The sequence below is a fragment of the Lygodium microphyllum genome, chromosome 6 (genome assembly GCF_053477565.2).
Source record: "Lygodium microphyllum isolate KBCC chromosome 6, Lygodium_microphyllum_v1.1.10, whole genome shotgun sequence".
In the NCBI taxonomy this organism is placed as follows: domain Eukaryota; kingdom Viridiplantae; phylum Streptophyta; class Polypodiopsida; order Schizaeales; family Lygodiaceae; genus Lygodium; species Lygodium microphyllum.
The window spans coordinates 78139282-78211370 of record NC_141140.1 but is presented as its reverse complement, the minus strand read 5'-3'; the positions used below and the strand labels follow the sequence as shown (position 1 = coordinate 78211370).

At 36.7% G+C, this 72089-nt stretch overlaps 2 protein-coding genes across 3 annotated transcripts; both read left to right on the top strand.

The window, feature by feature from the left end:
* The first annotated feature begins 761 nt into the window (after positions 1-761).
* LOC148034711 (uncharacterized) lies at positions 762-9446 on the top strand. The gene is given in 2 exon segments (XM_087680700.1): positions 762-803; positions 9219-9446. Coding segments are annotated over 2 exon segments (270 nt in total).
* A 31188-nt stretch (positions 9447-40634) lies between these two features.
* On the top strand, positions 40635-69468 carry LOC148034710 (GABA transporter 1-like). 2 transcript variants are annotated; one of them, XM_087679674.1, is made up of 7 exons: positions 40635-40848; positions 41194-41427; positions 54554-54651; positions 55244-55430; positions 67896-68023; positions 68127-68363; positions 68963-69466. In XM_087679674.1, the coding sequence occupies exons 1-7, from the start codon at positions 40725-40727 to the stop codon at positions 69341-69343; spliced, it is 1389 nt and encodes a 462-aa protein (XP_087535800.1). In that variant the 5' UTR covers positions 40635-40724; the 3' UTR covers positions 69344-69466. The 2 variants fall into 2 exon arrangements, with proteins under 2 accessions (XP_087535800.1, XP_087535801.1); XM_087679675.1 differs by having other exon boundaries at positions 40636-40852; positions 68963-69468.
* Positions 69469-72089: the final 2621 nt, after the last annotated feature.

Here is a 72089-nt window from a genome sequence, read left to right as displayed (position 1 = left end):
CCTTCTGAAATTTTGAAGGGGAACTAGTCACGACTCAAGGTGAGGCTGGTAAGACAAAAATACGGTTGGCAAAAGCAACACGGATAATAATGTCAAAGATGCGAGATCTAGAGCATGGCAAAGGCGAAAGCTATGAAGGATGGAAGATAAAGACACAACTCATGTTGATATGACAATGTAGACAACTATTACACAAGTGAATTAGGTTTCAAGATTGAGATTTGAACTCATAAACACAATCTTGTGTATGGACAACAATGACACATACACTTGACAGAAAGAGACAAGTACTATTGCATTATCATATGTGAAAGTGATAGTTCAAGTACATCATTATATAGAGTTCTTTGGTAGCACTTAACATCCACTATGCATATGGGATTTGTCTCTCTTCCTAGAATGGGTTGCATCTTCCTAGCCTAGCTATTCCATACAAAGAGACTAAAGTAGGTGTGATTGCAAATATCTCAAAACCCCTCCTCAATCACAACCAAAAGTATAAAGTGTGTAGAGGCTTTAGTGAAAGCAACACTTGCAAAGTGTGGGTACACCATAAACATGGCAAAACACCAGAGGGTGTCGTAGAAAAGGCTAAATGTGGGTGCCACAAACATGATGGACATCAAGAGGCTATAGTAGGGGCCTTACAAAGTGTATAGAGGCTGTAGTACAAGGATAACTAAGGAGTTTACAAGTTTATATTTGAAAATTTAGGGTTAGGAAATACAAAACTAAAAAATTCTATCTGAATAGAAGGACTGATGAGGTTTGTCCTTCTCGTGGTGGTCTTCTTCTTCTTCCTCTTCGTCCTTTGCTCCATTTTCTTCGTCTTCTTTGACTACAACTAGATAGGCTTTTTGGGACCTCTTTCTTGTGTGGCAGAACTTCTCGGTGTGTCCGGTCCTTTTGCAGAAGTCACAAAAGAGCTGATCCTTCTTGCCTTTGTACATGTTGCCAACATGTAATGCATGCTAATCTCTAGAGGTACTTGGTTCTTCCTTAGTTTTTAGCTTCTTTTTCTCTTCTAATAGTGATGCTTGGATATCAACAAGTTCAGGATTTGGCATGTTGATTAAAGTTGTTGATACATTATTATATTCAGGAGGCAAACTCTTAAGTAGAACACCGATGTAAACATCTTCTTCCATTTTAATGTTGATTCCTGCAAGTTGGGTTAGAAGTCCTTCCATGTAATTTAGATGTGTGGCAAGTGATGTGTTGGACTTCATTTCAAGCCTGAAAAGCTCAATCAGGAGACCATACTTTGATGATTTAGACTGTGCATCGAACAAGGTGTCAAGTCTCTTCCATGTATCATGTGAGGTCTCACAGTTATCTACATGGTGGATATAGCTGTTGTCTAGCTCCAGTTTGATAATGGCATGGACCTTATCATCGTTCTTTTGCCAAGTTATAGCAAGATCCGCATCATGAGGCTTCTTTTCTTTTCCAGTGGTAATGGCCCAGAGGCCCTTCTTCATTAGGATGAGTTTGATGCGAGTCTGCTAGGTGTGAAACCCGACTCCTTTGAACCGAGCAGTTAGAGAGTCTTTGCCCATGTTAGACTTATGGGAACAGTAGAAAATCAACTTTAAAATTTTGAGATTTATCAGTGGAAGAGAAGATTACAATGTGTTAAGAGACACAAGTAATGACAGTGTGAAAACACACTATGTGGAGACTATGTCTGTGTTGATATTGAGCTTGAATCTTCACTGTTCGGGGTCGTCGATCCTTCTTCAATCTTTCTAGGTCCTTCCCCTCCTTGATTTGATGTTGGGAAAATAGATCAAAGTGGCAATGTGTTGCTCTAAGTGGCAGGAGAGAGAAACTAATGAGGTTTTTGAGCTTCAGTGAAAAATTGGCTATGGTGGATTTTAGGGTTTCATGACAGGGGCCTAGTTTTTTGCTGATTGCAGGAGCTATGGTGGATAATTTTCAAAAAAAAAAATGGAAATGTAGCTCTCTTCAAGGCTTATCAAAGCCCTATGATCCTCGTCCAGATCGCGGCCCGTAGCGATGGCGGAAGCAACTCGAACATCAACAGGTGCAGTTTAGAACTGCGAGCACAAATTCTTGCAATGCCGATGCATACAGTGACCAATGTCAAGTTGTGTTGTGCTGTATGATGCGCCTGAAGTTGGGGAACAATTTTGTAGAAGACAGTGTGAAGAGTTATGCCCTCTATTGCAAGATCCAACTCGTCAAAGTTGGCAGGGTCTATCTGGCTATGGCAGACACACAGGGCAGCAACTGTGTAGACTCACAATGCTAAGCTATGGAGTGGCCAATGTCAATCTCTTAAGTGTACAGAGAAGCCTTGGGAGTCAAGGAACAAATGTCTAGAAGAGAGCAGGTCTAGATATGACCTATGGAGAGAGATCTAGGAGCTTCAAGTTGACAGGGTGCTGTTGGCTATGGCTGCCAAGGATGTCAAGTAGAGATGGAGGTGAGAAATGTAACCATGAGCTAGAATTGAACTGACCTGAGATTAAGAGGGACTGGGAGAGCAGAGAAGGGAGTTATGCCATGCCCGACTGGGCTCTGATGCCATGTCAAAGAAGCGTGATCTAGAGCATGGCAAAGGCGGAAGCTATGGAGGATGGAAGATAAAGACACAACTCATGTTGACATGACAATGTAGACAACTATTACACAAGTGAATTAGGTTTCAAGATTGAGACTTGAACTCATAAACACAATCTTGTGTATGGACAACAATGACACAGAAACTTGACAGAAAGAGAAAAGTACTATTGCATTATCATATGTGAAAGTGATAGTTCAAGTACATCATTATATAGAGTTCTTTGGTAGCACTTAACATTCACTGTGCATATGGGATATGTCTCTCTTCCTAGAATGGATTGCATCTTCCTAGCCTAGTTGTTCCATACAAAGGGACTAAAGTAGGTGTGATTGCAAATATCTCAAAAAATAAAAGGTGTTCAAAAAGGCTTACTTGTCTATCTGATTAAACTGAATAAGCTAGATCAGAATCAGGAATTTGGAGAAGAACCTTCATGGTTAAAGGAATACGCAGATGTATTTCCTGAAGATCTGATGGAACTTCCTCCTCAAAGGGAAGGCAACCATGAAATCAAACTTGTGCCAGGAGCTGCACCGGTCGCAAAGAGGCCATATAAGATGTCCATTCCGGAAGCTATCGAACTGAAAGAGCATCTCAAGCAACTGTTAAACCAAGGCTACATCCATCCTAGCAGTTCACCATGGGGAGCTCCAGTGCCATTCCAAAAGAAAAAAGATGGAACGATACGCCTATGCATTGACTACAGAGGGTTGAATCAGGTAACCATAAAAAATAAATACCCCATCCCAAGAATAGATGAATTACTTGACCGTCTTCAAGGAGCAAAGATCTTCTCAAAGATAGATATCAGATCTAGATACTACCAGATAAGGATCAAAGAAGAAGATATCCCGAAGACTGCATTCAATACAAGGTATGGACACTTCGAATTCCTAGTGATGTCATTCGAGCTAATGAATGCTCCTGCTACCTTCAATAGGTTAATACAGGATATCTTTAGGCCCTATCTTGATGACTTCGTACTCGTCTTCTTTGAAGATACCCTAGTCTACTCAAAACAAGAAAAAGATCATGAACCCCAGCTTTGCATTGTTCTTGAAACAATGAGAGCACACAAGCTTTATGCCAAGAAGAAGAAGTGCACATTTTTCAAGCAACAATATATTGAATATATGGGATTCATTGTATCAGCAGAAGGAATTTCAGTAGATCCGTCTAAGGTTAAAGACATTTTGGAATGGCCAACACCAACTTTTGTCAAAGAAATACGTAGTTTTCTTGGGTTGACAGGATGGTACAGAATTTTCATCAAAGATTATGCTTTGATTGCAACACCTCTGACTGATCTACTAAAGAAACAAGTATCAATTGTATGGTCACCTACTGAACAAACCAGCTTTGACAAACTAAAGCAAAGCTTAGTATTAGCACCCATCTTGAAACTTCTTGATCTTAGTAAGGAGTTTGAAGTGGTAACTGATGCTAGCGCACTTGCTTTAGGATGTGTACTTATGTAAGAAGGTCATCCCATAGCATATTCTTCAAGGAAATTGAAGAGCCATGAAAGGAATTATGCTACCCACGATCTGGAGTTGTTGGCTATCATCCATGTTCTCAAACTTGAAGACATTACTTGCTAGGTAACAAATTTTCCTTATCATATTTTTGTTTTGATAGTGCTTATGATATTCATCCTCATGGTAATGCGAGATCCAACACTCATTGGCAATACTAGATATGATAAATTTGATGCTAGTTTAAGTGGTTGGTCATGTGTAGCAGGTTGATTTGATGTTACAAGCCAAGTTTCACTCCCAAAACCTAGCCTTTGTCAAGCATTTGTCTAAATGCATGAAGTCTTACAAGTCTAAGGGTATTTTGGACTCTTTCTCAAAGGATGCAAAAGACATTTTTGATTGTTCATCATGGTGTAGGATCTTACACTTCAATATCTACCTTAGTGAAAAATTGTCATGACGTGTTTTAATAGAAATTTCTCTTCTCAAATAAGTTTTCATTTGTGGTGGGAAGACCTCACACAGTTTGTGATTAGTTTGTGATTAGTTTGATCTCTTAGAGGTTTGTCTCATCACACAAAACTTTCAATCTTTTGGTTGCAAAGGTTTGTGGTCTTATTCTTCTCCTTTTACGTCTCTTCTATGGTTTTGTACTTTGTACGTTTCGCGCGAGGGGGTATCACTGTGTAGTAATTTGTTAAAAGTTTCTCTGCCTCAAATAACAAAACCTAGCCTTTGTCAAGCATTTGTCTAAATGCATGAAGTCTTACAAGTCTAAGGGTATTTTGGACTCTTTCTCAAAGGATGCAAAAGACATTTTTGATTGTTCATCATGGTGTAGGATCTTACACTTCAATATCTACCTTAGTGAAAAATTTTCATGATGTGTTTTAATAGAAATTTCTCTTCTCAAATAAGTTTTCATTTGTGGTGGGAAGACCTCACACAGTTTGTGATTAGTTTGTGATTAGTTTGATCTCTTAGAGGATCGTCTCATCACACAAAACTTTCAATCTTTTGGTTGCAAAGGTTTGTGGTCTTATTCTTCTCCTTTTACGTCTCTTCTATGGTTTTGTACTTTGTACGTTTCGCACGAGGGGGTATCACTGTGTAGTAATTTGTTAAAAGTTTCTCTGCCTCAAATAACAAAACCTAGCCTTTGATAGTGCTTATGATATTCATCCTCATGGTAATGCGAGATCCAACACTCATTGGCAATACTAGATATGATAAATTTGATGCTAGTTTAAGTGGTTGGTCATGTGTAGCAGGTTGATTTGATGTTACAAGCCAAGTTTCACTCCCAAAACCTAGCCTTTGTCAAGCATTTGTCTAAATGCATGAAGTCTTACAAGTCTAAGGGTATTTTGGACTCTTTCTCAAAGGATGCAAAAGACATTTTTGATTGTTCATCATGGTGTAGCATCTTACACTTCAATATCTACCTTAGTGAAAAATTGTCATGACGTGTTTTAATAGAAATTTCTCTTCTCAAATAAGTTTTCATTTGTGGTGGGAAGACCTCACATAGTTTGTGATTAGTTTGTGATTAGTTTGATCTCTTAGAGGTTTGTCTCATCACACAAAACTTTCAATCTTTTGGTTGCAAAGGTTTGTGGTCTTATTCTTCTCCTTTTACGTCTCTTCTATGGTTTTGTACTTTGTACGTTTCGCGCGAGGGGGTATCACTGTGTAGTAATTTGTTAAAAGTTTCTCTGCCTCAAATAACAAAAGAGAGGGAAAATATCTTACATTGGAATAATTCAAAATGGCTCTCTTCATTTTTTATCATTCCTTATGATGTCAGATTTTGTACTTTAATACCTACCTTGCTCCATTTATGGATGAATCTACTCATGTTTCCTTAGATGCCATTTTTTGATCGTTCCTCACATGGCTAAAGTAGCTTGTGCTAGCTTGGGCTAATTTAGGACCCTTTTGAGCAAGAGACAAAAGAGGCACATATATTCAAAGTGGTGTTGGAGAAAGAGGTGAAACAAGTTGAATTGAGTGAATGCCATCCTTCAAGAGGTATAAAAATATTTTGAATTCGAGTTGTTTTTCTTGACAATCACCATTGCATTGTTGTGCACACTTTATGCATTCCATCATTAGGAGAAAACATAGGTTACAATGGATATACTATGTACAGCTTGCAACGGGTACTACCTAAAAGCAAGAATAATTTTTTCAATGCTAATTGGGTCATTCATGGTCTAAAATAGCCTGCTCTATCATGGGCTACTATAGGGGCATGGCCAAGGAGGTCATTTAACACATTAATTGGTCAGAGACTATTGCCATACTTGAAGGAGAAATAGAGCACACATGAGATGGTGAGGGTCTTGTACATAAAGGATCATGTTGACGCTCTAGGCCTCCATGGTTTGAGGCTTGTAGAAACCCGATCCATGTAGCAGTTCACGCACTATCTAGGCCTCATAGCCCACCTTATCAAGCATGAGATCATTGTCCTTATCCTTGAACAAGGACAACTCAAAGGCTTTAAGATTGATGAGGTGGCATCCCCCTCCACATGAAGCATTCTAAGCACAATGATGAGTGCAATGAGGGTGAAGATGATAGAAAAGCACAAGGTGGGGGAAAGGTAACTTTGGGTACATATGTAGGGGTGTGATGACTTAGGAGTGATCGCTACCACTACCATCATGTTGCACATTAGCCTCACTAGAGGCAATTGACGCATAGTCACTACGATAGATGGAGGAGTAGGTGGTTGGAGAAGGAGATCATTGTGAGCATAATCCATGTGGTGATGCAAGGGGTTCAAACAATGTGTTGATGGAGGTGGTGGTGATGAGGAAGCTAGACATAATGATGGAATCGAGTATGACATCTATTGTTGTTGATGATGATGTAGTATATGTCACACTAGTGGTAGGGATGAGAGGCATACACTGTGATGGTGAGAGACTGTATCTATTGGTGATGGAGCTATGTAGGGGAGGAAACCCCATGGATGACCTAATGTAGAGGCCAAGAAAGAGGCTCTGAGAGAGAGTTGGAATCATTGGCATGGTCATCAAAAAGGCTAAGTAAGAGAAAGCTAGCAAGTGGCTTGCAAATTCATTGATTATGGAGAAATTTGATAGTTATATTGATGTTTCAGTACCCTTCCAATTTTTTTGTGTATGACCTTGTTTGTACCATGGAGAATCTGGTTTTTTGCACAAATGTAAGAGAAATAGCATTGTCAAGTACATCTTTTGGATTGAAGTGCTCAAGTGATAGCCAGTTCACATGGGGAAATGTGTTTAGGATAATGTGCACCTATTGCGAACTCCTTGTTGTTGAGCCCTAGTAGTATCACTCTCCATGGATCGTGGGGTAAAATTCTTGTGTAAATTCATGTGCCTAACTGTCAATTCTTGCATGGCTTGATTCAAAAAGTGATTGTCCTCTCACTAGCCAGCTCTAATAGGGAATCCAAACCTAGTTATGATATTGGAATATGAAAACTTGGTTACATTGGGTACCTTGCTGTCTTTTAAGGCATGAGCTTCTACCCATTTCATACACTAGTCAATGCAAACCAAAATATATTGATTACCTATTCTATTTGCAGCCCGCTTGATACGTCCAACAAAATCTATCCCCCATTTCTCAAATGGCTCAAGTGGTAATATAGGATGATTATGCATCCTATCTCTATCAAGAGCCTAACCCTCCTTTCAGATATTGCAAGCACTCTTTAGTATATTGGTGGGCATCCTTCAAGATAGTAGGCCACCACAAACCTACTTGCAAAATTTTCCTACATGTAATCTCCCCAAAAAAGTAACCACCTAATAGTTTGGCATGGGCCTCCTGAATGACTGCTAGCTATTCATACTCATGCACACACCTCCTCTAGTAACCACCTGATCGTTCGGCATGGGCCTCATGAATGACTACTAGCTATTCATACTCGTGCACACACCTCCTCTAGTACATTGTCAACTCCTCTTTTGTATAATGTATTCATGATAACCTGAAATGATCTACTATAAGGTGTGTTGGCATAGCTCCTTTCAACAAGAAATGTAGTAGTTGATCATAGAAATGATCTAGGTCTACAATGTGAACTTCAAAGAGTTTAGCATCAACTGGATGATCAGGAACTCCTACTTCTATATCATCATTTTCCAATCTACTAAGATAATCAACCACTACATGTTCTTTCCCTAGAGTGTGAATGACTTTGTAGTTAAACTCTTGTAATAGCAATATCCATCTAACCAATCTGCTTGTTAACTGAGGTTTATTGATCAAGAAAAAAAGAGCCAAGTTGTGGTGCACATGGAATATCACTTGATTAACAAGCAACTAGTTCCTAAATTTATGTAAAGAATAAACCATCCATGGTACTTCTCTCTCCATTTTTGAATAATTATTTTTAGTAGTACTTAATCTTCTACTTGCATAATATATCGATCTAAACTACCTCTTTCCCTATTATTTTTATTGTTTCTTCCCTCTCTCTCTCATTCCTTCTTTCCTTTTCTCTCTTCCTCTCCCTCTCTCATTTCCTCTCCCTCCCTCTCCATCTCCCTCTCTTTCTCTCTTTCCCTATTATGTTTAATGTTTTTTCCCTCTCTCTCTTGTTCCTTCTTTCCTTTTCTCTCTTCCTCTCCCTCTCTCATTTCCTCTCCCTCTCTCAATACACATGAATTTTAACAAAAACAAGTAAAAGAAAAAGAGAAAACACAAAAACAAAGTAAGAAGGAATAATGCACTCAACGTAAAGTATCAAGGATGGATTCGATGACTCCTTGAAACAACGACTCCTCTTTGCCCTCTGTACACTTCCTCCTCTTCTTCGCGAACAGCGGCAGTGGCAGTGAGAAGCTTTCCTTCTCCCACTTTCTCTCCCTCTCAAATGCAAGATGGAGTTCGCTCTCCCTTTCGCTGTCTCTTTCGTGTACTCATGCAAAATAACTTACTCGGGTATCGGCCCACGTTTTTTTCGTTTGAGCACCATCATTATTAGCGTCACAAATAGCAACGCAAATAGCAACAGCGGCTATTTTGCATCGAAAAGCACCGTCGCTATACCTCCATATCCTTGTAGTGATTGATCTGTGACTATTAGTGAAACTCCACTCTGCACCTCTAGAAACACTGATATTGAAACCCCTTCATGTGCAAAGATCACATTATCTAGACAAATGCATGTTGTCACTAATACAGAGGATTTAAGTTTTGCAGTAGGAGCTCTATTTTCAAAACACTCCGAAAAGAAAGATTGGTGTAAGGACCATAATTTTTAGTTCTAAAGAATGACTATATAAGATATATTTTTTATTGATTGGTTTGGTGGGGCCAAGGCTATACATGTGGAAGATTATTTGAATCTTAGCCTCAAGGTCTACTTGTAAGCAAGTGTCTCTACACAAAAGAATTATCTCTATATTTTACACTATCATAATCCCAAGAAAAGGAAAGAGTTCTGGTGACTCTTAATGAATTTGTTGGCCACATTGAGTCATCAAAATATTAATTCCTATATGAAGCATATTAACTTGTATATCTATCTAACATTACATGTTCTGAAGTCAAATGTATGAATCGGCACATCTCTATCCCAAGTGCAATGTATAGTGTAAGTGATCAAAACCAAAAGCTGGATTTTCGAGTTTCCTATTGAGGATTTCTTTTCATGGAGGGCTTCCATCTCACAAAGCGTCCTTAGGGTGAGCAACTTTCATGAACACCTGCGTGAATTCTGTGCGATAGTAGTATCTTGATAACTACTTATTTTATGCCATCTTTACACTATTTTTGGCAAAACTAAAGGGCTTTGGCTCTCTATTCTACATTATTTTTTATAAAATTTAATTAAAAATAAGGTTGTAAATCCGTATATTTGGGCTATGCTGAGGTGAAATTAGAAGTTGAGAGTCAGGGTATTAGAAGTTGAGAGTAAGCCTATTTTTAGATGAAGAATTTAGAGAGCGAAAAACTAATAAGTGATAGAAGGCGGATGCGGAAAATTTTTAGTAAAAATCATAGATATTTTGGAGACAGGTAGAAATTCGGGTATAATTTAGCATGCATACATGGATTTTGGGTCAAGAAGCTATGGGCAGTTACAAATTAGGTCCAGAGATTTGAAGAGAATATGCCAAAGAAACTGGTTCATGTGGGAAAATGGTAATTTTTTAAAAGAGGTTATTTAAGAAGTTGGGGTGGGGGGGGGAAGGGAGGGCGTTGTCAATTGAAGAGGAAAGTTGTAGAGAGAGAAATAAGACAAGAAAAACGAGTGCCATCATTTTGGGAGTTTCTTCTTGATTTGCTACAGGTGTTGCCTCATTTCCAGCATGGATTGGTTGGATTTGATCCTTTCTTACATCTCCTTCAGTCTCATACCATTCTTGATCATGATTCTTGAGTGTAGAGAGAGAAGTTTTTAGCAAGAGCCATTCGTCGGAAACGTCATTTGTCCATAGAGCATGTGCAACGGTATGGAGAGTTTTGAGTTGAGATAATCGACCAAGCAGTCTCGAATTACGAGATTGTGGTAAGTTCTCTCTCATTACTATATGACATGTAATTGATTTAAGTATAACAGTTTGGGGTTATCTTAGAAGTTAGCTCCTTAACGTCCTTTACAGGGTCAGGGCCATGTCGATACATTGCAGTTCGCAGATCTCTTGCATCCAGTAAGATGGGTTCGTCCGCGCTCTATACAAATGCCGTCCGAGATAACTAACTGTCTCATAGAAGGTGATAACTCTCAAACCCCTTCTATGGGTGAGAATCTGGAGACATGGATGATCCTCCTGCTTTTTTGGATCCCGAGTTAGAGGACATGATCGAATCATTACTTCTGATGGACTCGGAATCCCAAGATCCTTTAATTGCGAAGGCTGCCATTCCATTGTATGATGGGAGTTGGGTATCCCGTTTGAAGACACTTCTTGCATTGTTGAGCATACAAACAAAGTATGGATGGAGCGATGTGAGTGTGACAGAATTATTCAGGTATATTATGATGTGTATGATTCTTTATTGAAAGCCATTAAAATGTGCTATGTAGTACTCTAATAACGTGCTTCATTGCAATTTGTAAAACGTTGAAATCTTACAGAGAGATTAGTGCATGTTAGTGGGAGAAGTGAAAGATTAGAGATTCTAAAGATTTTTGGAAGTGAAGGGAGAGGAGGTGCAAGCACCGGCACTCTCAAATACGATGGATCATTCTTAATTATCTTCCTAATCATCAGGTATGAACGTTTTCATTGAAAAGTGAATAAGAAATGGATAGAATGTATGATTTATGGTTGTATACACTCATTTTATGATCCCTGAAGGTAAAATGGAAGATAATAATTTAATGTCTTGTATTAGAATGATGGAAATGATAGAGAAATGGTCGAAATTAGGATAAAATTTATATTTTTAGCCACAATTAGAAAAAATTAAGAGTTCTATATAATGTTGATAAGAAGTAAATAAAAACATAGTTAGAATGCATTGAAAGGAACCTAAAAACTAAGCTTTATATGTTGGAGATGAATCTACTAAAAGATATATGCATTTTAGTATAAAAAATGGCAGTTTTTTTACAGTAATGAGTGATAATTAAGAGTGTTAGTGAAAGATTAAGGATGTGGACCAAAAATAGAGTTAAATTAGGTCATGATGGATTTATATACTAAGTGTTAACTTTAAAAAACTTTTGAAATTAAAGTTATTGAATTTTAATGGTGAAAATAGCAGTTTTGGGTGTTTTTGGGTAGTACTTAGTAAATATTATCAGTAAATGAAAAAGTTTATGGATGAAAATTGGTATTAAAAATAAATTCACTATAAGAAATATTTGGTTAATAGGGTTTGATGTATTATGATAAGATGTAATTATTATAGATATTTTCTTTTTTTCGGTAGTAGTAATGAAAAATCAATAACTTTTGATAATAAGTGATTTAGAAGAAATATTGAAAAGAAACTATAATTAATTTATTATTCAAAATATTCTCATAAAATTTCATTAAGAATGGACTTCATTTGTATGTACTTTTGTTAAATATACTTCAGGGTTGAAATAATAATTAGTAAATATTAGTGATAGTATTAAGGTATTAGCATAAATTAGATATAGATTAAGAGTTTTTAAGTAAGTTCTTTCTCTAATAGAAATCTTGAAGATAATGGAATTTAAAAAGTGGTGTTTAGTTAATTGTAAGTATGCAAAGAAGGTTATTAGTTGGACTACTAAGAAAGAGGATAATATGAATTTTATGTTGATAATTTCAAGATGAAGAATATATAAATATCCACCTTAAACCTTAATTAATTAATGCAATGGCTTTACACATGGCCATTTTGCGTGCTTATCTTGGGGCTTTCTAGGGGGCTATCATTTTTTGTGTGTTTGTCGAGAGAGGCAAGCATGTTAATTAAGGAGAAGCGGGGGTGGTCTTGGCTAGTTTTAAATCGGAACATGAGCTAAAAAGGAAATAAATTTTAAGTTAGAGATAAGATATTAACATAGAATAGAAACGGGGAGGAAAGATCTAATAGATATTTCAATAACTTGAAAACCACATTCTCTTCAAAAGTTCAACATCTCGAAAGGGACACATAATAAACCGCCACAAGTATGACATGAGCAACATATAAGGAGTCTTCCTTGAGAGATGGGGAGAAGATATAGAGCCTAGGATTAGAATCTTATACCTATTTGACCTTGCTATGGGATTTAACTTGTGATTGTGAGACCTACCCAACAAATTTTCGATCCAACCTTACAAGATTCTGATGTACCGATACAAAAAAGCTTTCTTGCAAAGTTTATTTCCTAAATTGCCAAAGGATATACAACACATTATTGTCAATAAGGCACATGACACCGATTTGGTGGATGGAGGTAAGCATTTCAGACTTCAATTGTGTGTTGATGTTGAGAAATTATGCACTTGGCATTGGATGTTTCAAGATGAAGCAAAGTGGATTGTCCTATTAGCATCACATTTTAAGTTAGTCGATGAAATTCAACTCAATACCATTGGTGTGAACCACCATTATGATTGGTTTTCTAGAGAGTCGTATAATACTTTTAGGAGAATAGACTGGGTTAAAGTGTCTCAGTGGGTAGTAATAACGAAGAGAGTCAACGTAACATTTGATACAAAGGAAGCACGCGAAGTGGCTGAAATTTTAGGTATAGTAGAAAAGCTTAGTGAGGACATACCCTATGGGGTTGAGGATAAGGAACTACCTGAGATTCTTCGGAGGTTGAGTTTACACAAACAAAATCTCTTACAATAGAGAATAATAGAAGGATGTGTTTGATAGGGAAAAATCATCACACGCCAGAGTGAATGAATGACAGCCAAAGGTTAGCATGGGAAGAGAGAGCCAAAAGAAGATTGTAAAAGAAAAGTTAGTGAATAGTGGAGCAATCATAACAATTGAACGTTGAATTGCAAGATACCTTGCAAGATGGGCTCAATTTGTCATTAGAAACCGAAAAAGTCACTGGAAAGACATCTTCTATTGGAACTGAGTCAAATTATAATTGGGAGAGAAAAGTAGGAAGTTTCGAGGGATTGAGTGGTACCAATAAGGGTAGCTCAAAGAAGGGGTCAATTGCTAGTAAGAAGAAAGAAGAAGATACAAAGGAAGAGGGTCAAAACAGTGACGATTTTGTGGGTTGTGATAACACTGCCACGATAACAATAAGACATAGAATAGATGACACTCTTGTTGATCATACGATAGAAGATAACAAAATAGATAGTTTTGCTGAATATTGGGGTCTTAGTAGATTATTTGCTGACCCAAAAGAGTGGGTTCCAATCTTCAAAGATCTAGAGGAAGTCTTAAGAATATTTTGTATGGCTGTGAGAGCACTTGTGTGACTTATAGATTTCACACAATACTTTGGTCATTGGGATGATGATCCTAGGATGCATATCCAATGGTTCTAGGTTACATGCATAGCAAATGAGATCATAGATGATGACCAAAAACTTCATATATTTCTGGCAACTTTGAAGGATGAAGTAGCCTTGTGGTATGGGAACCTTCCTACTACCACAAAAGAAACTTATATATTTTTAAGAGAGGCATTTTTAACTAAGTTTGGGCAGCAAGGGTTCCAAGATCGTTTAGGATTGGAATATGACTATTCAACACAGAACCTAGGAGAAACTGTGGAACATTAGATTGAGAAGATGGATACATTAATTAGGAAGATGGGACACAATGCTCCCTCAAAGGATATGCAAAAACAAAAATTTATTGAAGGATTGAAGGAAATAGTGAGGGAACATGTAAGCTTGAAGTGACCAACTAATTTAGCAGACGGAAAGACAGAAGCACAACGGTGAGAAGAAGTACAATTAGGAAAATTGAGGAGGAAGGGGTTATACAATAACCCTAGATTAGTTCCCTCAAGTATGTCACCATCCATGACGGCTAGTACTCCATATGTAGGAGCCTCGATAGCTCCTTAGGCTGCTTACATGACAAATGTAGGCGTAGCACCATGATCAATGCCATATTTAGGATTAAATCTGTATTTGGTACCGCCTATATACCCACCTCCATCGATAGTGATTGCATCTACAGTACGGAGTTTAGATGAGTTTAAGATGGGTAAGTTGATAGCCAAATCCTTGACAGATATGAAGAAATAGATTTTGGCTGAAGTAAACCCCAATGTGAAGGGTGTTTATAATGTTAGTAAGCCTGCTAGTGCAACATGACCAACTCTAGTATCTTGTCAAAGGAATCCCACACCATCAAGGTCTAATACCTAGTGCAAAAAATGCCATGGTTTCGATCATTTAGCAACAGAATGCCCCACACCAAGTAGAGTAGTTCCTGATCAATCGAGATATTTGTTTTGTGGCTATTGTGTTTGAGAAACAATCATGTGGATAATCAATGCTAGGTTAAGCAAACTCATCTACGATAGCAAGCAGCTCAAATGCAAACAAATTATGACTATATGGATAGTCAAAATGTGACTTATCCAATAGGACCTCCTAACAGGCCATGTATGCCAAGAGGCATGCCGTCCCAAGGGACACCTCATGTTCCAACAAGGAATCAAGGATAGGGAGGATATTTAGGGAATGAGAGGAGGCCCTCACCATGTAGAAATCCTAATTTTAGAAGGAATAATAACGCAAGAAAAAGTGTAGTTTGTTGGAGATGTGAGCAACCTGGACATGTAGCTAGATTTTTCCCAAATGAGCAGAAGAGGAAGGATTATGTCCCTTTGTGTGCCAGGTGTGGCTATGAGGGTCATTATGAAAAGGATTTTCTAGGAGGAAGTACATCTTCACAAATCCAAGAAAATGGTAAAGGCATTGCTAACTCAGTAAACTTAGCAGAAATCGTAGAGAATTTGGAGGTGAAACCAATTAAGAAAAAACATGTCACTTTTAGCTTGAATATACTGATTGGGGCAATCACACGTTCACAATAAAATCCAAATATTATTTTGGAGAATGAACATGGTCTGGGACTGAATGAAACTATTAGTGCCAAGGCTGAGACTTTAGAACAAGGAACATCTTTACCGAAGCATTCAAAAGATCATGATATAGAAAAAGATGCGATAGATTCGCCACCCAATTCAGAAGATCAACCTATTTTTCCCATTTCTTTAAGTTCTCCAAAGATAAAGGAAGGAGTGGCTCCATTTCCTTTAAGATTGAGAGGATTGAAGCAACTATAGACAATGACAAGGATAGAGGAAACTCTTTTGATGTATGGGATGAACTGGAAAGTTTACACTTGTCTATTAATTTGAGACAATTACTTGAAATTTCTCCTACTTGTAGAAGAGAGATATATCGTAGATTAGTAGGATGAAGGGCTAAAAGGAGCAATCCCATGACTATTTTTCTAAATGTAAGAAGTGATACTAAAAATATGGGCGTTTGATCTGTAAGAGTCATTGATTTGTTCTTGGATACCTGAGCTCTAATGGTAGACATGGAGATGATGAAGCACATGATATTTGGGGCTTAGTTGGACGGTGGAGCTGTAGTGAATTTAATGACAGAAGAGAAAATGCTTAAATTGGGGTTGCATGATAAGAAGGATATTACAAGTATTGTTCTATGATTAGCTGATCAACAAAAAGTGACTCCTTTAGGTCTCTTACGTCAAATTCCAATTGTGATTACAGGATTGGACTTTAGTATTAATTTTTTGGTAGTGCGACCTATCCAAGGAGCTACTTCATATCCACTTCTTTTGGGGAGACCTTAGTTCTTGTAATCACAGTGCAACCAAAGCTAGCACAAAGGCATTATAATAATAGGACCCAAGCATGATAGGGTATAGTTGAGAGTTATGGCTACGGAGTTTTTGCATGAACCTATGGAGGAAATCATGAATACGAATCATTTTGAAGGCCCTAGAATGGATGATGAATTTAATGAGAGCTCAGAGACTAAGCAAAACTATGCTTGGTTATATAGATATTTACATCATCGTGCCTTGTTAGATGGGGATAAGACCACCAGGGATAAGACCATATTCAATATGGTGCATCAAAAGAAATATGGCAAAACCCTTGGGTATGGAGGAATATTCTATGCATTATTCTTCAAAAAATGATAGTGATAGTGATATAGTTAATTGGTTGACCACCTCTGATAGTGGTTTATATGATCTATTGGCTAATCTATTGATAGTTTCTATGGATAAGGAAAATGCTGGAGAAAAATGGGGGACTACTAGTTTAGATGCTAGAAGCTTAGTGAGGGAGAGCCCAAGGTTAAATGTCAGTGGAATACAAGAGTACGATCATTTTCAAAGTTTCTTCTTTGAGTTTAATTCTTGAGTCAGTACGCATGAAGAAGAATCAGAGGATGGAATAGAGGAGATGAGTGGTGAACCACACACTCAAGACTTTACACCGGTGTTGGAGTTTAATGAAAGGGAAATAGAGAACCCACCTAGTACGTTTTCTTCTCTAGGGATGGATAAGATTCCATTTTGGTTTGACCAATTACCTTTGTTTATTCAATAGTTTTACTTCCATTATTGGAAAAAAAGAATACGAGAATTTCATGATAATGGGACTTGTAGGTCTTTCCAGTCTCTATCTTGTAAAGAAGATGATGATGATTGTCTCGATGGTGGAGTTGTCTCCTGCTATGTTACCATGATAGATTGGGAAGAGAAGTGTAGGGATGAGCTCAATTATCACATTAAACCTATGGAGATGCCTCAAGGGAATGTGTTTTGCTCAGTGGATGTGTTGGAGGAGGAAATTTTATGTAATAAAGATGAGATAGCAGATGATAGTGATCTCATGCAATTGTTACTGAATAAAATTACTCAACTATAAATAAATAAAGCTTCTCTGCAGAGCATGAAGCATTAAAGAATAATAAATTTGCTCAATCTTTACAATTATATTATAGCAAGGAGATAAATTATCTAGTAAGTCAAACTAAGAATTTTGTCGAGCACGTGCTATAGGAGAAGTGACATATAGAACAAATACAATTTCAATTGATGGAACAATTAACTATGAGGGTTGCAACCATTAGTGTTTTGCAAGCAGAGACCAACTCGACATCTTGTAACAACTTGTCTTCAGAGGGAAAAACTAAGAATGTCCTAGTGTCTCCTAGAGGCTAGGAGGCTACAAATGTCGCTTCTCTCTATCATCAACTACGTCAAATGGATCATCCAAAAGGGGGAGTGCCTTTGAGATCTAGGATGGGAAATTTATTTTCACGTGTAAGTGATGAGTGTGGTAAGAGAAAGATTATGGACTTTACAGTTTATGGTGATGGGATTGAACCACACCTCTCATGGCATGAACTGAACCACACCTCTCATGGCATGAACTAGTGGCTCCAACAAATTTTACAGAGCTAAAGAGATTTACTCACTATTAAGGTTGTCACATACAAGGAGAAGAAAATTAAAATATTCACTTGTTGATACTTAAGTTGAAATGTAAGAGATGGAAGTGGACTTTTCAGGATCAACAATGCCTTAATTTTTGTAATCAGATTTTGCAATGTTATCGCCAAGATTTGCATGATCAAAGTAAGAATAAACAAAAGTAAAATGTATTATTCAATGGATTTACAAGTATTAATGGGGAAGCAAGATGTGTTGGATCATTATATGGTTGAGATTACTGAGTTTTCTCCACCAAAGGAACCTTCCAGTGCAATAGTTGTGTAACAAACATCTTGCAAATCATCATCTCACGATCCACATTCTAAAGTTAATGATGGGAAAAACGTGGAAGTGGATAATTGGCTATGTCATTTACCCATAATGAAATCCAGTGATGTACCAATTATTAAACCTAATAAGGTTCAAACATCTTATGTGCACAATTCAAAAATTGAAACAACATGTTTTGAAGTGGCACCTAATTCGGCAGTCAGCCTGCAAGGTGTTGCTTTTGAGAAAATACAAAATGTTTTAAAGAAATATTCTCATGTGTTTGCTTGGAGCTATGTGGATTTGAAAGGCATGAAACCTGCATTGTGCCAATATTATATTGATATTGAACCAAGTGTTAGACCTATACGCCAGTGTTAATGCTCAGTGTACAAATCCTAACTATGTAGATAAAGTACATGCTGAAATTACTCAATTATTAGATGTGGGTTTTATCTATCATGTTGTGTACAGTGATTGGGTTTCACCTATAGTCATTGTTCCTAATAAGAATTCCAATAAAATTCGCATATGTGTGGATTATCATGCACTGAATAAGCACACTTGTAAGGATCATTTTCCTTTGTCTTTCTCTGATCAATTATTAGATTGTGTGGCAAGACATCAACTACATTCTTTTATGGATGGTTTTAGCATCTATAATCAAATTCTAATTAACCCTAAAGATCAACCCAAAACTACTTTCACTACACAATGGGGGACCTTTGCTTATAAGGTAATGGCATTTAGTTTGTGTAATGCCCCAACTACTTTTCAAAGAGCAATGATATCAAATTTTCCTGATTTTCTAATAAAGTGGATGGAAGTAAATTTTTTTAGATGACTTTTGTGTGCATGGTGATGAGGATAATATGGCTGATCGATTGGAAGAGGTTTTCCAACATTGTGAGAGTACATGTGTTTCTTTAAACCATGAGAAGTGTGTTTTTGGAGTACCATGTGGAATATTATTAGGCCATATAGTTTCAAGTGATTGTATTGCAATGGATATGGAAAAAATACAAAAATTTGTTGATTTACCTTCACCACAAAATTTGAAGCAATTATGAGGGTTTCTTAGCCATCTAAATTTTTATTGATGCTTTATTGAGTCATTTGCAGTGGTAGCTTCCCCTCTATGTGCTTTACTTAAGAAGAATCAACCTTATGATTGGTATTTAGTATGCCAAGCTGCATTTGAGAAATTAAAAGCTAAGTTGGTTGAAGGTCCAATTTTGGTTTCACGTGATTGGACTAAAGAGTTTCATATTCATGCTTATACTTCTATGGATGTAGTGGGATTTGTTCTATGTCATGTGGACAAACGATAAGAATAAAGATCATCCTATTTATTATGCTAGTCCTAATTTAAGCTTGCTGAGAAAAATTATACAACAACTAAGAATGAGTGTTTATCGATGGTATTTGCTATTACTAAGTTTAGAAATTGTTTATTGGGCAACAAGTTTATTTGTTATGTGGATCACGAAACATTAAAATATTTATTAAATAAACCCAAACTTAGTGGCCAAGTTATCGGATGGATGTTGCTTTTTCAAGAATTTGATTTTCAAATAATTACACATGTGGGCCGATCACATGTTCTTACAAACCATATGTCTCGATTAATTATTGATGATATAGAGAAAGGTGTAGATGATGACCTACCTGATGCTTAATAGTTTGAAGTTTCTATCACAATACCATGGTATGCTGATATTGCTAATTTTCTTAGCATGGGTAAATATCCACCAATTGCACCAAAGCATGAAGACCATCGTATTTTATTTTAGTCACGGTCCTATGTTTTGATGTCAGGCTATTTATATAAGTATTTTCCTCGTGAGGAGATTTATCAAAGGTTTGTTCTAGAAAATGAGGTACCACGAATCTTAACTACATTACACGATGAACCTTATGGTGGTCATTTTGCATGAGATTTGATAGTGAAGAAAGTATTGTTTGATGGTTGAACATTGTAGAAAGTGTGATAAATGCCAACGTACTAGGAGACTATCTAAGCTCCTTGCAATGCCATTAACTCTTGTATTGGCATTGGCACCTTTTGAGAAATGGGATATAGATTTTGTTGGTCCAATTGATCCATCTACACATCATCGTTCTAATAGATATATTTTAGTGTGCATTGATTATGTAACTAAATGGGTAGAGGCTAAAGCACTTAAAACTAATCGAGGCAAGAATGTCACTCTATTCCTTTATGAGAATATTATTAAACATGGATCTCATTTCTTAAATAATTTAATTTTAGAATTGATGGATCTTTATAAAATTAAACATACGAAGTCTACTCCTTATTATCCACAAGCCAACGATGATGTAGAAGTTAGTAATAGTATTGTGATGACAATTCTAACCAATACAATAGAGAATAGACATGGCTGGGATGAGTGTTTTTCCAGAGGCACTTTGGGCATATGAGACCACCTGAAAGGTGATGACTAATAATACACCTTTTAGTTTGGTTTATGGGATTGAAGCTATATTTCCTATTGAGTTGGAAGTTCCCACTTTGCATGTTGTGTTTTCTAATTGCCTTGGAGAGTGAGAATCTCTTACCAATCGTTTATGTAATTTAGTTAAGCTTGATGAAGATTGTATGTTTTCTTTACAGCGTATTGAATCCCATTGTAACTGGCACAAAGCTTGGCATGATAGACGTTTGAAGCTTAAGGATTTCCATAAGGATGATTTAGTTATGTTGTATGATAGCTGCTATTATAAATTACTAGGAAAACTTTGTATTTGATGGTTGGGTCCATTTCAAGTTAAAGAGGTTTATGATAATGGTTCTGTGGAAATTCAAAACCTAGAGGTAGTGCATAAATCTTTTTGAGTTAATGGACTTCATTTGAAACCTTTTGCGACTTAGTTGAGAAGTTTGGGTTGAATGGTGTACATAAATTATTAAAATGTTTTTCTTGTTTGTTTTGGTGTTTTGTTTTGTTCTGTTTGTTGGGGGAACATATTGTTTATAGAATATAGGTATGGAGATTTTGTGGATGGATGCCCTCAGACCCCACCTTGATTATGATAGTCTTGATCCTATGCATACAGGGCCTTATAGCATTCCTTGTTTTCACACACATAATAGGTTTTTGCATGCTCCGAGAGGTGAGGCATGTTATGGTACATCTTTTGAGGTTCTCTTTTGTTTATAGTGCCATCCTCAGCTTAGTTGTTAGCCTTGTCAACGGGATCTTTATGTGCACGCATAGGTATTGTGTTGGTGACGTTATGGTAACACTGCCATGCATCAAGCTATTGGGTACACCTATCAATGCCATGATTATGCTAGTGTGTTATCTCTTAAGCGTGGTGTTGCCCAGAAAAGGGTGGATAGAGAGCAACATGAGTTTGCTCGTTATCAAGCTGTTGTTTATCATTTTACTCTCTCTTATCTTGATCTTGAGTTGGATAATAGTTGTCCATACTAGGATTATGTTTGTGCTCACATGGGTTTGGTTGAGGGTAGTACCTTAGGAAATTTGCACCTATGCCACTTTATAGTTTGGTAGCTGATGCTCCCCTCCATGAGACGATGGAGAATTTTAGTGATGCACCTGATGACGCTTTTGATATATCTTATGTGAGGGTGCTAGGGATTCTTCACGATCATCCTCCATGTTGTGATTTGCCTTATCGATTTAATGTTGACAACTTAGATGATTTTAGGTTACATTTACTGTTTGTTTTAGAGGATTTATGGCATTGTGATGATTTTTGTTTAGATTCTTTGTTTCTGTAATTTACTTAGTTTGTGTTCTGCTTTACATGAATTTAAAGAACCCAAAAAAATAACAACAAAATATTTAACTAACGATATGTCCCAAGTACTCAACATTAGTTTCCATAAAAATGCACTTTCTTTCCTTCACAAACAATCGATGCTCTCTTAGTATATCAAAAAATTGCTTGACATGGTGTAAATGCTCATACAGTGACTTGCTATAAATGAGTATATCATCAAAGAATACAAACATAAACTAGAAAAGCCATGGCTGCAATATCTTATTCATGAGGCTCTGAAATGTGATGGTGGCATTAGTGAGACCAAATGGCATGACAAGGAAGTGGTACAAGCCATGATTAGTTCGGAAATTTGTCTTAACTTCATCACCCTCTCTCATTCATATATGGTGGTAGTTGTATCTCAAATCAATCTTGGTGAAGTAGTGGGCTCCCTTGAGCTCATTTTAAAAACATAATCCTCAAAAAAAGATTCACTTTTAATGTAAGGTTTCCTTTGTTTCTTTTAGTTTTTCACACATTAGCTTAGTTAACTTTCACTTAGTTCAATAGTTAGACGCACGCACGGTTGGGTTTACCTTTCAGTGCAGGTTTTCTTTTCAATTGGCTATGGGCACTACGAAGTTACAACACATTATTACCATGTGTTTCCTTGTTTGAGTTTTTTGTTACTGCATTTTCTCTTTTTAGTTATTTTGTTTTATTATGATAAGAATGCTATATTATGAATGTTAAGTTCTAAATGGGGGAAGGGGGGTGTGGGTTCCTGACTCATGCACGACTACACATTTTCCTATTTGAACTGTCTAACTAGAAACTCACTAGAGTATATCCCCTATGGATTTGTTTCATTTTTTGTTTGGATTTGCTGAGTCATAAACCATCTCTCTATGAAATTTTGACTACTTTGTATGTGATGAAGTTACTTTTGTTGAGTCTTGTGAGATTAGCGTAGTTATCAGCTAACTGGTTAGTGTAGCTTTCTTGATTAAGTTTCTTGAGGAGGGTTGTTGAGCTAAAATGTTTGAAGGTTCAATGCTGAGAATAGTAACCACATAAGTGTTGTTTTTTTGTTTTAAACAAAACTCTTAAATATATTTAATCCCCTACATTAAGACTTGAAAAAAAAAACAACAAAGCCATGACAAGAAAGAAAACAAAAATAAAGAAAGAAAAAACTCTCAAAAGAAGATATCCATGGCCTCTAAGGTCCTAGTAGGATGTAGGGATTTCCTTGACACGTGCCCTGTGTCCAATGCCTTGCATCTCTTTTAGGGTGGAACCTTTTGAGCGTGGCTGAAAACAAGTCTTTTTTATAAAAAAACCTCTGATAAAAGAAGATAGAGGTGTACTAATCCTTATATTCTATATTGTAACTAGTTAGTGGCTAGACACATTGTCTCTTCTTTCATGGAGGGTTAGTAGTTCTGCCCTAATGACTCTATCTTGTGGAGTGTCCTATATTAGTTTTGCTGAGGTCTAGTGTAAGAATAAGCGAAGTCTTTGTTATGGATACCTAGAAGAAGAGTATCATAGCATTTCATTTCTTTGAGAGGTTTTTTGTTTCTTATCAGCTCTTATGGTTTTCTTTTTTGTTGGATTCTTGCTTGGGAATTGCATTGTCATGCACGTTAGTGGACAGAGTGGTTTGGGGACTAGTTTTATTGTCACATTAAGTTAGTTTTTAATTGTAGAAGGTAGAGATTATTATTTGTTGGAATATACTTGTTTCCTTTGTGTTCCTTGTGCACGATAGTTGTAGATGTTGTTGTGCTCGTGGGGATGCTCATGCTTTGAAGGGGGAGAATAGTTATTTTTTCACATGACCTGTTGAAGCTTTCTTGGACGTTGTTGTTATTGAAGCTATTTTTAAAGACTGGAATAGTTGTCCTTTTGTTAGTTCGCGGGAGCTCACTCAAGCTCGTGAGGGAGGAATGATAACTACTTACTTTGTGACATTTTTATACTATTTTTAGCAAAATTGAAGGGCTTTGGCTCTCTATTATGCATTATTTTTCATAAAATTTAATTAAAAATAAGGTTATACAACTGTATTTGGGTTGTGCTAAGGTGGAATTAGAAGTTGAGAGTTGGGGTATTTTTAGATGAAGAATTTAGGAAGCAAAAAATTAATAAGTGATAGAACCGGATGAATGAAAATTTTTAATGAAAAGCGTAGATATTTTGGAGACGGGTAGAAATACAAATATAATTTAGCATGCATACATGAAGTTTGGGTAAGGAAGTTGTGGACAGGGACAAATTAGGTGCAAGGATTTGAAGAGATATCAAAGAAATTGGTTTAGGTGGGAAAACGGTCATTTCTGAAAAAGAGGTTATTCAAGAATTTGGGGGGGGGGGGGGATGGGGGGAGCTGTCAAGTGAAGGAGGGAGTTGTAGAGAGAGAAAGAAGACAAGAAAAATGGGCGCCATCATTTTGGGAGTTTCTTGCTATTTTGCTATAGGTGTTGGCTCATTTCTAGCATGGATTGGCTGCATTGGATCCTTTTTAACATCTCCTTCACTCTCATACCATTCTTGATCATGATTTTTGAGTGTAGAGACAGAAGTTTTCAGCAAGATTAAGGAGAGATTAGTGTGTATTAGTGGGAGAAGTGAAATATTAATGGTTCTAAAGATTGTTGGAAGTGAATGGAGAGGAGGAGCAAGCACCGTCACTCTCAAATACGGTGGATCATCCTTAATTATCTTCTTAATCAGGTATAAATGTTTTCATTTAAAAGTGAATAAGAATAGATAGAATGTATGATTTATGGTTGTATGCATTCATTTTATGATCCTTGAATGTAAACTAGAAGAGTAAAATTTAAGTTCTTGCATCAAAATGATGGAAATGATAGAGAAATGGCCGAAATTAGGATAAAAACTATATTTTTAGACCATAATTAGGAAAAATTAAGAGTTTTGTATAATGTTGATAAGAAGTAAATAAAAGAAAAGTTAGAATGCATTCAAAGGAACCTAAAAGCAAAGATTTATATACTAGAGATGAATATACTAAAAGATATATACATTTTAATATAAAAAATGAAAATTTTTTATTGTAATTAGTGATAATTAAGAGTATTAGTGAACGATTAAGGATGAGGACAAAAAATAGAGTTAAATTAGGTCATGATGGATTTATCTACTAAATCTTAACTTAACCAAACTTTTGAAATTAAAGTGATTTAATTTAATGGTAAAAATATCTATTTTTTGTAGTAATTAGTAAATATTAAGAGTAAATGGAAAATTTATGGATAAAAATTGGTATTGAAACTAAATTCAGTATAAGGAATGTCTAGTTAATAGGGTTAAATGTATTATGATCAAATGTAATTATTATAAATACTTTAATTTATCTGGGTAGTAGTAATGAAAGATTAATATCTTTTGATAATGAGTGATTTAGAAGAAAGATTGAAAAGAGACTATAGTTTATTTATTATTCAAAATGTGCTCATAAAATTTTATTAAGAATGAACTTCGCTTGTATATACTTTCGTTCTTAAATATAGTTAAAGACTAAAAGAGTAATTAGTAAATATTAGTAATAATATTAAGATATTAGTAGAAATTAAGTATTGATAAAGAGTTCTTAAGTAAATTATTCCTCTAGTAGAAATCTTAAGGATAATGGAATTTATATATTACAGGTTGTAGTTCAAAATGAAAGTTAAAAAGTGATGTTTAGTGAATTGTAAGTATGCAAAGAAGGTTATTAGTTGGACTACTAAGAAAGAGGACAATATGGCTTTTATGATGATAATTTAAAGATAAAGACTATATAAAATCTACCTTAAATCTTAATTAATACAATAGCTTTACACATAGCCATTTTGCATGCGTATTTAGGGGCTTTTTAGGGGGCCATCATGTCTCTCTTTCCTGTGATGTGGTCCCATCATAAGCTGCCCACATTCTTGAAAATATGCATGGGATTCAACAAGTTGTTCATTTGTAAGTGGGTCTAATATGGCAACTCGTACAAAACCAAGAGCTGCCACATTCTGTTTGGATGTGACTCCGCATGGACCATTTTCAACTTATACCAGCTTTGGGCGTTCATTCCTGTTGGAGGTCATCCAAGAAAACCTTCCCTCATTTCATGACCCTCCACTAAGAATGGCACATAGATCGGATGTTGTATGCATGCGTAGTGAATATCGGAAGGTCCCCAAGAGCAAAGAACTCTACAAACCTTCATAAAAGCAAAAAGGAATTTGCACGACATGAGACAAAAATACAAATTGGGTGTAATATCCCCCCATGCCTTGTGTGAGCGCTTCACAAGGTATGTATTTATAGATTTATTTATCCTTAAGCTCAAAAATAGCCCACTTTATAAATAGCATGCTTTTGCGCTTGTCCAAATATAGAGTAAGGCATTTGGACATCCAAAGGCTGTGCCCAAATACAAATATGAAATAATGAAATATTTAACCAAGCACCTTTGCACATACAAGATAATAAATATTTTGTCAAGCGCTTAAATAAATAAGCATACTAAAAATAAATATTGGCACCACGCCTTTAGTGATAAGGCTTGTATCCATTAAAAATAGTAATTCTTCTAAGCATTTGGATTCACGTCATCACTCGGTGCTACCCAACGCCATTACCGCCTGCCTTACACATCAACTGAAGCATTCAAAATTGTTAGAAAATAATCAAATAAAATCCAACAAAAGTGAATATCTAATAGTTTTTAGTTACAAAATAATTAAATAGGTTGGAACTCTGTCCTGACCTTAATTTAATTTGAGTGTGCACTCTAAACTCGTAAATGTCTATTAATTTAATATGTATTTTACAGAGTCACCCGCTATGGAATCACCTACGTGCATAGTAAATTAATCTAACGTCCGAAATGGATAGGCGTCCCTATCAACTTCTCGCACAAGGAATCCACCTTGTGTACAAGCCTCAACAAATAAATATAATCATGGAATCCATCGTGGAATATGCCTCCTGGCATCATACCCTCAGGATGGGATAGCAATTGTCCTCAATTGCTATTAGCTCAATGTGGAGCAAGCACTAAGGGGTAAGAACTTAGGTCGTGGGCGTGCATCCATTGGGTCTATTCAACAAGATGATTTTTAAACTTAACCAAATATCTAGAATATCTATGGCCAGTTCTAGTAGTCATAAAGTCAGTGTTTAGAATAGTATCAAGTTCAATGATTTCAGTTTCTTCTTCTAACAAATGAGGATTTTCATAAACAGTGTGGACAAGTAATTGCCCTTTAAAAGGTTGTAGCAAACTGATATGAAAAGTATTATGGATCTTCCAATGTTTTGGCAGTTCTAATTTAAATGCATTGTCATTGTTCTTGTGAAATATTTTGAAAGGTCCATAAAACCTAGGTGCTAATTTAACAACAAGGTATTTCTCAACACTTTGCAATCTTCTCTTTTCAATATGTAATCAATCACCAACATTGAAACTCATGGCTTGTCTTTTATTATTAGCTTATTTAGTGTATGATTGCTAGGCTTTCACAATCATATATTTAACTTTATCAAAAATAGTAGCATGCATATTGGCAATATCATCAGCAGTTTTAACTTTATTCGACAATGATGTGACAGGTGTAGGCAATCTATGTTCATAAATGATTTCAAAATGTGCTTTATGAGTAGCTGTGTGTGGTGTATTATTGTATGCAAATTGAAGTAGATGCAATTGTGTGTCCCATGTTTGTGGTTTTAAAATTGTGTATCCACGCAAAAGATCTAGAATGGTACTATTAGTAGCTTTTGTTTGCCCGTTGGTTTCAAGATTGAATGAAAATGAAACATCAATCTTAGTATCCAAATTAGCAAACAAAGTAGTCCAAAAATTATTACAAAATCTACTATCAGATTAAAAATAGTAACTTTTGGCAAACCATGATTAGTGAAAACAGTCTTCAAAAACAATTGTGCACCTTGAGATGCAGTTAATGTTTTCTTGCATGGTAGAAAATATGCATGTTTACTAAATTGATCTACCATAGTCCGAATCATATCATGATTAGCTTATGTATTAGGCAAACCAGTTATAAAATCCATTGAAATATGTTCCCATGGACAGTTAGGAATTGGTGAAGTCATTAACAAACCATATTGCTTACCATAATGTTGCTTGACTCTTTGGCAAATTAAACACTCAGAAACAAAGTTAGAAACATCAAACTCCATTTGCGACCAATAAAAATCTTCAACCAATGTTCTTAAAGTGAAAATAATACCTCTATGACCTTGAATGGAGGACAATGAATTCCGTGCAACACAAATGATCTAAATTGAACAATGGCACACAATCTTTTCTTATAAAATATAAATCCATTAGAATAAGATAAAGAATCAATTGAAATCCAATTGTTAGCGACTAGTTTGTTCCAATCAGCTTGAAAACTGGGATCATGGTATAGGTATCCTTCATATAGGAGTAAGGAAATCAAAAGATAGAACGGAAATATTACAGATAGTTGGTCTTCTACTCAAGGCATTGATAACAAAATTTTCTCTTCCTGGTTGATATTGGATAAATGGATGAAAAATTTGAATGAAACCAGCCCATTTAATATGACGATCAAAAATTTGTGGCTGACTAAGGAGATGCTTAATACTTTGTTTGTCAATTTTAATCATAAATTTGGATCCCATCAGATAGTGTTTCCATTGACGTAAGGCTTGAACTATAGCAAATAATTCTTTATCATAGGTGGAATGCTTCAATTTAGAAGGTTTAAGTTTGCAACTAGAATAGGCTATGGGATGTGAATCTTGTTTGAGGGCAGCTCCTATTCTTGATCCGCTAGCATTAGTGACTACTAGAAAGAATGGTAGATTAAAATTAGGTAATTACAAGACATCTGTATGTGTTAAAGCATGTTTCAACAAATCAAAAGACTTTTGCTGGTTGTCAGACCATTGATACACAACACCTTTCTTTAACAATTTCGTCAAAAAGGCAATGCAAGCAATGAAAAAATTCTCACAAATTTTTAATAAAAGCTGGCAAGGCCTAAGAAAGAATGCAATTCATGCACATTTTTAGGAATTGGCCAATTCAAAATTGCCTCTATCTTTTTGAGATCGACATGAATACCATCAAAAGAGACAATGTAACCTAAATATTCAATCTGGGTTTGGAAAAATTCACTCTTGTCAAGGTTAGCATATAATTGATTCTCTTTCAAAAATTGGAAAAGTAAATTTAGATGTTCACAATGCTCATTCTCATCCTTAGTGAAAACCAATATATCATCAAAGAAAACAATCACACAATTCTAATACTTCAAAAATATATGATTCATCATACGATTGAATGTAGCTAGTGCATTGGTCAAACTAAAAGGCATAAGAAAAATTTCATAATGACCAAATTGAGTTCTAAATGCAGTCTTAAAAATGTCATGTGTATCCATGCGTACGTGATAATATCCAAATTTGAGGTCTATCTTGCTAAAAATAGTGGCGCCTTGAAGTTTATCCATGAGGTCGTCTACCCTAGGGATCGGATATCTATTCTTAATAGTGATTTTTTTTAGGGCATGATAGTCAATGCACATCTTATAGGTATTATTTTTCTTTTTAACTAATAGGACAGATGCACCAAAGTGAGAACTAATGGGCCTAATGAGTCCTCACTTCAATAGTTCTTCAACTTGTGCTTGAATTTCTTTTTGTTCAATCTGATTGTGTCTATAAGGTGCTTTACATGGTGGTCAAGAACCTGGGTTTAAATCTATTTTACGGTCTTCAGGATGTATAGATGCTAAACCAGGTGGTAAATTAGCAGCAAAACAATATTTAAATTGTGAAAGAAATTGTGCATACCTAGGATGCATCTGATTTTTCTTATCTTCAATTTCATTCACCCATATTAAATATGATTTACTACCTTTTCTGAATGTACGTTTAGCCTGTGTGTGACTAAGCAGTGGAAAATTATCAAAGGTGTGCAATCCATGTAATGTGATTTGGGTTTCGTTAAAATGAATTTTCATGAAATGTGTGGAATAATCTATATTAGGGTTATATTTGTGACGCCAAGGCATTCCTAAAATAATATTACAACCAAGAAATTTTTACGCTCAATAAAATCACTGATTTTAATCTCTAAATCATACACTTTTTGTGTACCATTGTATCTACTGCCTAAGAATACAATATTTATGCGACAATGAGTTGGAACAATAGATAAATTCAATTCATTTACCAACTTTGTGGAAATAAAATCATGTGTGCTTCCATCATCATGCAAAACAATCTTTTCTTGACTATGTACAAAACATTTCATTGTCAATAACGAATGATGATTTGGCATATATAGTAAAGTATCTGAAGTATCGTTGATATCATCATCATATTCAGTGAAGTCTGGCATATCTTTATGGTCCTTGTCATCACTTGCTCTCAAGTGATTGATTTGAACAGTTTGCTTCTTGGACTCACAATTCGTTGCTAAGTGTCTAGGTTGATGACACTTGTAGCAAACCATAGGCTTTGCTTTGGAGACATTATTGGTAAGGGCTGGAAGTTTGGGTATATTGGGATTTGGCTGGAGGGAAGGCTTGGCGTTTGAATTTTTATTTGATGGTAAAGCAAGAGGTCGAGTAAAGTGATTTTGATTGAATCTTCGAAAGTTACAATTGAATTGCTTTGTACCAAAGTTACCATTAACCGAAAATTATTGCAGTCGCTTTTCTCATCCATGAATTTTATCCTTTGCATCATGCGCTAAAGAAATCGCATCCTCCAAAGTATTTGGCTTGAACATATTCACTTCTGCATAGAAGTGACCAAGTAAACCAGACATATACTTGCGCTTCTGGGTCACCTCAGGAACATCTTCAAGCATTCGAAGTTGAAGTAAAGCACTCCACAAATGCTCAATGTATTGCGGATGGATTCACGATCTCTTTGTTACAGGAGATCCCACTGTTTGATAGCTTTCTCATGGAATTGAGGTGGAAGGAAATTTTGCAAAAATTTCTTTTGAAATGCTTTCCAAGTAGAGGGACATGTGTACTGCACCATAAACAAATGCTCATTTCTGTCATCACCCTGTCTACTAGAAGATGCATAATTCCCTTGTTGCAATTTTCCATTCATGATGTCATTCTGCTTTTTATAGCAGTCTTTAGCCATATGACCCATTTTACCACATTAGAAACATTCAACATTGTTGTTTGCATTTTGGCCTCTTTGCCATCCACCACGACCTCTTTGGCTCCCCCTGCCTCTAGAGTTACCACGTCCTCCTCCATAGGACTGGTTTTCTTGAGTTTGCTACATATTCTGATTTCTACCACGGCCTCCAGATCGGCCTCCTCTACCTCTACCTCTGCCTCTTCCAGCATTTCAATAGAAGACAGCTTCTTTTGAAGTTCCTCCTGAAGAAGATGCACCACGATTTCTCTGCTCCTCAGAAATTCGAAGAGCAATCAACTCCTCAAAATCAGGAAATCTTTCACAGATGGAAATGGATGTTCGAAACTGTGCATAATACTTTCCTAGACCATTCAAGGTCACAAAAACTAAATCATCATCTTCCACTGGCAACCCAATGGAAGCAAGTGCATCTGCAATCTTCTTCACCTTCATGTGGTAGTCATTGATGCTCATACTTTCTCTTTGCACATTGTGCAACTCTTGCTTAAGCTGCATTTTCCTGGCTTGCGTATTTGTGCTATACATTTTTGACAAAGTATCCCATGCCTCCTTTGGCATACTTGCATCCTGAATATGCACAATCATAGATTCTGAAATACTGATAGGTAGCCATAACTTTTCTGGCTCTCTCATGCCATCCTTTAAATGCCTGCATTTGTTGTTGATTGGGAACATTAGGAAGAACCGGTTCTTCTTCATTTCCTGCAACGAATTCCCAATATCCTTTTCCCATAAGGAAATTCGTCATTCTAAATTTCCATGCTTGGAAGTTGTTCTTGTTAAGCTTTTCAGTGACAATCTGTGAAAGAGAATTAGACGCCATTACAGAACACTGCAAAAAATTCTGTCACTGCAAAAAACACAGCTTCAGCCTCACAAGGGCAAATATGCAAAACTGACGAAAGTGGTATTTAACCACACAGTCACTTCCTAGTGACGATTTTGCATCAACAGGCAACAAGGATGATTCTGTAACTCCCAATGTCTCTACGCACAGGCATATGATGCAATTTCTATGGTAACTTTTCATCAACCTGTAGAACAGTGGTTGCACAGCAAAAAAACAAGGCCTTTTCCTGAGTGCGTGCGGAAAACTTCCACCTCCAAAACAGGCCCTAAAATGGCCTCGAATCAAAAAAACAGGGCAACCAAGGGCTAAAGGGCATCTCAATCTGAGACGATGCACTCTTGCACTTTCCGACTGTGCTACCTGCAGAGACTTGCTCCCAAACTCAAAAAATGAATGCAACACTAGTCCTCTTACCAGAACACCGCGAACTTGGTTTGCTTTCTTGAGCTCCTTACCACGAACCAGGATCTGATACCATGTCAAGATTGTGGGAGAGAAGGAAGGAGTCTCACTTGTAGCTTTCTCACTTGCACAATGGGGGAATACACACAAAGGTGGAGGCTGAAAACAGTTTTCCTCTTCTTAGTTGTGTAAGCCAAAAAGAACACTAGTACATAGAAATAGAAGAACCCTATATATGGGTCTCAAACCAAACTCAACTAACTAAGGTGGCATACTAACTGAACCATGAACTAGAGTAGATAAGGATAGCTGTCATCTAGCTATTATTCATGGGCGGTGTACCAACCGCATCTGCAGCTAACAAGTCGGTGACATAAATGCACAATGGTCACCCTGGCATATCACGAGTGGAGCTTGATATCTCAACAAAAAATACAAGAGTGGCCACAATTACTTCCATATGCTTTATGGGCTAATTGCACTATTCATAGTGCTATGATAGGATATATATCCACAAAGTTGATAAATAGGCAAAATTTGATTATACAAATAGCAAAAGAAACTACTAAATGGAATGTACTACAATGGAAAGAAATATATTCTATAGCTAGGTTTTATTTGTCTCTTAGATTTCTATTGCTTCTTACCTTCAACTTCTATAGATTTCCTATTCTTTCTACTACAAACTCTTCTTACTTGAGTCTTGAAAATTTTTGACCATATAGATAAATTCCTTGACACCAATGCAAAATCTTAAGGACTCACCCTCATGTCCTACAGAACCTAGATCAGCACAATGCAAGGGGAAGACAATAAATATCTTGAGATCCCATCCTCGCATTGTACAAGTCTTGGACCACCCTGCCACAACATATTGGGGGGGGGGGGGGGGGGGATGCAAAATCTGAATGTCCCATCCTTTGTTGTGTGAGACTTGGACCATCATAATGAGAGAGGAGGTTGTGGCAAAATCTCGAGACCCCCACCCTCATGTTGTGTAATCTTAGGCTAGCCCAATACAAGGGGAAGGGGGAGGGGGAGGGGGAGAGGGGGATTCAAAATCTCACAAATTCCACCCTCACATTTTGTAGGACCTAGAGCATACACAACATGAAGGGAGGAGCTCTGAGATCCCAACCTCACATTTTGTAGGACCTAGGACATACACAACATGAAGGGGGGGCTCTGAGATCCCACCCTCGCATTTTGTAGGACCAAGAATGACATAATGTGAAGGATGGGCTTAAATGGCCATACAACAATACGCCACCTTGCAGTGTGCTTCCCTAGGCCCCTAGCCCCCAAAATTGATATTATCTAAGGCAATGCCTCGAGATTTTGCACAACCCCTCACATTGTGTGAGTCCTACCTCTTTTATCCCTTTTTTTTATTTTTCAAATTTTCTACTATTTAGAGTTATTGTATGGTTTATCTTCTACTTTTTCATAGAGATGGCTTGGATAAAGTAAACTGCCAAACAAGAGTTGATGAGAGACCCTCACATTGCATAAAAGGGATTGACATTTGGAAAGAGTACACCTAGTTTGCAAGCTAGAGCTTAGTGGAAACACTATTATGTGGTGTAGCTCTGTCCTAAAGGAGGTAAAGAGAATCATAAAGCATGCTGAGGTAGCCATCCTAAAGTTACCATTCACACTAGGGTGGTCAAAGAGATACGTGAGCAAAACAATCTAGAGTTTCACTGGCATTCTTCGACCTTAGATTGTACATGAGGCTCGAGAAGACTTCATGGTTGGGCTTTTCTAAGATGCATACATTTTGGTTGCACATCCATGTAGGGTGATGGTTATGACAAAGGACTTCACATCCCTTGATTTTGAGGTCTAGATATGAAATGTTGAGTTTAGTGGAGATAACTAATAGGAAAATGAAGGGGGCTTTGGATATTCTTCCCCTTAAAAAGATTAGGAAGGTGAAGGTGATAGATGTGATAGATGGACAATCCCATTCTCACAATATAAGGTTAAATGCACAAAATACAAGCAAAGAATAACATGAGTTACATGAGATGAAGAGGAAGAATCTTTGGGAGAGGCACAATAGAATGCAAAAGGAGAACCACGAGGCCCCAGAAATAGTAGGCCCACATCTTGATGTGATGCTACCTCTAAGAAGGCCATACCAATAGCCAACTAAGTTATTTTCACTTCAATGAAGAGGTATTTTAGTACTTGCATGCCTTCATAGGGAGGTCAGTGATCTTGTAATGTGAATGTTGGCCTTCAATATGCTTAAATTTTAATATTGTGAAATTTTTATATGTTTCTCATTATAAGTAGATGGCTTGACACTTTTTTTAAATTTGCTTTTGTTTTTTAGTTCTTGTAAATTTTCCATTTGATCAATAAGAGAATGCGTTCATATTAAACTCTCTCTTATCCGCAATGCTAATAGGAGAGAAAACATCACTTCTAGACCAATGCCCTTGGTATAAGTACTGCAATCCAAATCTTGTGCAATATCTCACTGGATCTTGATATTATACTTTCTTGCCAATTCAATAGAATTATATTATGATAGTGTGAAGCAATATGTTCCTTAAGCCTATGAGAAGGAGGGGGGAGAGAGAGATCCTAAGAGAGATGAGACTAACATTGTTTCTATGTACCAAAATAGATCTGTAACTTATCAAGGGCTTTGAGGATGATATTTGTGACAACAGAATGTCAAATAACATCAAAATTATCAATTGCAAAGTGCCAGAGTAGGGTGGCTGCCACATCTACAATTTGACAATTTGCTACAATGCCAAACTACTCCTCGTAGAGCATCTACTCAAGCTATAGACAAGCAATGTAAGTTAATGTTTTTATTATTGGCCTAGTATAAATGTTAGACACTTAATACTTAGCCTCATTTTGTATGATTTTATGCAGGAAAATCGTATTGCAAAGTATACAGATGATGACCATCTTATGTTTAGAGCTGAAATAGTGGAAAATATCATCGATTGTGCATTGTAGAGAAATACTTTGATACGACTTAGTTATGTGCCTTCCTCACAATCACCACCCAGATATGTTAGAGGGTCTGTACCCACATTGTTCATCCAAATGCTACAGATTTAGATTGTCTATATGATATCATAGATGACTCCAAGAGTTTGGATGCATTGAGTTTGGAGACAAAGAGAATGTAAAGACTGTAGATGAGCCCAATCACATGAGTGGTAGCTGTAAAATTTTGTATTTAAATCATAAATTTTCCTATTGTATATAAAATACATCTTTGTAATCAAATTACAAAATCATGTTTCTAATGAAATTCAAATTATGTTTATTACTTTTCATCGTTTTTACAAAGGTCGCATCTATATTTATTTTAGTTAGCATTTGATTGAAGAAAAACTTGTTTTGTGAGAATATCTCTACATGAACTATTTCTTTCTTTTATCTAAAGCACTTGCACATCAAGGTTACCAAACGTAACATTATTAATTTCAAAAAGCATATGTATCTTAGTTAATCTAACATATTTTTGGATTATATATTTTGTTTGCCTTACAACCATTGCACTTAAATAGATATGTATGATTGATATTTAGGTTCTTCTTTGCTTGGTCCATTTGCACTTAACATAAAGAGACATTTTCCCTTACCTTAAGCATTGTTAAGAGCTTATTCTCTAGCCAAACCTCTAATTTCATTATAGGATTATCAATGTAATCTTGTAAGCCTCAATAAATTGTTGCAATCTTTCCATCCATGCAATGTCATCTCTTGTAATAGTAGAAAGTCAAAATAAAATTTTGTGATGCAATTATTTCAATGGATTTTTGTTGCACTTTGGATGTAGTCCATATAGTTATTTCATATCCCAAGTTTGGCCTTCTAAAAGTCCATGCATTTCTTTGATTTGCATATAAACATTGATGATGTCTTCTTAACTTTCTCATCATAAAATAAGACCACAAAGACATGTAATGGCATGAATATTGTGATATTCACCTATTGACTTGCTACATTAGGTCATGGATATCTTTGAATATCTATTTAAATCTTTAATCTAAATCTAGAGAGTGGATAAGACTTAAGGAGATCCATATCCTATCATGCTTGATGGTCCATTGTACAGTTTGACCTTTTTTTTTACATCATCGACTGATGACCTATTTAATGTAACTTTGTACAAATGCTCACTAATAGAATCGTGAAATACATCAAAGATTCTAAATGTGCTTTCCATATATTGCCAATCTTTGAGGTTTGAAGGATATATATCTACAAAACATAGACAAACATTAGCAAATTTCAAAAATGCATAATCTAGTATAAACTTTGCCGATGTATCTTGAACTTATAGTTTGATCTATGGTGTGGCATATCAATGGGCCAATTTTGTAAGTGTAGTTTTGAGTGCATATACATATCTTATAGAAGCACCCCCTTGATTTTCCTTCTTGCACCTTTGAGCTTCAAATATTTCACTCACCCATTGTAAGTATCAATGAATTCATTTCATTTATTCTCCTCTTCTTTGTCTACAACATAACCCAAGTAGCAATAGATCAGATGGGGGTTAGGAATCCACCTTTGCTTGTTAGGATCAAAATTGTAGTACATTGTGATTTCTCTAATAGAAGAGGATGGACACTAGGGACATGAAGCTTCCATTGAAAGAGAAGATGAAGAAAAACAAGTTGTTGAATGAAAAGAGAGAATAGAAGAGCTTACATAAAATGGAGGGAGGAAATGCACTTTGTAAGATTGTTTAATATTTTTGCAAAAAACATAGAGATACTATAATGAAGGGAAAGCATTTCTATGTATTATTCAAGAATCTCAAGAAAACAATTATGAGAGACTACAAAATTATGTAAGATTGACAAGAAATATTTTTATTTAGTGTCTTGAATTGCATCAATACCTCTCTTTTTTATGCTCCATGAATTGTTTTTCTCAAAAATACATTTAACATATTTATTTTAATAATTTTTAACAATAAGATAAAAGACTTCAATTTTGGAAAACCCTATGTTCACCATAATAGTCTCTCCCTTTATTGGTTAAGAGACTTTCTCTCTCTAAAAGTAGAAGGCTCAAACTTGAGTCCAAATCTCTCCTAATGTCCACCTTAGGAGTATGTCACCATGAGGCATTTATTAGCCTATATGAAATGTACTTATTGGCCCATGTGAGGCATATTGATCAACCTATGTGAGGCATATTTATTAGCTTATGTGAGGTGTTTTTATTAGTCTGAATAAGCCATTTTTTAGCTATAGAGTTCTTCTCTATACGTTGGGGTATGTCATTAGTTGAATGCCTTTATAGTTAGTCAGGTGCCTTTAGAGTACCCTCTAATAACAACCCATGTTTAATCATTTATATTTTTAGTATTGTTGAAACTAATTTATTTATAATGATTCTCAAACTCATTTATTTATTTTTAGATTCAATTGATATGTAGAGGTAAGTGAGGATATGTCTACAGTACTAGGCTAAACATCAACTGATTTGGCTTATTTAATTTTTTTTATTGATGTTGTCAAATTTATTGATTTATTAGAGGCATGTCAATTGGTTTTTTAAAACAACATTGCCTACATTATCTTCCAATTATTATTTTCAAGGCATAATATTATTATCACTAGAAATGTATTTAGGCGTAAAGTTAGATTACTTATTTGATACAAAAAGGTTCAAAGACCTTAGTGCAATTAAGAAAGCAAAAATCTTGCTATATTTTTGTAATAAGGACTATTTTTGGGCAAAATATAACTCAAATCACTAGTGCATGCAATGAAGAGAGCCCTTTCAACACAAAGGGGCAAATTGTATCCAATATTTGTATCGTACCCTCTCTCTCTCTTTCTTTTTTCATATTCACTCTTTCTTACTAGTTTTCTTGCAATTTCTTGTGTATAAAATATTAGGCTATTGTGACATGATCCAATAAAGCAATCATATAATATGCATCTCAATAGTGTACGTTAACGGGTCAATATTAAGCTACTTAAGAAGATCTCATATACCATTGAGGATATTTCACACCCATTAGTAATTACAAGTTATGTATAAAGATGTGTAATATTTCACATATAGAGGGCCAAAAGAAAACATCAAAGTCCTTACATTCCACCTAGTCCATGTTAAATTGGCTAGGATCATGTCTTGCCAAACAGATAATTTAATAAATTGGTGTAATAGGGTTCAAAAATAAAAATAACCATGTAATTAAAGAAAGTAAAAAATATTATGAAGATCTAAAACTTTAAAAGAAAATATCAAAATAAAGTACACTATCTAACTAGCTTCAATGAAATCAAGTCCAAAATGGTTGTTTGAAAAATTACACATACTTTTTAGTTAACATTTAAAGATTTGCATGAGATAATGGTTTTGGACCCTCAAAGATATTCATCATTATTTATTGAGATCACAACAAGTGAACTTTTCTATGGGAGTTCAAGATTTAGAATGCCTATGTACATTATACCATCAATATGCATTCATAAACCCCTTAGACTAACATATCTTCCTAGATTGAATGTCCCCATTTCTTCATGAACTCATGGGTTTTTTCTAATATTTATTTAAAGAAGCTATCTTCTAATTTTAATTCTATATATTTTCTTAAAATATGAAAATTATATGATGAACTCTTGTGCTACCCTTATATATCTTACAATGAAACTTGAGTTTCCATTAGGTAGAAAACTATAAGTGACTTATTACTCATTGTCTCACCCAATTGGTACACCAAAAGGTGGTTGCATATTTATCTTTTGTATACAGAGTGATGTGCAATGTTGTGTATGTGAATTTTTAAATCTACACATGCAAAGTTATAAGCTTGATCCAAACACCCTAAATGGATCAAATTAATTAATTTGATGGAAATACCATTTTCTCATGAATCTAAGCAATGTGCTAATATATACAAGTGGATAGCCCAAAGGCTCAAGATCCAAGGGTAAAAAGAAAACAAGGAGAATGAAATTATTGAACTATGGTATGGAATGCACAAATGCCTATGATGTTATATTCGATGATAATGATAGTGGGTCACCAAAGAATTTCTTTTTCACAAGAGTTGAATACTCTGACATTGTTCAATAATTTTCTAAAAAGCTACTTCAATTTGTCTAGGCAACCAAGCAAATGGCATGGGAAATGCAGAGGATCTGTGATTAGGGTCATTCATAAATATATAAATATAACACATGAGCTCAACATAAGGAGTTTATAATTTATGATATGGCCATGGGCACAACAATAGTAGTAATAATGTAAATAATGGTCTAAATAATCATACATAAAATTTAGGCAAAACATAAAAGAGAAAATATTGAACAACAATCTAGTTGAATGATGAAAAGAACCCATTGAATACGTGTCAAAACTAAGTAGTAGTCAATTATATGAAAGGGATATATGCATAGACTTGATCATTTCTATTCAAACAAGATAAGCTCAAGAATAAGGACTTAGGTTATTCTAGAATTTTTCCTTTATTCGAAATAGAAAGCATGAACGTTCTAAAAGGCCTTTATAGAAAGCATGTAGAAACTTGTTCATTTTGATAATACTTCTTTTAGTGGTTAAAATTATTCCCTTTAGAGAATATGGCTCATTTTAAGAAAAGTCTTTTCACTATTCATCATATTTTAATTATGCATTCTTGTACTTGTTAGCAAAGATAAGAACACCTAAAGGAAGAAAAGATAATCAAATATTCTTGTGGCAACTTGTAAACTGATGTCTAAAGAGGCTACATATCTTGAAAGTAACCATAATAAATAATAATTTGACATACTAGTCCCTCTACTTTCAATTTTTTTTTAAAAAAAGAGCAACCGAATCCATGGATGATAATGTGGTAAGGTCATCCTTGAGATATGACCGTATATGTTTTGATTGTGTGAAAAAGTTGGTGATATCTTCTTTTAATTATTAACTCATTATGGGGGCGAGTAGCATGCGGAGGGGCTATGGGGGTGAGTAGCATGTGGAGGGGCCATGTTTAACTTTTCAAATAATGGATGTCTCCTATATTCAAGTGTCTTTTTCCAAATAAACTAGATAAGTCAAAATCATTCCAACTTTTCAAACTTTTCTTTTAAGTATCATTACACAAATATCTTTTCACAAAAAACAACATTTCAAAAAGGTAGCTCACACATTAGAGGCATGTTTTGAAAAAAAAACTTGACATATTTGATCCTCAAGGATCACAATTATTCAAGCACGTTATAAGTAAGGACTTTTGAACTAGATCTCTCCTCCTTCTATAGTATAAATATCAACTACAAGTTTTGAATACAGGATAGTAGAAAGGATGCCTACCAATAGTGGGGGGATTAATTGGTCGGAGCATCATCAACAAATTGCTATGGAAGGAGGGGAAGGAAAGGGGATTTCCAAGGAGCAACCAGGAACACTACTTGTGCTGGAATCCAAAGGCAAGTAGGTTAAAGTTTTCGAGTATTAGATTTGCAATAATTTGGGGCTAATCTCAAGTATGGTGGCATGAAGAAGTAAGGGAGCTTGATGTGTGGGTCATGAGGGAGGGTGAGGATGGAGGATGAAAAATAAGTTGGTACATTAAAGGGTGATGTAAGTAAGTAATGTAATTTCATGCAGGGACGAGGGTGCATGCGGGCTAGGGAGGGTAAGAATGATGTAAGTAAGTAATGGATGGCGATGTAATTTCATGGAGGGACGTGGGTTGCTTGGGCTAGTGAGAGAGGTGAGGGAGGGTAAGAATGATGTAAGTAAGTAATGGATAGTAATGTAATTTCATGCAGGGACGTGGGTGCATGCGGGCTACCATCTGACGACGGCGACGGCGGGGCCGCCGCTGCTGAGCTTGCCGTTTGCGATGGCGGGGCTGGGGTGGGCGTGGGGGCTGGTGGCGCTAACGGCGGGCGGCCTCCTCTCCTGCTACGCCTGCCTGCTCCTCTCCCGCGTCATGGAGCACCTCGAGGCCCACGAGGGCAAGCGCTCCATCCGCTACCGCGACATCGCCGCCCACATCCTCGGTATTCGTATTCATACTCCGCCTCCTCCTCCTCCTCCTCTTATGCTTCCCATTGCCTCCAAAATTTTGTACCTCGCACATGACATGTCTTGCTTAAGATTATCCGTCTTAGTTTTAATGTTACTATGTATAGTATACTTATATGTCTACTTTTATCAAAGTGGATTATATAAATATTTTTTTACTAACCAATATGCATATGTATTATATATCATATCGAGCTTTCAAAAACTTTGGGACATTTTGACATTTCTAATCAAGTAGCTCTAGTTATAAATGAAAGGTTTATAAAAGAGTGACAATGAAGAGCCAGTAGAGTGATGCTCAAGAATGTACTCTTTTAAGGTTTTACTCAACCTAGAATATAAAGAGATTTATATGGCTTGATTATTTGACTCACATTAAGTTCATAACTTTCATAGCTAAAGACGTTGCTTCTTTTGGTAAAATTGTCACTCAATGAGGTGGGATGTATTATGTTTTTTTCGTGTATTCACTTTATTAGTTATTTTACCCTTTTATACATGTGATTTTTTTCAATCAATATATATATAGCATTAAGAGGGGATTTTACTTGACTATTAAAATAGATTATGAGTAGTTAGGAACCACAATTTTGGGGTTTTTACCTAAAAATAGATTATGTGCAAATAACAAACACAATTTTGGGATTTTTTTAAGGTAACCTTTAGCTTGAGATATGGTACGCTTGATTCTTTTCAACCATTCACTATATGTATATTCTCTATATCATGTGTGTTCAAGGCCTATTTATCAATATCTTATCTGTGAATTTTCCTTGAATAAAATATAACTTGTTTAATTTAATTTATAAAATAACCCATTTATATGACACCCTTCTGTATGTGAAAAATGTATAAAATGATATTTTACAAATCTCTTATTTTGAACCCGCCTGATATACACATGTATTCATGAGTGACCCCCCAAGATCACCATATACCTCACAATAAGAGGGGGTTCTAGTTAATTGTTAACATATTATGTGTAAGTATCAAAGAAAAATTTGGGGTTGTTTAAAGGTAATTATACACTAAGTCACACAATAATGTGACATTCGAAGATCATGGATTCATTATCTAAGCAATATTCATAGCATATTACTTTTTTGTTTATTCACTAGCTCTCAAGTTGTGTTCTTTTAGCACCCATCACACATTTGGCTACTCAATCCCAATCAAACAATATGCTTTGAAGAGTATGCATGATAAGATTGGTCTTCTAAAGTGATTGCATAAAGACTAAGAAGGTCCAAGTTACAACCCTTGATTAAGTTTTTGGTACATACTAGCCCTCAAAATTTTAAAGGGTACCCTAAAGTTACACTTTGAAGGGTACTTTGGTAGTCGAAACCTAAAACTACTTAAGCCCTTTTCATTTTGAATGATAATTAAAGGGTAGTACAGACAATTTTTTTTGTGGTGGTTATTACAATTCAAAGAGAAAGAGATTTGGCAAAAGCTCAGGCACAAAGTGTCGCAGACATGCTCCCTATTCATCCCCTGATCTTCCACACAGTAAGGTCAACTCAAGTACAACACACATACACCAAACAATAACGTAGTTCTGACCATGGTTAAGTCAGTATGACTTAACCTTATTCAACTAAGGTAAGACTATGAGTTTGAATCTCAACACTCCCCCTCAAGCTCAAGTGGGGTACTTCACTCCAAGTAGCTCTCTGAAATGCACAAACTTATCTTTACCCAATGACTTGGTAAAGATATCTACAACTTAGTCTTCTGTCCTCACATGGACTAAATCAATGTCACATGCAATCACCTTTTCTTTGATAAAGTAATAGTGTACATCAATGTGCTTAGTCCTAGCATGATAGACAGGATTACTGGCTAGGAGCACACTACTCACGTTGTCACAATAGAGTGTGAGAGACCTAAATTCCTACATGCCGAAATCATCAAGAAGCTTCATGAGCCATGCTGCCTCACATACAGCTAATACAGCACCTCTATACTAGAAAGTGCAAATGTAGGTTGCTTCTTACTACTCTAACTGACCATACTCCTACTAAGGGAAAATGCATACCCACTAATAGATCTCCTCTCATAGGCACTTCCTGCCCAGTCAGCATCTCTATATCCTGTAAGCTCCAGAGGCTTACCATACTCATAGAATAGACTATAATCTAATGTAGCCTTCACATATCTCAAGATCCTCCTCACTACATCCAACTGCGGCTTCATAGGCTTCTGCATGAATTGGCTAATCAGTCCAACTGAATAGCTAAGATCCGGTCTAGTAATAGTAAGGTAAATCAAGCTACCCACCATTTGTCTATACATAGTGACATTCTCAATCTCATGTCCAACATCTGCAAGTAGCTTAACATTTTTCTCTAATGGAGTGCTCAAAGACTTGCAATCCAACATACCGTACTTGGTTAACATATCTTGTGCATACTGCTTTTGCAACAACCAAGTACCATGAGGTTTAAAGAAAGCCTCAATCCCAAGGAAATACTTCAATTCACCCAAATCTTTGAACTGAAATTCAGCATGTAACATTTCCTTGATCTCTCCAATTCCTGTGACATCATCACCTGTAATGATCAAGTCGTCCACATAGATTACTAATATCACATAACCGGCCTTTGTTTTCTTTGTAAATAGGCTATGATCAGCCTTGCCCATAGTGAAACCAAGTTTTTGAAAGCATGCACTTATCTTAGCATTCCAAGCTCTAGGTGCTTGCTTCAACCCATATAATGCTTTCTTCAATCTACACACATGTATAGGAAAATTTGGATGTACATAGCCCTCAGGCTTATCTATATATACTTCCCAACCAAATCACCATTGAGAAAAGCATTCTTCACATCCATCTAATACATACTCCATCCTTTAGATACTGCCAATGAAATCATTGTCCTCACAGTTTTCATTTTAGCAATAGGGCTGAATGTCTCCTCATAAACAAGACCATATTATTGTGCATACCCTTTTGCCACAAGTCTTGCCTTGTATCTTTCCAATGTGCCATCTGATTTGCACTTCACCTTGTATATCCATTTGCAGCCAATAGACATTTTGCCTTCAGGAAAATCAATGAAATCCCAAGTGTCATTTTCAGTCAATGCTAAATATTCCTCATCCATTTCCTTACACCAATGATCATCCAATTTAGCTTCAGAAAACTTTGTGGGTTTCTTGAAGCTAGTGACTTTTGCCATATATGCATAGTGCCTCACTGTGTAGCCACTCTATGTAAGCCTATCCACAGGCTTCCTGACTCTTTCTGATCTCCTCAATCGAGGTGCAGTATGAGACTCTCCTCTCTCATGAGGTGATACGTATCTATGTCTCACACCAGGAGTCACAACTGATGGAATACCAAACTCACTATCCAAGCTGTCAGTGCTGCCAAGCGAATCATAACCACAAGTGAGCGGCCCTATAACTTCATCAAGTTTGCCTTTGCCTTTATCCACATTTCTCCCCCTCACTAACATACCTGTGTCAGTGGATAAAGATGTTGAAGTCCTCAATCTACATGTCCAAGGACTAACTAATGTAATAGCATCTTTAGAAGGCCGAGAAATTGTTGCACTTTCATTTCTACCTACATGTACATAAGTCTCCTGACAAACATCATCATCATTCATCAAAGTGATCTTCTTGTCATGCCATGATTTCAGTTCATCAAATACTATATCTCTTGAGATTAATGTCTCATGAGTTAAAGGATTGTAGCATTTGTATGCTTTCCTATCTCATGCATACCCAATAAAGATGGCCTTTTCTTCCTTTGGATCAAGCTTCTTCCTCTTTTCATCTGGAACATGTACATATGCCAAGCATCCAAAGACATTAAGATGGCTAATGTTCAACTTTATCCCATAAAGCCTCTCATGAGGAGCCACCTCATGTATACCTGCTTTTGGTGTACGATTCATGGCATACACTACAGTCATTACAGCCTCTGCCCAATATGCATTTGGTAGGCTCTTCTCATTCAAAATGGCTCTAGCCGATTCCATGATCACCATGTTTTTCCTTTCAGCCATATCATTTTGTTGTGGTATGTACCTGCATGTCAATTGCCTTTTAATCCCATGGGCTGCCAAGAAGTGAACAAAGTTCTATAGAAACATATTCTCCACCACTATCAGATCTCAAGCATAAAATGTAGCAAGCCAATTCTTTCTCCACATGTCTTTTGAAATCATGAAAAGCATCCATGGCATCACTCTTGTGCTTCAACACATGCAACCATGTGTACCTCCTATAGTCATCTATGAATGACACATAGTAACGTGATCCCCCAAGAGGGGCATTCTATGAAGGTCCCCATACATCAGAAAGTACAAGATGTAATGGTCTAGTAGTAGTGCTTACATGCCTCATAAATGGAAGCCTTGATTGCTTCCCAAATTGACATGACTGACATACATGTCCCAATTCCACATGCTTGAATTTAGGGAGTCCAATTACAACTTACTTATGCTACATATTCTTCACTTTTTGAACATTTACATGACCAATCCTTTTATGTCTCAATGTCCCTTATTGCAGCATTGTCATGTGAATACATAGCAGCATTCAATGTTGGAATTTTTGTATCCAATGTAAACATCCTACCACTTCTTTTGCCTTTGGTAATGAGTTTGCATCCTTGACCATACTCTTCAATATAGCATCCATCTCTATTGAATCTAACTTGTAGATTCTGTTCAATCATTTGTCCCACAGAAAGCCAGTTTTTGGTTATGGAGGATACATGTAACACATCATAGAGACTCTTTTTCCTGTCACCATGCATCATCAAGGGAACAGTACCTGTATGTATAATTTCATGTTGCATATCATCCCCTATGCAAACATATCCATGAGCACCTTCTACCAATGTGTCAAACCACTCTCCACGAGTAGTCATGTGGTTAGATGCCCCTAAGTCTATATACCATACATCATCTGCTTTGCCTTGTGCAGGCAACCCTTTCTTCAAATGTTGCATAGCAAACAACCTGTCATCCTCCTACATACCACTACAAGAAGCATAATTACCATGTTGCCTCCCTCTTGCTTTCTGATCATTCTGCTTCTTGTAGAAATCCTTAGCTACATGCCTGTATTTGTCACAATAATGACAATCCTTATTTGCATTTGCTTGCTATCCATGACTCATTTGAGGCTGCTACCAAGTGCCTCTTTCTCTAAGTTAAATAACCTCCTCTTCCACGAGCATTTGAGGCACCTCTATTTGCTTAAGGCTGCCTATTTTTCCATCCAGTAGCTTGCTATCCACGGGCTGCATATGCATTTTCAGTACCTCTTCCTCTAAAATTTGATCTTCCTCTTCCACCTCTACCCCTTTGATTTGAGTAGAAGACGTTGTCCCTGTTGTTTTTAGACCCACTGGAACTTGAGTTGAGTCCAAGTTTCACTTCTTCATGCAATAGAAGTGCCACAAGCTCATCAAAGTCAGGCTACTCCTAACGCACTGAAATGGAAGTGTCAAACTGTTTATATTCCTATCCAAGTCCATGGAGAGGTAGTAGCCACCAAATCATCATCCTCAACTTTAACTCCAATTGAGCCTAGTTGTTCTACAATGGCTCTAATCTCACTGACATAGTCTTCAATAGACCTTCCATTCCTGGATATGTGGCTGAATTTTTGCTTCAATTATGTCTTTCTCGCATGAGTGACATGCCCATAATTCTTCATCAATAAGTCCCAAGTAGCTTTTGGGAAAGTACAATTTGCAATTTGCATAGCTTTTATGTCTGACATACATAATGACAACCAATGCAAGACCTTGCTGGCCTTTTCCAACCAAGTCCTATGTGCCTTTAACTAATCCTATGTTTTGGAGGTCTATCCTCTAGTAGCTTGGGCTCATCTTCAAGACCTGTAATTAGGTCCCAATAGCCTCTTCCAATTAAGAAATTATAAGACATCCTGAATTTTCGTAGAACAAAATTGTTGTAGTCTAGCTTCTCGCCAACTATCTAAGTGATAATAAATCCTTATCTCCTATGTTTGCCATTTCAAAGTCTTCAACTTTGCAAAACCAGTCAATTTCTTAAAATGCTAGCATGCAATATACTTCAGTGACCTGTACTGCAACCAATTTTTACTATAAAACTGCAGCAATGACCACTATTGCATTCTCAACCAATACATGTGCTTCTATTCCCATTCAACTACAGTTACAATGCATCAACAACTTTGCATTCCAATTTGATATGATGATTGCATAAGATCCAATACATGCAGGAAATAGATACTCAGTATTCCTTCAATTGATTGTTGAGAGACCTGATGTACAAGGTAAACATGACCTACAGAAATTGTTTCTAGAAAAGCTTTTACATGCATCAACAATGGGTCTATAGCCAGTGCACCTGCAGATATTACCTACTATGGAAGATTGGACCATCTCCACTAACAAGCTTGGGATTGTGTGCAAGGGTTTGCAAGTATCCGTATTCGAAGTGTCAGACAGTGCACTGTTCAGCCAAGCATACATGGACATGTATATTCCAGGTGTGCAATAGCCACATTGAGAGCCATGAAACCCTATAATTCTTTCTTGCACTACATGGAAGCCTTTCTATGTATTGCCTAGGCCCTCTATAGTAGTCACAAAGCACCCATCGATGGAGCAGAGCAAGATGAGGCAGGAATTAATGGTGAACTCTTCAATCTTAGTGGTCTTCAAGTCATATTTGGATAGCAAAACAAGACAAGCACCACATCCGCCATGAGTATGACACTCTCGGAGCTGTTCCCTAAGTCTCTGAGACCGCTCTTAGCTCACCTCATCCAAGGTCCTTGACCACAAAGGTTTGAGGCTCCAGTAAGCATTCTATATCTTGAGTCCACTGTTTGTCACACTTTCCACATTTCTGTATCTATGCCCTAGCACCTCTTTACAAGTGCAACTAAATAAACCGTGAAGTTGTCATCTATTTGTGTAGCAAAAGTGTGATGCTTCTGCAATTTAGAGTGCTACCTCAAGTTACCTCTGCTTTAAGTTGCCAAGTCCTGCTCCCTGCTGTGTTTGTCATTTCAGAAAAGCTAAAAATGAAGATCCCAGGCAATGGTAACGGCAAAGGGGACATGACAGCATCAAGATATAATAGGACACAAGTGCCACAAAACAGCCAACATTTCAATGAACTTTGCCACCATTACCCACGTCTTCCCAACCATATTTACCATCTTCAAAAATACAAAGCAATTTGCAGCCCTCTATTTTCGATGGCACAAATGACAATCCTCACAACACATGTAAGATGCCTCTTTAGGTGCATTGCTACTAAAGGCACCTGCAGCATTGAACTCTCACAATCCCCAAATAGCAATGTTATTTTGCATTATTGAAGACGTCCAAGCTAATTGGAGACAACTTTCTAGCTCTACGTAGATCTATTTGCTTTGTGAATTAATTCTAGCTCTATGTATCACTCAGTAGAGCAAACCTCGAGCTTAATGTGAGCCTGTGCTTTTGATTCCTAAGCTGTGCTTCCTTCAATCGTTCAGATTGCTTATTTTCTCAAGCTTGGCATGCCACTGGAGCAAGACACAAGCTACTTGCATGTGATGGAGTGTTCATAGCAGCATCGTCGTCATCATTCTCCCAAGATGCAAGAGGAGGGCTGATGATACTCGTGAGCACATTTCATTTTACTGCTGCGTTGTACAAACAGTGCTGTATCACAGCTCAAAATAGAGCAAACCAGAAGTCGAAGAGAGTGCATTAACCACAGGGAAAGACTGCCGCTTTCAAGGTGTCTGCACGCACAAAGGCTTCATCGACATCGCCATCATCATGAGAATGTGGTAGCTTGCAACAGGGACTATGTTTTGACGGAGCCTCAGACCGAGCATGCTCTGATACCATATTACAATTCAGAGAGAAAGAGATGGACAAAAGCTCAGGCGCACAAAGGTTAGCAAACATGCTCCCCATTCATCCCCTCATCTTCCACATAGTAAGGTCACCTCAAGTACAACACACATACACCAAAGAGTAACCTAGTTTTGACCATGGTTAAGTCAATATGACTTAACCTTATTCAACTAAGGTAAGACTCTGAGCTTGAATCTCAATAGTGGTCTTTCACCATAAGATTTTCTTTGATAGCTCTCTTATCACCTTTGCCCTTATGTGTGGAAGGGTTGAAACCCCAAGCTAAGTGGTTATAGTTCAAACAAGTTGTTGGTTCATTTTTTACTAGTGAACACACTTTGGAAAAAAATTTAACAATTATTTTGGAACCTCTTTGCAAATTTGGTTAGTTATGGACCAAGATTAGGCCATAGTATTCTGTGCACACTAAATATAAAGGAGAAAAAAAGGATTAGGATAATTAGTTTTCTTTTTGAAGTCATGATAAATTATAATGCATGTAGGTTAGTATTTTGGCATCAATTATGTCTAGCACCCTAAGTGTAAAGCCCTTATTAAAGGTAGTCCTAAATATTTTATGGGAGAATGACTTTAACTTTGGGAATAGGATAATTTTTTTTAAAGGATCATGTCATTCCATCAACATTCATTTTCCTATGTGTTTGGGCAAAGTCCATAATGGAGCTACTATTCATGCTATCATATGTACTATAGAGTTGGCATTGGCAAACTTTCTAGCATATAAGGTGGTGCAAAAATGGTCATTTATCCAAGACTTAGGGTTGGGATAGGTGAGCTTGCTCTAGGCATGAGACAAGATCAAAAGGTTGGGGATACTAGGTTAGGCCTAGATAGTGGATTTGGTGTTTGAGTTAAGGTGGATAAATCTCGATAGTATATGTGGAGTTGTGAGGCTTGTCAAGATAAATAGACTTGTCTTAATATGAGTGCCATCATTGGCATTGAATTTCTATGCACAGTTATCTGAGTAGAAAATTTATTACATCTAACTTGCTCTTACAAAAATGGGTAGAGTGGTAGACAAATAGTGTGCATGTAGGTAAACTATATAATATTGAGTTCTAGCCATCACAATTAGTAGACTAGAATGGAATAGCTACTTGATTGAGTACAATTTTTATTGATAATTTTTTGTAACCCTAAAGCAAATCCAGCTATTTCTACATTCTCTACTATTTCCTCAATACTCCTTGACACATAAACATAGTGAGGCATCATTTGATATATGACCATTCTAGTAAGGTCTTAAATGCTAATGTATTCTTATGTTGCTATTAACATTAGGGGTTTATTGAAAGGTAATGGGCCTATTAGTTAGGCTTGTGTTAGCAGATATGTCAGCTCACATGTGAGTTTATGCATGCAGAGTGGCTAAGCACATTATTTAGGATATTTTAGGCATTTTTTGTGGTCTTTATTTTGGTCATATTGAGCATTTATTACTGGCAAATCAACATTAAATACTGCTCGACCTTATCATTTTAAGGACATATTTTTTTCCTATATATTCAAGCTCCTCCTCCTCACTCAATCACTCATCTACCATCATACATGTGGAGACTCTATGGAGAGAGAAGCCAGTGTTAGTGCCCATGCAACAAGTGACTCAATATTGTATGCGATGGTCTCGTGTTGGACATACGGATTTTATTTCCTAAGCATACATATGAGTTCTCATATGTATTGTGTTCTTCAATGTTCTTTCTTTCCTTTCTCTTTTGTCTTGTGTTCAACAGTTGATTACAACACGTGTTTATGCTTCCATTGCTGCTCCACTTCTGACATGGTATCAGAGCTCAGGTTCTATGCTTCTGGTATGTTTTCTTTGCAACACAATATTAGTGAGTTTGGGAATCTCCCAATTCCCATTTTTTGAATACTAAAAAGGTGGCATCTGGATAACATGCCCATAAGTTTCTCAAAACCATATGATGTGACCTATCTTTGGAAAGTGCTTAAGAAATGGAATCTATTGAGCTTTAGAGCGCTCGATTTGGAGTTAATGTGTTCAAGTTATGAAAAATCCAAAGATTTGACAACGTGTCCCAAACTTATGGAAAATTCCTATATTCCTCAATATGGTGTTTTGCTATTTTCAAGACTATTTTGACCGATGCTGATCAGGTGACAACAGCTCCAACCAGGTGACCTATTTTTCCTATCTTTTTGTTGTTGATGTCAACATTTGTATAGCTTGCATCAGCACCTCTACTGCCTACGTGTATGTTCCAACCAGCATTTTAGTGTCTTTGCATCTCCTCCTGGCTAGGAGCCTGCATTATCATGACGTTTTCTCTATTTTAGCAATTTTTGGCTGATTTTTTGACTTCTTGTAGCGAATTTCTTCTTGTTTTGGTCATATTTTGGTGAATATTGCATGTGAACTCTCATTTTCTACAGTTTGTGCTTGTGGTTTGGCTATGTTCCCTCTCCAAATACCTTCTTTTCTCTACTTCTCTTCTAAATCCTCTACAGATGGCTCCTCCATGCATGTCCACTTATGATGAGTTACATGAACCTCATTATCTTACATGGAATGGTGTGATGAAAGCTCAATTTATACAAAAGTGGTTACGGTACGTGGTTTGTGGAGCTATTGAATGTTCTCAATGGCCTTCTCCTATTCCAGTTGATTTTGATGAAGACAACCATGAGAAAGCGGTGCTTACATGGGATTCGAATGATGCATGTGCTTACCCGGCCTTGCTTCAGTGTATTTCCAAAGAAGTCCTACTGGCAATTACCTCCTACAAGACATCTTCTGAAGTATGGACAAAGTTGCAGCTAATGTATACGGCACCTTCCACCATGAGGGCAATTACTCTTTATGGACAACTCTAGCAAATTCTGTTTGAGTCCAAAGATACTATCCAGTCTTTTCTACTTCCTGTGACCCAAATCCAAGATCAAGTTTGGCAAATGCAATCTACCCTTCCAGAGGCTCATCTAATTGGACTTGTACTCTCCAAACTTCCTCCAGTGTTTGATGGAATGGCAAATGCTTTGAGGGCATAGACATCATCAACTCCTCCTGATAGTTTTACACATATGACCTCCATGATGCTTGAGCATCAGGCATCATTGCGGTTATAGGAGAGGCTTTCATCCAGTTCTAGTGAGGCTCTTGTAGCTTCAAAGTGGGGTTCGAAGAAGAAGAAGTTGAAGACCCAGTGTTACCACTGTGGGAAGAAAGGTCATTTATGGAAGGACCGCAAAGAGTTTGCGGCTTCTCGGAAGAAGAAGGAGAAGAAGACCAAGAGGGATGTGGACTCCTCTGATGAGTCATCATCTACTTGAGACTCAAACTTCGATCCTCTAAACAAGGAGAAGTCCAATGCATGGAAGAAAGGTTCAACTTCTTTGAATCATGGGAAGGGCTTGATGGCCCCTTCCTTAGCTACTTTCTAGTGGTGGTGATGATGGCATCTCTCACAACTCTCCAATACCAAAGAGGGAGTGTGAGAAGGTGGGGAGATGGGACAGCCATGCCTCATATATACATCTATACAAATGCATAAGATCTTGAGAGGGACTTTCTTGACGCATCGATTGAAGTCTAGCAGTTCAAATTCTAGAGCTAGGATTAACATCGAGGTTCATGATGGGTTGTTTATTGGACATAGAGCGGGCTTAGCTCCTAGTCTTGAGCTCATACATGAGGGGACACTTTGCCAGTCTAGCCAAAGGTGGGGACTCCACGGTCATGTATGTTCCAGAGGCATTTTTGACAAGATGGTCATGTATGCTACTAAGAGACATTGGGACAAACACATAGTTATGCTATGATATTCTATATTTTCAAGAGCTAGTACGATTGGCATCGACATCAAGTTCTCTCTAAGGCACCTTGGTGGTGGCTTGATCACCCATTGCTTGGGTATCCATGGTTCTACTTGGTGGCTCTATGTTGTATGGTTTATGATTCATTCTCATTATACCATTGTATTGTATCAGATCACCCATGATCTGAGAGAGGGTGTTAGCAGATATGTCAACTCATGTGTGAGTCTGTGCATGCACAGCTGGGCACATTATTTACAATATTTTAGGCATTTTTATTATATTTATTTTGGTCATATTGAGCATTTATTGTTGGCCTACTATCCAAGCATTAAATGCTGATCGACAATCTGATCATTTTGAGGACATATTTTTGTCTTATATATTCATGCTCCTCCTTCTCACTCAATCAAACTCATCTGCCATCATACATCTAAGTTCTCATTTGTATTGTGTTCTTCAGTGTTCCTTCTTTCCTTTCTCTTTTGTCTTGTGTTCAGTAGTTTATTACATCACATGTTTATGCTTCCATTGCTGCTCCACTTCTCACATCTTGCACAACAATATACCTTCTTTATATTGGAATGGAAATATTTGTGATCTCTTCCATTAACAAGTCTAGGTAAGCATAAACATTATTACTTTACTAGGTTGCTCCTCATTATTGTCATGTTAATAGGTTTGATACTTAGATCTTCTCTTGCACCCTTATAACTACTTAAATAAGTATTACTTTACTAGGTTGCTCCTCATTATTGTCATGCTAATAGGTTTGATACTTAGATCTTCTCTTGCACCCTTATAACTACTTAAATAAGTATTATATACCTTCCTTCTCTAATTCAAGAGATTAAGAGAGGTCACTCCTCCTACTTAGTTAATAGCCTTGAAGGAGGATGATTGAAGGGAAGCAACAAAGTGAAGAAACTTAATGATAGTATAGATGGCCACTTAAATAAGGATTCTATACATTCTTTCTCTAATTCTCTATCAACTAATATGTACAAGAAGGGTTATGAGTTTTTAAAACTATCCCCATAGCATCATTAGTTGTTATAGGATCTTGCTTCCACAACCACCTTAAACAGCTTACATATATATATATATATATATATATATATATAAACCTTTGGGTAGCCAAAGTTAAAACTTTTTTCTCTAGAAACTTGCAAAACTTGACCAAAGCACTTCATAAGATTAATTGCACCAATAAATTGTAGTGCATAGCATGCGTTCTTGTGTATATTATCTCAAAATATCATGATTTGAATATCTTATGATGGCATATTGATGTGAATTTTGGGTACGTGTTAGGAGCATATATTTACTTATGTAATAATCTTCACTCCATGTTCATAGCAAGTTTGAATTAAAAAGTTTGAAAATCCATGTAAAAATTTCCCTTATTTTGTGCTCAAATATATTAGGTTCCAAACTTTCATCCAACTTTATTGGACCCCTACAATTCATGGTGTGCTTCATTGCAATAATTGCATGTAATCTGCTTGGGGGTCAAACTATGAAGGTACATCTCTTCTCTATGCCACTAGATTTAATTAAAGATGCTAATGTGACACACACAAGTTTAAGAAAAAATTTATTGTACACATACACACACACACACACACATACACACACACACACACACACACACACACACACACACACACACACACACACACACACACACACACACACACACACATCTATACACATGAAATCAAAACATACATCTATGTTCTTATACCATGTTAGTGCATGTGTGTACCCAAAAAAAAAAAAACACACACACACACACACACACATGTTTTATAGAAAATCTAATAGTATCATCATGTCTTCATCGTCTAGTAAATACTTTGGTTAATTTGAAGAAAGTTTATGGAAAGTTGAAAAACCTTCACATTATTATGATTTATAAAGATAGTGATATCAAAGTACGTGAGTAATATCATATGCTAAAGTACATTTGAGGTCATTGTGATCTTAAATATATTGATATAACTACATATCTTATCATATTCACTGATATGGATATAGCATATAAAGCACTAAGTATGGTAATATTTCTAGAGGCATGTGCTGACTAATCTTGGCATGGCATTGTTATTTTGCAGCAAGTATTTCTAGTCCTATGCAAGGGTGAACACTTGGAGCTCTATAAGTTTATATTCATTTTTGGGACTTTAACAATATTGTTGGCCCAAATGCCTTCATTACATTCTTTGCGTTATTTCAACCTCTTGTCTATGGTACTATGCCTGGGATTTTGCATTTGTGCTTTAGCTGGATCTCTTTATTCAGGTATGTCAAACAAGGTTTCCTAGATAACTCTTCCAATACTAACATAGATAAATTTGGATAATGTTAAGATGCCAATTATCTATTCACAATAGTGAAAAATTACATGAATGACATAATTGTAAATGCATACATATGTATGTGCATGCACATTATATCCTAATGGAACTAATTGTTTATAGATGTATGTGCATACAAGATTAGTTCTGATAGAAAATTATTTACTTTTTTCTTTATTAATTTATTTGTCATATAAACACAAATAAAAAACTCTTATTTAGGATCAAAGACTATGAAGCTAAACTAGAAGTATTAATTTCCTCCCATTCCACCATCCAAAACATGTTGGAAAATTATAACATTTGTCTGTAAGGACAAGAGCTTCTCCCAATTAGTCCCGTAGTTCCTCACATACACTCTCCCACACTCACCCTCTTATCCTCTTAAGCTATGGAGCAAGAGCAAAAGAGGAGATGGAAGGAGTGAAGTTGAGCTTCACCCTCACCCCATCACACTCTCACTGTATCTCCTCACTCTCAAGCAATAGAGGTAACAAGTAAGTAGACAAGAAGAGTGGAAAAGTAGTAGATTCAAAAGTTTCATTCACAAGAATGATCTTTCTATTCATCTTACACATTGTATGCATTAGGTTTAGGACTTCACTTTATTCTAACATTACATTTCAAGTCATGATGGACACAATTTGGGCAAAAAGAAATGGAGAGAATATGGAGATGCCAATAACCTCCACGTCTATTTTGGGTCTTCTAATGTAACCTCAAATAATTTGTGATGGAATGTACATGAAGAGGAGGCAACTATCAACAATATAAGTTGAATCAACAAATTATGGAACATGCAAATCGTGGTAGAGACAAATATATATATAAGATGAGTGGGATTTATAGAGATTGAGATGGATGGCTACAAAAACCAAAGCAATAATCTTATGAGTTGCTCAAACTATGGAAAGACTAGCCATCTTCCATATGAGTGTTATCATAGACCAAGTGGTGGAAATCATAAATGTATGTAGGATGAAAATTATACATCTACTTCTAAACTAGATAATAAGCATCTCTTTTTTATGCAACACATGATGAGTGCTACATCACATATGTAAAAGGCAGTGATGTATGGTATGTAGATTTAGGTGCATCAAGTCATATGACACATCATAACAACTCACATCTAATGAGATGCACATATCCAAACAACCAAGGTATGTAGAAATAATGGATGATTTGGTCCATTTTATTATACATATTGGGAAAGTTTCTTTGTCAATGCATGATGGGGAGAGAGGTATGTGATTGGCTAACATATTGTATGTGCCGATAATTACAAAGAATATTGTTTCTAGTAGTCAAATAGATAACCAAGGTTTACAAGTTAAGTTCAACCACCATTTATGTTTTATTGAGGATTTTTATAATAATTATAGATTGGTTGCAAAAGGCAAAAGAGTTGGAAGAATGTTCACATATGATGTATATGTGCCTACAAAATTTTTTGTCATGTATGCAAGTGGCAATGAAGTGATTACAAATATGGATCGTGGCATAAATGCATCAGTCATGTAAATGGAAAAAAGTTGAAAATGATGCAAACACAAAGTATTATCATAAGTATACCAAATTTCAAATTTTATGAAATGTAGAAATTACGTAGTGCATTCCAATTTGGGAAGCATCAAGATAACCATTTTCAAGGGAACAAAATGTGTCTAATAAGCCATTTGATTTCGCATCTTTTGATCCCAAGAGACTACTGATTTATTTTTGAACACCTGTCTTGAAAAATTGATCATGATTTGGCAAAAAAGTCCAAAACTTGGAATCTAAATTATTACATATATATTCCACACTATTGTATGGATTGTATGGAGTCTCTATGTATATAGAGATTTAGGTAATAAGAACTCAAATTATGTGCCACTATATTCAATGTTGGGCAATAATTATGATTTGACATATTCAAAATGACCCTACATTCACCTTCTTTATCTGAGGACCCATATGGTTATCCTAAAAAGAAAAAGATTTCCTAAAAGGAAGACTTTGACAAGGACCCACTTGAACAATTTCTATTGCAACTTTTAATTATTATGTGACATTTGTTAATGATCATAACAAAAAAGTGTGGGCATACTAAAGTATTTGAAAACTTTAAGATATGTGCCATGAAGTTGGACTAATAGTTCAATTTATGCAAGTGCCATGAAAGCCAAAATTGGATCCTATGAGGGTGCTATAAGAAGAATGTTATGGTATGTGAATGATACAATAAATTATGGTTTCCTTTATACATATTACTTTGAAGTTGAAATGTTTGGATATATGGATGTAGATTGAGTACGATATTTTTATGATAAGAGATCTACTAGTGGCTATAGTTTTAGCTTTGGAACTAGTGCAATGATTTGGATGAATATGAAGAAACCACTAGTTGCTTTGTCTAGCATATATGCAAAATATATGGGGGGAAAAACAATTGCATGTGAGGTGAATTTGTAAGCTACTTCATGAGTTGGATCATGGTGTGCCCAAGGTAGTCACATTGTATGTGACAACATTAGTGTGAATAATCCTATGTGTCATGAAAGGACTAAGCACATCAAGGTCCACTATCATTACATACAAGAGAAAGCCCTTGCAAATGAGATTGACTTGATACATGTTGGCACCCATGAGTAGGTAGCTAACATCGTCAAATCATCTAGGTCCACTATCATTACATACAAGAGAAAGCCCTTGAAAATGAGATTGACTTGATACATATTGGCACCCATGAGTAGGTAGCTAACATCGTCACTTGGGGGGTGCACCTTATAAGAAATCATCTATATAACATGTGTTCAAAAGGGTGTTAAGAAATACCTTTCTTTACATGCTATAAGGCCATAAAATGATGCCTTTAACTTTACTAAACTTATGGGACTTTTTCAAATTATAATTTAAAAATCCATTTTGTCAATATAATCCTATAAATTTTACTAAATAAAATATCACTTCCTTTGAACTCATGTGGTATCTTACATGTTCCCTAAGGTGGACTCCCTAGGCATTATCACAAGTCATTGGGTGTACTGAAGAGTTGGTTAAGAGTATAGGACATTGGGTTGAGCTTGAAGGGAAGAGTTGAGATGGTAAGCTCAATGCATGACAAACTAGGATGATTTGTTTAGTCGAGCACATATGCCAATCACATTGACATTATGTGCTAATGATCTTGATTATTGATTCATCAAGTAGATGCACCTATTACACCTAGCATAGCTATGCAACTAATGTATGATATTTTACATTAGCATATTATGTCTAAACATGCATATACATGTACCCTAATACTTGTATTTTAGGAGAAAATGTAAAATATGAGAAGAAGAAAAACTATTTTACATCCATCTATATGAGAGAGAGAGAGAGAGAGAGAGAGGAGAAAAAGAAGAAAAATAAAAAGAAAAAGAAAAAGAAGAGAGAGCTTGTTGTGTGCATGTGCATAGCTAGAGAGAAAGCCACAACATGAAGGAAAGCATCTCCCCTATCTTTCACCAATAAGTTGCATGACATTCATTTATCTCCAAACAAAAAGGGGTTTTCCATGGTTTGCCTTGTTATTGTGTTCATGATGTTGTACTAAATGATCCCAATCATCTAATTTATGTGCATTTAATGTACATTGCTTTAATTTTTTATCTACCAAATTGAGCTAGTTCACCTACTAAAGTGTTCAATTTATGTGCAAGGGTGTAGAATCTATTTAAATAGAATGTTACATCATCAAAATATTTGCTTTCCTATCAAGATCTATGAATTGGAGAAGTGATTAGACTAATTTCTAAGATTCATAATTAGAGCAAGACAAATCATTAGATATCATCAACCATGCTAAATTTTTCATGTGACCAAGTAAGCATTTCAAATGAAGTTGTGGTTAAGCTGCTTGCTTACAAGAATAGGCATTTTCTTCCTACTATTATTCACAGTCAATGCTGCACTTTTCTTTATGGGTGGAGGAAATATGATGCAATGAAATGAATAATGATCTTGCAGAAGGAGATGTTATTGCAAACTCTAATAAGGCTATGGCAATTGCACTTGGAATTTCATGTCAAAAGTTATGAACACTTTAATCTTGAGAAATATTTCATAAGATGATGGCTCAAATGCCTACCAATGCCTCTATTAGTATTTGTTGGGGGTAAAGGCGTCTCCGCCTAGCCGCCCGTGCATTACTACACTGACAGTAGCCACCACTGCACACTGCAGGTGGTGGGTGCCCATCATAGTCACTTATTCTTTATTCTTTTAGTGAAAATTGAAATAAAGGAAGGCTCGACCACACATTGTGGTTGTTGGAGTTCCCACTTTGAGTTTCACTCTCACTCTTGCTCTTGCTCTCAATCCGCCATAGCTCTCATCGCCAAGCTTCTTCCTCCTGGGTTTCACTTCCCTTTCAACTGGTGTCAGAGCAAAGGCGTTAGAGCTTGCTCGGCATTTTCTTCAGCCCGGATTTGAAGAGGTTCAACCCGAGCTTCAATGACAACCATGGCACCTTCATTTGTAGGTATGTTTTGATCTCCCGCCTCCTCCCCAAGCTTCCGGACTTCCATTGGCACCTTCTAGGGCTGCATCGGAGCCCCCTTGACATTGCCAAGTGCTCCCGGAGCACTGTTGAAGAACCCCCAGCCCCCAGGAACAACCAGCGTAAAATGCGGTGCATTTTCAGGGGGTTGGGCTGACCTACTCTGGCATTTCTCGCAACTTTCCAGCACTCTTGGCAACCTTCTCGATCATTGTTAGACTCCTCGGCATTAGTGCTTGGTTCCCGATGATCGATTCGAGTGCTCCCCCATTGGGATGCTATGCCTATGCTTTGGGACTGATTTGGAGCACATTTGGGCACTATTTGAGCTTCATTTAATAGTAAATATGATGCTATAATACAATGGCCTAAAGCTCATTTACTTGGTGTATGCATTGGTTCTTGGATACGGGGTGCTTACTGGAGGCTTAAATGATCGTACCGATGTATTTGGAGATCATCAAATGCTTCTTTTTGGTTCCGGAATTCTTTTGAGCTAGGATTAGGCTCCGACTTTCCCGTTCTTCACTAGCATTTGGCTTCAGTTGGCATGCTTTGGATCGGTCTATGCCTATTGTCACTACTTGACATTTAGGCTTCTTGCATTTATGCTTTGGTCAGATATGGATGCCACTTGGTTTGCGCATGCTTGATAGTTACTTGGAGCTTCATCTTCAAATGTATTTGAGAATTTTGGACCTACTAGGCATTATATTTGGTTGTCAATTACATGCTCTTTGAATGCTTTCAAGCTTATGCTTTACGGGTCTAAGATAGCTTGGGATTTATGCTCCGGATGTATCCTACTGGAATTTGGCATGTCTGATCCTATGTATTCGATGTGTTAGAGTGTTGCTTGCTCTCTTTGCATCTGACTTTACTTCTAGTGGGAGCCTCTTGGTATATTCGGATGTACACAAAATCTTACTTACACTTGAGCTTGAGCTTGTGGGACAGTTACATGCATTTGCTCTCTTGAGAGCTTTATATCTGCAGTTAGTCTGTAAGTAGCGGGCTGATTTGATACACCTATTGGGGCAGGCACCTATCTCTGTCACAGGTTTTTCAATTTTGTATGCATCTTGGATGGTTATGCATTCAGCTTCTGACTCTATCAGTTGTGCTTGTGCTTGGTCTCTTCTCTTACCCCGAGACCCATTACATGCATGACTTCTAGACCTATGAGATGTCTCTTGCCTGAGAGGTTATTGGTTTGACAGTTCTTGGTACCTTCTTGCCCCTTGCCACTCACTGTTGGATGTATCTTGCTACCTAGCAGTTGCAGTGACATATGTATCAATGATTGCTTCATTTTGGGATAGTTTTACATACTGCTGTCATTTATTACAGCAAGCTGAAATTTACAGATTTTGAGCACTTCTATGAGGGTAATGCTTACTATTTGATGTTATCTTGGACATATTTGGTGGACAGGTGCTTCTCTTGGTTTTAGCAGTGGTTTTAGTGCATTTTTTGCTAATTACAACAACCTACAATTTTGTTTTTTTGCTTTGATTTGGGACAGTATGGCTAGTCATCTAAAAGGCACAGCTCTCTTTAACATTGCCAAGTTGGATGGTACCAACTATGGGTATTGGAAGTTCCAAATATGGCAGGTTTTGGTGCAAAAGTTGCAGATTAAACCCTTACATTTCAAGGGTGTTAAACCTGAGGATATGGATGATGATGTTTGGATGGAAGTTGATGAGCTATGCAAGTCTACCATTATTTTGTCACTCTCAGAAGAGGTCCATCATAATGTTGTTGAATATGAGAATTAGAGTGCATGGGATTTATGGGAGAAGATTCAGGAGCTTTATGCGCAGCAAAGATGTATTGGCTGAAGCAGTTAATGAACCTTCGCATGAAGAAGGGGACCTCCCTATCATCTCATTTCAGTCAGTTTCATGCTATCATGAAGAGTTTGTTGTCATAGGGTATTGAGTTCAAAGACAACTTGCACTCGTTGTTTCTGCTTAGCACCTTGCCTAAGTCATGAGATGTCTTCCGTACTGCCATATGCGTGAACAAGCTTGATGGGCTGAAAATCAAAGATGTTGAGAGTGCTTTATTGACTGAGGAAATCAACAGGAGAAACAATTATGCTTCCCGCTCTTCACATACATTGGCCGTTAGAGGTGGCAGACATGGCAGGCATGATAATGATCATAAGGGTAGAGACTCTCAGAAGTCTATGTCCAAGTCACGCGGTCGTAGTAAGTCCCGTGGACGAAAGTCTGATCTTACCTATCATTATTGTGGGAAAGTAGGACATATTAGGCCGTAGTGCCATAAAATGCGCAATGATAAGTGCAAGGAAAAGGGAAAAGAGAAAGTGTAGGAAAAGTCTTCTAAGCGCAAGATTGTACCTCATAGTCTAGTGTGAAGATAGAAGAGGTTAATGTCATGCAGACCACTGATTCAGATGACGATTACATACTTACAACTTCTTCATGCAATGCCTTACAGACTTCTGAGATACATTCTATGTATGCACAGTGCTAGCTCTTGGATTCGGGTGCATCATTTCATGTGACACCCTGTCGAGATTGGTTTCATACCTATCGTACCATCTCTGGTTCTGTGCATCTTGGTGATGATAGGTCTCTTGACATTGTGGGCATTAGAGATGTTAGGCTGCAGTTTCCTTCTGGTAGTTCTTTTGTTTTGCATGATGTACGCCATGCACCTACATTGACTTGCAGCCTTATGTCAGCTGGAGCTTGATGATGTAGGGCATTTTGTGTCTTTTGGAGACTCTGCATGGAAGATTACTTGTGGCAGGCTTATGCTTGCAAAAGGTGCCAAGTTTGGCAGCCTCTATCCCTTACTTGTATCTGGAGTTACCTTGGATCATGTTTTTTCTGTGGATTCTATCCCCCATGTATCCCTCTGGGATGCTCATTTGGGCCATATGTCTTAAAGAAATGAAAATGCTCTGTGCTTTGAAGTATCTTCCGCCTTTTGACTCTTCGCATTTTGATTCTTGTGATCATTGTTTGTATGGCAGGCAGATTAGAAATACGCATAAAAAGTCTAGTAAGAAACGCATGGGTGAGCCCTTGGCTCTTGTGTACTCAGATGTATGTGGGCCCATGCTCTGCCAGTCACTCAGTGGGGCAAAGTACTTTGTTACTTTCATAGATGATTACTCACGTAAGGTTTGAGCTTATCCCATAAAGAGAAAATCCAATGTCTTAGACACATTTCAGTGTTGGCTTGCATTCACAAAGAACCAATCTCGAAAAAGGCTAAAATGCCTAAGGTCAGATAATGGGGGTGAGTATGTATCATGTGCTTTTGAGAAGTTTTGTGATGAGCAGGGTATTAAGCATCAGTTGACTGCCCCTTACACCCCATCCCAAAATGGTATGGCTGAATGCATGAATAGGACCATTCAGGAAAGGGTTCGTAGCATGCTTAGCCAGGCTGGCTTACTGCAGCACTTTTGGACTAAAGTAGTTACTACTGCAGTGCATCTCATTAAGAGGTCATCTAGTATAAACATTGACTTTCAGGTTGCAGAGGAGGTATGGACAGGCAAGTCCCCCCTCTTATGATCATTTGCATGTCTTTGGATGTGACACATTCTACCATGTGCCCAAGGATAAACGCAATAAGCTGGATCCTAAAAGTGTCAAATGCATTTTCATTGGCTATGGAGATGCAGGAGAGATGGGTTACCGTCTATGGGATCCGCAGGCCCAGAAAGTGATCCGCAGTCATGATGTCATCTTTCATGAGGACAAAATGCATATGCAGCCTAAGAAAGTGGTTGAGGTACGCAGAGTTATCTTTCAAGAGGAGCCCCCTGCTCTCGTTCAGCCCACTCCACGGTCACCTAGACAGCGTGCAGCATCACCTGATGCTCGTGGTCCAGATGTTAGGCATGCTGATGTTAGACAGGATGTCGGTCAGGTAGCAGAGCCTGGGTTGAGGCATTCTACTAGAGATAGACGACCTCTTGACCATTTTGCACCCTCTATGTTTTGTGCCCTCTATGGATTATGTACTAGTTACAAATATAGGAGAGCCTCTCACTTCTGATGAGGCTATGCATAGGGGTGATTTTCACTCTTGGGAGAGGGCTATGCAGTCTGAGCTTGACTCATTACATAAAAATCAGACTTGGGATTTGGTTTCCTTGCCTCAGGGTAAGAAGGATTTTCCATGCAAGTGGGTGTACAAGTTGAAAAGTATCTTGGACACCCCAAGCCGGCATACAAGGCTCAATTGGTTGCTAAGGGTTTTAAGCAGGAGCATGGTGTTGACTTTGATGATGTCTTTTCTCCTGTGGTCACAATGGCCACCTTACACTTAGTCTTGGCCTTGGTTGCACAACTTGACCTAGACTTGTACTAGATGGATGTCAAGACGACTTTTTTACATGGGGACTTGCATGATGAGATTTACATGGAGCAACCTAAGGGCTTTGCAGACCCTGGTAGGGAACACCTAGTGTACAAGCTAAAGAAGAGTCTATATGGCTTGAAGCAGGCACCTAGGAAATGGTACCATAAGTTTGATGCATTCATGCAATCACAAGGCTACAGCCGCAGTGCTATGGATCCTTGGTTGTACACGAAGAAAGCCCATGATGGTTCTTTACTGATTTTGGTACTCTATGTGGATAGCATGCTTTTAGCAAGGACAACTCATGAGGAGCATATATACCCCAGTAAGTGTAACGGGGTGTCTAAATCCTAGTCAGTGTGTATCCCACTTGTTACATTTTTATGGTATATGGATCTCAATCTTCTCTTGGAATTTCAAAGTCCTATGGGTTGAGATATGCAAGAAATTCTATCATGGAGTGGTGCAGCAATACCAAAAGACTTGGATATTATCAATTTAAAGATTTGTAATCATGTGACCTCACTTTTTCCTTCATACAAATGTCCCAAGCGTATTGTAATTGATGCAAAAGTTGCCTATATAGAGAAAAATACACACAAAATCAATTTGTACTATGCAGCGTAATACAAAGGAGATTCTCAAGGCTCCTATTTGGAGTTGACTACTATTAAAAATTCCACACAAAAGGAAAAAGTAGCTTACATAGTATTGTCGATAGTGCAAATGAGATGAATCAAAAATCTAATGATGTCGTATCCTTCTGCACTCTTCCATAATATTTTTCAACCTATGAATACTTCTTAGATATCTTCTCAATCTAAGGAAATCAAGCAAAGGTATTGATGACTCCAACCAAGAGGTCAAAGCCCACAATAATACCAATTGGTGGATTTAGGCAAGTACACAGCTAGGAGAAGAAGCTTATGAGAGCACAACTCAATGTGTGTTTCATAGTGATTTCAACAGAGAATATTTATAAGACTAGGTATACCCTAAATTGAATAGGCATATGTATGAGACTGAGGGAAAAAACCTCCTAAAGTGGGAAAAAGGTGCCTCAACAATTCTAAGCATGTTCATATGCATCACTACCAAAATATATAAGTTTCAACCATGGTATGATCAATTTGGTTCTAAAGCTAGTCAATAGAAGTAGAGAAGTTCACTAAGGCCACTCACTATGCTTTGCTTCTCTCATAAGCTTCTAATAAAAGCACTTGTACTCGCATTCAAGCATGTCTTGGCTTAGGTGATCCATCCTTGCCAATTTGGTTTCATTCACAAGTGTAACATTCACGATTCTATTTTGAATACTATATGTTCTATCTATTTTTCTCTTGCATCACGATCTAGCTTTATGCTACTTAATCTTGAGCTTAACAAGACATACAACTATGTAAGTTGGTATTTTATTATTGATTACACTCCATTCCTTTGCTTGTGGCTCAATTTTTATTCATCTTATTGGGGAATTATTGAGCAATGCCTCTATGATAATTGTATATGGCAATGGACTATTGTCTAAACCCTTTATTCTCAAGAGACAAATTCAACAAGGTTTTTCTCTTTAATCTTGCTCGTTGCATTCATTATCGACCCATTGCTTAGGAATTTACATAAGAAGATCCAGGACATAAAGATCTCTTATTTCCAACAATCCAACACTTTGTATTTTAGTTTCTTATAGAAAATAATGTGAGTGTTCTTAAGGCTAATGAGAATTAGATGATTGATTGCTTCCTTGGGATTTATGAGGACTTCTCCATGTTATGAGTTTCACAAATCAATGTCAAAAGACTAAGTATGCTTTTCCTAGTTGGGATGATCCACCTAATTAGGTCCTTAGCTTTAGATTCATATTGGTGAAATTTGGACAAGTCATATGCTATCTTGGGTGCTCATATGCATCAATGTCTCTAGTAAGCAATAGCTCAACAAAATAGAAGGGAACATTGCTATAAGTGTTAAGGAGCCCCACTTACCTTTGGGGGAAAGCGCATAGTCTTGAAAAATCTATTCTAAGTGCATCAACCACCACCTTCATTGGGTTTATATTTCCCTTCAATAATACCTCATGGGCTTAAGTTTAAGAGATGTTTATAGCATTTGTATCAAGCAAAGAGGAGAGACAAGGGTTCAAAAAATCAGCTAGGACACATTAACATTTACAAATCTAAAGGGGAACTAGGATTGGAAATGCTTTAAGATAAGTCTTGCAGATTGACTCTTGGTATGTTGAAGAGAATTGAAGTTTCTTTTCCATGGATGATTTCAATCCAGTATTGGTTAACACTTTCATCTCAGGTTGGATTTGGCCTAGAGCAAGGTAATAGGATGTGTTAACTAGTAGGTGTACCATCAGACTTAGATGATCTAAGTTTGCTTAAGCCTTGGTTGATGCATGGGCATCGTATTCAAGAGAAAGATAGGTGGCCTAAGTAACAGAGTGACAAGGTTGATCCATCCTTGATTTTCAACATTTGGCATACCCCACATGTGTCTGATCCTCCACTTCCTGAGCTAGGGAGAATGCTTTCCAAAGGCATTGGCATGAAGGCATTAAAATAATAGAGTGGATGTCTAGCCCATGGATGCACATGCATGGAAGGGCCGATCAGCATGGATCAAAGAGCATTTCGGCTTAACCAACAAGGAGATGGATTGGATTTGCAGGATTGCACAAAGGCTTAAGGAGTGTTGTTGTACTACATGTAAATTGCAAGCCATCATCCTACTAAAATATTGGAGGGTGCTATTGGAAAAACTTTATGGCATTGTAAGAGAATGCATAGCATAATGTGTCCTTCATCATCATTAGTGTTCATGCAAGTATGGGCATCCTAGAAGAAACAGTTTTTGTTGGCAAGGGTGGCTACATGGAAGAAGAGATTGCACCTCATCTGGAAAGCAACACCCTCCAATAAATGGGATCTCTTTCATAGAGATTGGTGAGACATGAGTTTTCAGTCTTACTAAGCTCATTGGCATATCCTTGCTCTTTGAATATTTGTAAAAGGAAGAAGAAACAATGGTTTATCTATAGTGGGACTGTGTGCAAGTACACCATGTATGGAAAATGGTTGAGGTGGTTGAGGATTGCCAATGTTAATAACAACCTAAGCATGAAAATAGTGCTTCTTGGTGATTTCAAACATTTAGATGATCTGACCCTTCAACTGGTCCACTTTGATCAGGGCTATTACTCTTAGATTTATTTGAAAGGTGAGAAATGAGGCCACAATGAGAGGGAAGTCAATGGTGGTTCCAGTGGATCAAAAAATGGAACATTTTGATACTCTTAAGACACTTACAAAGAAATTAAGTGATGCTCGATGGAATTTTAGTCTTCTACAAGAAATTGGATAGAGCCTAATGTATTATGCACCATAGTGTTTGTAACATTTTACCTTTTGATAGTATGCTATCATTTTCACATTAAAAACACACATGAATACAAAAAGACTTTATATATAAAGATTGTATTACTATACTCACAGTTTTATAAACGATCTCTTATTGAAACAGGTGTTCATAGAAATGTGTCTACAAGTTATTCTATCGTGGGAACAACAATACACAAGATGTTTGCAATTTTCAATTCTATATCAATCATGATGTCTGCCTATGCAAACCCTTTAATAGTTGAAATACAGGTAGATTTTATGACAATATGCCATTCTAAGCTTCTTGATTTCATACTTTCTCCATTTATACACATAGATTGATGTGAGAACCATTTATTTTTGTTGTTTGTAGGCAACAATAACTCCCCCAGTTGAAGGGAAAATGGTGAAAGGATTGGGCTTATGCTATGGTGTGACCTTAATTACATTCTTCTCTGTTGCAATTTCGGGTTATTGGGCATTTGGAAATGCTTCTGGAGGCATCATTTTCAATAATATGATTTCCCAAAATAAAGTTGTTTTGGTTCCAGAAGGGTTGTATGTGGTGGGAAATGCATTCGCATGTCTCCAACTTGTCATCATTGTAGTGGTGAGTATGCTTACATTGACCTTTTAGTGTGCTTTTTCTCTATTCTATTGTTTTAAAAACTATTATCTACTCTTCATTTACTAGATGCTAAAAATAAATGGATAGGAGATTGGTAGAAAAAATCATCATTGAAAACATTTTCTAGAGAGATGGCAAAAACACTTTTAATCTTGATATTATGCAAGTTTTGCCCTAATTTTTCCAAGGAAACAAGTTTTCTTGTTGTATTGTGATCAATATTCCCCCAGAACTATTGTAATTAGTTCTCATACATTTAAAAACATCCCTTCATTGGAAAAAAATTCTTAAAAAGGAACCCATGTTTTTATTACCACTAGATAGGAATGTTAGGACTTAGATGCGATGTAGAGGATAGTCTTAGATAAAGAGCTTTTTGGGTGGTATCTTTGGAATTTGGGGCAAGTGAATGCACATTTTACTGGTTTGTGAGACATGCCAAGGAGGGAAGGGGAATTAGTTTCATTGTTTTGGAATTAACTAGCATTAAGTGGCTCTCTTATTAAATATATCCTTTCATTTTGATTTATGATAGATATGATTATATCAACAATGGTTGAAATATTGTGTCTCCACTACAGCTATACTTGCAACCTACATTTGAGAAATTGGAAGGGACCTTAGAAGATAATAGCAAAGGCAAGTTTGCACGAAGAAATGTATTGCCTCGTTTGGTGGGGAGATCAATATTTGTAATAGCGGCCACTCTATTAGCAGCCATGCTTCCCTTCTTTGCAGAGTTTAGTGCATTTCTTGGATCCTTTGGATTCACCCCAATTTGCATCATATTTCCTCTTCTCTTTTACAACAGAGTCTTTAGAGGCAAGCACCAAAGCCTTATCTTATTTATAAACTACACCATAATAGGAGTCGCCCTCATTGTTGTCTTCATGGGTAGCATTGCCTCTTTCCGTCAAATCCTTTTGAATGCTAGGAAATACCACCTTTTTGCAAATTTGTAGCTAGAAGTTATGGAATCTACAGAGTCTCACATTTCACATTATGTCAAGACTTCCATTTGATAAACATTCTCATATGGAATTTAATAAGTCTCACATTTCACATTACTTTAACAATTGATCAACATTCTTATTCAACATTTTTGTCAATAAGGTCAAAAATTAAATATGGTGTTTTGATATTTTAGAGATCCAAGTTGGATGTTTTCAACAACTTTGATTTACATAGCTATATACATTAGGATGATTTTCACTAGTTTACAAAGTTATGTATGATAAGACTATAATGCCCATATAATAAGTAAAGTTGAGACTTGTATCATATCTCTTGCTTATCTCTTTATGCATGTAAGTCAATTCACATGCCAAAAAAAAAAAGGTTCCAATAAAATATCATCTATTACACCTACATTTCTCACATTAGAATTAGGACAATGAGTCTTAAAGAGGATTCAAGGAAATAACATCACATGAGAGAGAGAGAGAGAGAGAGAGAGAGAGAGAGAGAGAGAGAGAGAGAGAGAGAGAGAGAGAGAGAGAGAGAGAGAGAGAGAGAGAGAGAGAGAGAGAGAGAGAGAGAGACAGAGAGAGAGACAGAGAGAGAGAGAGAGAGAGAGAGAGAGAGAGAGACAGAGAGAGAGAGACAGAGAGACAGAGAGAGAGAGAGATCTTGTGGTAGCTCAATGTATGCATAGTGTTTTTGTGGCTATCAAATTTTTTGTCCATGCCTCACTTTTTTTTTGGTGCGATATTGAAAGTTTTCTTGAATTTGAAAAGAATTTATATTTAATTCCTACTTATTGTTTATTATTGAGCAACTTCTACCCCTTATCAAATGCGTATGGATATATGAGGTGGCATACTAGACCCAAATTTTGAGTGGGAGTTAGCATCACTTACTAGCACATTTTCTAAGTGATGGGGTGCAAATTATTTGCATGCAGAAACTTGATTTAACATATTTTAATCGAAAGTTTCATTTCATTATTGCATGACATGGGGAGCTCGTTTCAATTTTTCATTGTCATCCTAGCACTATTCTGCCAACATCATGGGGACTCAAAGGAAGACAACATAGTCAGACATTGCAACTACACCATCCAAAACATAGCAACACAACTAAGAAATTTCAATAGGGATGCTAGACAAATCCAAAAGAGCAACCAAGAAGGGCTCACTCACCAAGCTCATCACCATCAGAAGGGTCAATCCCTTCACCCTCTTCACTATTAATCCCTCAACCTCAACTGAGCACCCTAGCTTCCTTGATGTAGATGTCTTGATGGCAACCTCTTCACATTTCTTTTGAGAGAAAAAAAAATTAAACACTAAAGACAAGCTCCATGAGGTGTATAACCTAAGCAACACTAGTAAAAATCCTAGGATGCTTAGCTAGGAGGACTTTAGTGATGAATATTGGTTGATTGTCTCCATTGAAGTCTCAAAGAGATGGAGAAAAGTAAAGTGCAAGACAGTGAAGAAGTTCTAGACAAAGGTTTGTACATTGTTTATGTAAATATCCTAAGAATCTCTTGGATGAGAACAACATGGAGGCAACCAATTTTTTTGTTAAAGTCTTACTTTATGAACATCTTTCAATATCAATTAATTGGGCTATATTTGCTGGGAGCATTATTGTGAATATGGAGATATGGAAGCTGCTACAAAAGAACAAAAGCTAGCCTTTTACTCCAATATTGCACCTCAAAGTTCTTGATGCATGGCAAAGTTCATTAAAGTTGAATATTGATGCAAGGGGTTTTTTCTAAACCCATCAGCAAGAATGCACTTTGATCCATCCTCACTTGCTTACTTGGATAGTGTATTTGATTTGGACGAAAGTAACCAACTTGGTCAAGACTTACTAAGGTTATAGAGAAGCTTGATGGACACAAGGTAAAAGTTCATTGTAACAAGTGAGTCATAGGCCTAATTGGAAGTTTAAGAAGATAGTTTAATGATGTTTTCAAGACCTAGAATTTGTAAGATCTTTCAATACTCCAAATATTGGAGAACAAAAAATCAAAGTGACTATACATTCAATGAGTATTAAGACACTTCAAGGTGAAGTTCAATATGCAAGATTTAATGATGATTTGAGTCTAGTTCAAAAAGAGTTTGACTTGAATGAATCAAATGCAAACTTCAATTGGATTTTGTAAAGTAGTTGCACACTAGAAATTGTTCTGTGTTGTTGAAAATCCCATTGCCAAACATTCCACTGTTGAGGCAAACTTTGTTTTATCTACATTTGACTTGTGCTACCTATGGGTTTCAAATATTCAATGATAAGTCACTAGGTATGTTCATGCTATCATGTAGGTATGCATACCACCTTTATTATTTTTCTCATCTTTCTAGGAACATGAACAAGTGCATGGGGCCTGAATGTAGCCAAGTCATCTCACTACACATTAAGTCTTTGATATTATTTGCAATTGCACATCATTAGAAGAGTGTGAAGAGAGGTGCACATTAAAAATTGTATTGTTGCCTTGGCCTATTATTGTAATAAGAACACTAACCAGTAACATTTGGCTACCACAAGATTTAGGTTTTTTTCAATATAGTAGGTATATAGGTGATAGCTAATTACTATGCTGGCAACTAGCTGGTGGCTACTAGAATGGATTCTTATGAGTATAAAATGTATAGCTATAATGATATTAATACTAGAATGCATTGCTACTAGAATCTATATGTGTTGACTACCAATACAATGTAATAGTAGATACCAATAGAAGTGATA

Bases quoted from the DNA above. Each gene is read 5' to 3' on its own strand.
- LOC148034710 (XM_087679674.1), top strand. From the start codon at position 40,725: ATGCCTACCAATAGTGGGGGGATTAATTGGTCGGAGCATCATCAACAA. The intron at 40,849-41,193 runs GCAAGTAGGTTA...AATTTCATGCAG, and splicing joins ACTTGTGCTGGAATCCAAAG to GGACGTGGGTGCATGCGGGC. The intron at 54,652-55,243 runs GTACATCTCTTC...GTTATTTTGCAG, and splicing joins TTGGGGGTCAAACTATGAAG to CAAGTATTTCTAGTCCTATG.